Here is a 72,089-nt window from a genome sequence, read left to right as displayed (position 1 = left end):
CACTGCCAGAGAGTGTGAGTTAGTGTTTAGGATGTGGAATGCAGTGCGCGAGAGTGTGAGTGAGTGTTTAGGATGTGGAATGCACCTCACGAGTGTGTGAGTAGTGTTTAGGACGTGGAATGCACTGCCTGAGAGTGTGAGTTAGTGTTTAGGATCTGGAATGCACTGCCTGAGAGTGTGAGCGAGTGTTTAGGATGTGGAAAGCACTGCCCGAGAGTGTGAGTGAGTATTTAGGTTGTGGTTTGCACTGCCTGAGAGTGTGAGTGAGTGTTTAGGATGTGGAATGCACTGCCCGAGAGTGTGAGTGAGCGTTTAGGATATGGAATGCACTGCCTGAGAGTGTGAGTGAGTGTTCAGGATGTGAAATCCACTGCCCGAGAGTGTGAGTGAGTGTTTAGGATGTGGAATGCACTGCCTGAGAGTGTGAGTGAGTGTTTAGGATATGGAATGCTTTGCCCGAGAGTGTGAGTGAGTGTTTAGGATCTGGAATGCACTGCCCGAGGGTGTGAGTGAGTGTTTAGGATCTGGAATGCACTGCCTGAGAGTGTGAGTGATTGTTTGGAATCTGGAATGCATCTCACGAGTGTGAGAGTAGTGTTTAGGATGTGGAATGCACTGCCCGAGAGTGTGAGTGAGTGTTTCGGATGTGGAATGCACTGCCTGAGAGTGTGAGTGAGTGTTTAGGTTCTGGAATGCACCTCACGAGTGGGTGAGTAGTGTTTAGGATCTGGAATGCACTGCCCGAGAGTGTGAGTGAGTGTTTCGGATCTGGAATGCACCTCACGAGTGGGTGAGTAGTGTTTAGGACGTGGAATGCACTGCCTGAGAGTGTGAGTGAGTGTTTAGGATCTGGAATGCACTGCCCGAGGGTGTGAGTGAGTGTTTCGGATCTGGAATGCACCTCACGAGTGGGTGAGTAGTGTTTAGGACGTGGAATGCACTGCCTGAGAGTGTGAGTGTGTGTTTAGGATCTGGAATGCACTGCCTGAGAGTGTGAGTGATTGTTTGGGATGTGAAATGCACTGCCCGAGACTGTGAGTGAGTGTTTCGGATGTGAAATGCACTGCCCGAGACTGTGAGTGAGTGTTTCGGATCTGGAATGCACCTCACGAGTGGGTGAGTAGTGTTTAGGACGTGGAATGCACTGCCTGAGAGTGTGAGTGTGTGTTTAGGATCTGGAATGCACTGCCTGAGAGTGTGAGTGATTGTTTGGGATGTGAAATGCACTGCCCGAGACTGTGAGTGAGTGTTTCGGATGTGAAATGCACTGCCCGAGACTGTGAGTGAGTGTTTCGGATGTGAAATGCACTGCCCGAGTGTGTGAGTGAGTGTTTAGGATGTGAAATGCACTGCCCGAGACTGTGAGTGAGTGTTTCGGATGTGAAATGCACTGCCCGAGAGTGTGAGTGAGTGTTTCGGATGTGGAATGCACTGCCTGAGAGTGTGAGTGAGTGTTTAGGTTCTGGAATGCACCTCACGAGTGGGTGAGTAGTGTTTAGGACGTGGAATGCACTGCCCGAGAGTGTGAGTGAGTGTTTAGGATCTGGAATGCACTGCGCGAGAGTGTGAGTGAGTGTTTAGGATGTGAAATGCACTGCCCGAGAGTGTGAGTGAGTGTTTAGGATGTGGAATGCACTGCCCGTGAGTGTGAGTGAGTGTTTAGGATCTGGAATGCACCTCACGAGTGAGTGAGTGAGTGTTTAGGATCTGGAATGCACTGCCCGAGAGTGTGAGTGAGTGTTTCGGATCTGGAATGCACCTCACGAGTGGGTGAGTAGTGTTTAGGACGTGGAATGCACTGCCTGAGAGTGTGAGTGAGTGTTTAGGATCTGGAATGCACTGCCCGAGGGTGTGAGTGAGTGTTTAGGATCTGGAATGCACTGCCTGAGAGTGTGAGTGATTGTTTGGGATGTGAAATGCACTGCCCGAGACTGTGAGTGAGTGTTTCGGATGTGAAATGCACTGCCCGAGTGTGTGAGTGAGTGTTTAGGATGTGGAATGCACTGCCCGAGAGTGTGAGTGAGTGTTTAGGATGTGAAATGCACTGCCCGAGACTGTGAGTGAGTGTTTCGGATGTGAAATGCACTGCCCGAGAGTGTGAGTGAGTGTTTAGGATGTGGAATGCACTGCCCGAGACTGTGAGTGAGTGTTTAGGATGTGAAATGCACTGCCCGAGAGTGTGAGTGAGTGTTTAGGATGTGGAATGCACTGCCCGAGAGTGTGAGTGAGAGTTTAGGATGTGAAATGCACTGCCTGAGAGTGTGAGTGAGTGTTTAGGATGTGGAATGCACTGCCCGAGACTGTGAGTGAGTGTTTAGGATGTGAAATGCACTGCCTGAGAGTGTGAGTGAGTGTTTAGGTTCTGGAATGCACCTCACAAGTGTGAGAGTAGTGTTTCGGACGTGGAATGCACTGCCCGAGAGTGTGAGTTAGTGTTTCGTACCTAGATTGCACTGCCCGAGAGTGTGAGTGAGTGTTTAGGATGTGAAATGCACTGCCCGAGAGTGTGAGTGAGTGTTTAGGATGTGGAATGCACTGCCCGTGAGTGTGAGTGAGTGTTTAGGATCTGGAATGCACCTCACGAGTGAGTGAGTGAGTGTTTAGGATCTGGAATGCACTGCCCGAGAGTGTGAGTGAGTGTTTCGGATCTGGAATGCACCTCACGAGTGGGTGAGTAGTGTTTAGGACGTGGAATGCACTGCCCGAGAGTGTGAGTGAGTGTTTAGGATGTGGAATGCACTGCGCGAGAGTGTGAGTGTGTGTTTAGGATCTGGAATGCACTGCCAGAGAGTGTGAGTGAGTGTTTAGGATCTGGAATGCACTGCCCGAGAGTCTGAGTGAATGTTTCGGATGTGGGATGCACTGCCCGATAGTGTGAGTGTGTGTTTAGGATCTGGAATGCACTGCCAGAGAGTGTGAGTGAGTGTTTAGGACGTGGAATGCACTGCCCGAGAGTGTGAGTGAGTGTTTAGGATGTGGAGTGCACTGCCTGAGAGTGTGAGTGAGTGTTTAGGATCTGGAATGCACCTCACGAGTGTGTGAGTAGTGTTTAGGATGTGGAATGCAGTGCGCGAGAGTGTGAGTGAGTGTTTAGGATGTGGAATGCATCTCACGAGTGTGAGAGTAGTGTTTTGGACGTTGAATGCTCTGCCCGAGAGTGTGAGTGAGTATTTAGGATGTGGTTTGCACCGCCCGAGAGTGTGAGTGAGTGTTTAGGATGTGGTTTGCACCGCCCGAGAGTGTGAGTGAGTATTTAGGATGTGGAATGCACTGCCTGAGAGTAAGAGTGTGTGTTTAGGATGTGGAATGCACTGGCTGAGAGTGTGAATTAGTGTTTAGGATGTGGAATGCACTGCCCGAGAGTGTGAGTGAGTGTTTATGATGTGGTTTGCACCGCCCGAGAGTGTGAGTGAGTATTTAGGATGTGGAATGCACTGCCTGAGAGTAAGAGTGTGTGTTTAGGATGTGGAATGCACTGGCTGAGAGTGTGAATTAGTGTTTAGGATGTGGAATGCACTGCCCGAGAGTGTGAGTTACTGTTTCGGATGTGGAATGCACTGCCCGAGAGTGTGAGTGAGTATTTAGGTTGTGGTTTGCACTGCCTGAGAGTGTGAGTGAGCGTTTAGGATATGGAATGCACTGCCTGAGAGTGTGAGTGAGTGTTCAGGATGTGAAATCCACTGCCCGAGACTGTGAGTGAGTGTTTCGTACCTAGATTGCACTGCCGAGAGTGTGAGTGAGTGTTTAGGATGTGAAATGCACTGCCCGAGAGTGTGAGTGAGTGTTTAGGATGTGGAATGCACTGCCCGTGAGTGTGAGTGAGTGTTTAGGATCTGGAATGCACCTCACGAGTGAGTGAGTGAGTGTTTAGGATCTGGAATGCACTGCCCGAGAGTGTGAGTGAGTGTTTCGGATCTGGAATGCACCTCACGAGTGGGTGAGTAGTGTTTAGGACGTGGAATGCACTGCCCGAGAGTGTGAGTGAGTGTTTAGGATCTGGAATGCACTGCGCGAGAGTGTGAGTGAGTGTTTAGGATCTGGAATGCACTGCGCGAGAGTGTGAGTGTGTGTTTAGGATGTGGAATGCACTGCCAGAGAGTGTGAGTGAGTGTTTAGGATCTGGAATGCACTGCCCGAGAGTCTGAGTGAATGTTTCGGATGTGGGATGCACTGCCCGATAGTGTGAGTGTGTGTTTAGGATCTGGAATGCACTGCCAGAGAGTGTGAGTGTGTGTTTAGGATCTGGAATGCACTGCCAGAGAGTGTGAGTGTGTGTTTAGGATCTGGAATGCACTGCCAGAGAGTGTGAGTGAGTGTTTAGGATCTGGAATGCACTGCCCGAGAGTCTGAGTGAATGTTTCGGATGTGGGATGCACTGCCCGATAGTGTGAGTGTGTGTTTAGGATCTGGAATGCACTGCCAGAGAGTGTGAGTGTGTGTTTAGGATCTGGAATGCACTGCCAGAGAGTGTGAGTTAGTGTTTAGGATGTTGGATGCAGTGCGCGAGAGTGTGAGTGAGTGTTTAGGACGTGGAATGCACTGCCTGAGAGTGTGAGTGAGTGTTTAGGATCTGGAATGCACTGCCAGAGAGTGTGAGTGAGTGTTTAGGATCTGGAATGCACTGCCCGAGAGTCTGAGTGAATGTTTCGGATGTGGGATGCACTGCCCGATAGTGTGAGTGTGTGTTTAGGATCTGGAATGCACTGCCAGAGAGTGTGAGTGAGTGTTTAGGACGTGGAATGCACTGCCCGAGAGTGTGAGTGAGTGTTTAGGATCTGGAATGCACTGCCAGAGAGTGTGAGTTAGTGTTTAGGATGTGGAATGCAGTGCGCGAGAGTGTGAGTGAGTGTTTAGGATGTGGAATGCACCTCACGAGTGTGTGAGTAGTGTTTAGGACGTGGAATGCACTGCCTGAGAGTGTGAGTTAGTGTTTAGGATCTGGAATGCACTGCCTGAGAGTGTGAGCGAGTGTTTAGGATGTGGAAAGCACTGCCCGAGAGTGTGAGTGAGTATTTAAGTTGTGGTTTGCACTGCCTGAGAGTGTGAGTGAGTGTTTAGGATGTGGAATGCACTGCCTGAGAGTGTGAGTGAGTGTTTAGGATGTGGAATGCACTGCCCGAGAGTGTGAGTGAGCGTTTAGGATATGGAATGCACTGCCTGAGAGTGTGAGTGAGTGTTTAGGATGTGGAATGCACTGCCTGAGAGTGTGAGTGAGTGTTTAGGATATGGAATGCTTTGCCCGAGAGTGTGAGTGAGTGTTTAGGATCTGGAATGCACTGCCCGAGGGTGTGAGTGATTGTTTGGGATCTGGAATGCATCTCACGAGTGTGAGAGTAGTGTTTAGGACGTTGAATGCTCTGCCCGAGAGTGATTGTTTAGGATGTGGAATGCACTGCCCGAGAGTGTGAGTGAGTGTTTAGGATGTGAAATGCACTGCCCGAGACTGTGAGTGAGTGTTTCGGATGTGAAATGCACTGCCCGAGAGTGTGAGTGAGTGTTTAGGATGTGGAATGCACTGCCCGAGAGTGTGAGTGAGTGTTTAGGTTCTGGAATGCACCTCACAAGTGTGAGAGTAGTGTTTCGGACGTGGAATGCACTGCCCGAGAGTGTGAGTTAGTGTTTCGTACCTAGATTGCACTGCCCGAGAGTGTGAGTGAGTGTTTAGGATGTGAAATGCACTGCCCGAGAGTGTGAGTGAGTGTTTAGGATGTGGAATGCACTGCCCGTGAGTGTGAGTGAGTGTTTAGGATCTGGAATGCACCTCACGAGTGAGTGAGTGAGTGTTTAGGATCTGGAATGCACTGCCCGAGAGTGTGAGTGAGTGTTTCGGATCTGGAATGCACCTCACGAGTGGGTGAGTAGTGTTTAGGACGTGGAATGCACTGCCCGTGAGTGTGAGTGAGTGTTTAGGATCTGGAATGCACTGCGCGAGAGTGTGAGTGAGTGTTTAGGATCTGGAATGCACTGCGCGAGAGTGTGAGTGAGTGTTTAGTATCTGGAAGGCACTGCCTGAGAGTGTGAGTGTGTGTTTAGGATCTGGAATGCACTGCGCGAGAGTGTGAGTGAGTGTTTAGGATCTGGAATGCACTGCGCGAGAGTGTGAGTGAGTGTTTAGTATCTGGAAGGCACTGCCTGAGAGTGTGAGTGAGTGTTTAGTATCTGGAAGGCACTGCCTGAGAGTGTGAGTGTGTGTTTAGGATCTGGAATGCACTGCCAGAGAGTGTGAGTGTGTGTTTAGGATCTGGAATGCACTGCCAGAGAGTGTGAGTGTGTGTTTAGGATCTGGAATGCACTGCCAGAGAGTGTGAGTGTGTGTTTAGGATCTGGAATGCACTGCCAGAGAGTGTGAGTGTGTGTTTAGGATCTGGAATGCACTGCCAGAGAGTGTGAGTGAGTGTTTAGGATCTGGAATGCACTGCCCGAGAGTCTGAGTGAATGTTTCGGATGTGGGATGCACTGCCCGATAGTGTGAGTGTGTGTTTAGGATCTGGAATGCACTGCCAGAGAGTGTGAGTGAGTGTTTAGGACGTGGAATGCACTGCCCGAGAGTGGGAGTGAGTGTTTGGGATGTGGAATGCACTGCCTGAGAGTGTGAGTGAGTGTTTAGGATCTGGAATGCACCTCACGAGTGTGTGAGTAGTGTTTAGGATGTGGAATGCAGTGCGCGAGAGTGTGAGTGAGTGTTTAGGATGTGGAATGCACCTCACGAGTGTGTGAGTGTGTGTTTAGGATCTGGAATGCACTGCCAGAGAGTGTGAGTGAGTGTTTAGTATCTGGAAGGCACTGCCTGAGAGTGTGAGTGTGTGTTTAGGATGTGGAATGCACCTCACGAGTGTGTGAGTAGTGTTTAGGACGTGGAATGCACTGCCTGAGAGTGTGAGTGAGTGTTTAGGATCTGGAATGCACTGCCAGAGAGTGTGAGTGAGTGTTTAGGATCTGGAATGCACTGCCAGAGAGTGTGAGTGAGTGTTTAGGATCTGGAATGCACTGCCCGAGAGTCTGAGTGAATGTTTCGGATGTGGGATGCACTGCCAGAGAGTGTGAGTGAGTGTTTAGTATCTGGAAGGCACTGCCAGAGAGTGTGAGTGTGTGTTTAGGATCTGGAATGCACTGCCAGAGAGTGTGAGTGTGTGTTTAGGATCTGGAATGCACTGCCAGTGAGTGTGAGTGTGTGTTTAGGATCTGGAATGCACTGCCAGAGAGTGTGAGTGTGTGTTTAGGATCTGGAATGCACTGCCAGAGAGTGTGAGTGTGTGTTTAGGATCTGGAATGCACTGCCCGATAGTGTGAGTGTGTGTTTAGGATCTGGAATGCACCTCACGAGTGTGTGAGTAGTGTTTAGGATGTGGAATGCAGTGCGCGAGAGTGTGAGTGAGTGTTTAGGATGTGGAATGCACCTCACGAGTGTGTGAGTAGTGTTTAGGACGTGGAATGCACTGCGCGAGAGTGTGAGTGAGTGTTTAGGATCTGGAATGCACTTGCCGAGAGTGTGAGCGTGTGTTTCGGATGTGGAATGCACTGCCCGAGAGTGTGAGTGAGTGGTTAGGATGTGGAATGCACTGCTCGAGAGTGTGAGTGAGTGTTTCGGATGTGGAATGCACTGCGTGAGAGTGTGTGCGCGTTTTGGATGTGTAAGGCACTGCCGCAGAGTGTGAGAGAGTGGTTAGGATGTGGAAGGCCCTGCCCGAGAGTGTAAGTGAGTGTTTCGGGTCTGGAATGCACTGCCTGAGAGTGAGTGTGTGTTTAGGATGTGGAATGCACTGCCTGAGAGTGAGTGATTGGTTAGGAGCTGGATGCACTGCCCGAGATTGTGAGTGAGTTTTTAGGTTGTGGAATGCACTGCCCCAGGGTGTGAGTGAGTGTTTCGGATGCAGAATGCACTGCCTGAGCATGTGAGTGTTTTTAGGATTTGAGGGTGTGGTGGATGTAGATTCAATTGAGGCCTTCAAAAGAAAACTGGAAAACTGAAGAGAGAAAATTTGCAGGGCTGCAGGGAAAAGGCTGTGGGGATTAGGTTCGTTTCCCTTGTCATGAGCTGGCATAGATATGGTGGTCTGACCTCCGTCTGTGGTATAACTGGTCTATGCTTCTATGATATCTGGACGTCTCTCTCCCTCTCTCTACCTCTCTTTCTGCAGCTCTCCCTCTCTGTCTCCATATCTCTCTCTGCATTTTTCTCTGTCTGTCTCTCTCTCTCTCTGCATCTCTCTCCGTGTCTCTGTCTCACTTTCTCTATCTGCATCTCTGTCTGTCTGTCTGTCTCTGCAATTCTTTCTGTCTGTCTCTATCTCTGCCTTTCTCCCTGTCTCTGTGTCTGTATTTTTCTTTATGCATCTATTTCTGTCTGCCTCTTTTTCTCCTGCATCTTTGTCTGTCTCTCTCTCTCTGTATCTCTCCCTCTATCTCTTCCTTTGTATTGCTGTCTGTCTCTCTCTATCTGTATCTCTCACTCTCTCCTTTCTGCTTCTCTCTGTGAACCTCTGCACTCTCTGTCTCTTTTTCTTTATCATATCAGTGGGAGCTGTTCTGAAAGTACTTTTAAATTTTTTTTTGAGGATTAGTATTTTAGAATCATGGGCATTTATTTATTTGGGAAAACTGAAAAGACTCCATGGATGTTTTTTACATGGATCACTGGGAGATCTTGTTTGAAAACAACCTTTGGTGGCAGTCACATGCCTTGAGCTCAATAAACAACAGAAGCCTTGGTGACTTGCGAAAGTTGTTTCCAAGAGATATTTATAATCTGGAGGTCGCTTTTGGGATATTATTTTGACTTTCTGGTTGGGTTGTGGACTGTTTTGAGTTAGTTGGACATCAACTGTCAAGAGAGAAACACCCAGCTCGTCTCTTTCCTCCTGTCTCTGTGAGACCCTGCAAAGATCCAGTGTGTGGGAGCTAAAACCCCTGATGCTGCATTTCTCCTCAGAAGCTGGAAAAACCTGCCAGATTAATTTTTGACGCCACCTGAGAAGAACTGCTCCAGAAAAGATCCCAGTGACTCGTCTATGTGTTCTCAGACGCCAGATTGTATGCCATTTTGGGACAAAACCTATCTCATCCATTTTTTTTATTCAAGAATTAAAAAGTATTTTGCCAAAGTATGTTTTGTCTTTTTTTTGTAAAAGAGCTCTGCAGAGAAAATTTCTTTATTTGTCTTTAGCGAGTGTGTGTGTGGGGGCGGGGGGGGGGATTTAAAAAGGGAACTTTCATATTTCAATCTGTGTGTTAATGCTTTGTTTCGATACCGGATAAGTCTTGTTTTCTAATAAACTGATAATTTTGTTGTTTATTAAGGAAACCTGGTTGGTGTATTTTATTCTGGGGTACAGAGTAGAGTACATGTCTAACTCTATCGGTAACCGGGTAAACATTTAAATATATGTTGTGACCTGTGGAGAAGTGGAACTAGAAAAGACAGTGCACTCCTTCCACCTCGGTCGTAACACTGTTCAGGAAAGAATTCAATATGATGGAACCAGTTTATACTGCTAATGAGTAAGAGATCCATGGACAACTAACGCAGTCAGAGACAACATGCAAAAATGCAAAAAAGCAGGAGAGAGGAGCATTTAAAAACTGCATGGTAACTACCGGCAACAGCAGAGCAGCAAAGCACAGAAGAAGAGGGGTGCCTTTAAGAGTGTTGTAGCAGGCCGGGAGCGGACTGGATCGGGACGTGAGCTATGAGTCTGAACCCAACAGGAGGAAAAAAATCATGACGTGACGTCACAGGACAAGGAGTCACCTGGGGGTGAGTTTTCTGGTAAGCTTTTAACTTAATCTAAATTAATCAACTATAAACTAAAAGTTGATTGATTAATTCGTATAAAAACTGAAAACTAAAGCCAATTTTATAGTGTATCATATAATTACAATCAGTGCTCAATTAAATAATCAGACCCAGGGGATAAAGTTAAAATTAAATAACAAGGTATAGTAGCACTAAAGAGTACTGAATTTTTCAGTGCATCAAAATCTAAGGTTTTTAGATAAGAGTTAAGTAAAACATTTCAGTTAATCTCCCTATAAAATACATTGATGTCAGCACAACAGAAGCAGCTGATTGAGTAGCTAGTAAGTCTTTATTTATTTAAGCCATTAAGTTTAATAGTCTAATAAATAGAGGTATGGCAGGGCAGCTCAGACCCATGGAGTGTGCATCCTGCTCCATGTGGGAACTCCAGGACACCCCTTGTCTCCTGAACAACCACATGTACAGGGAGTGTTGTCAGCTGTAACAGCATAAACTCTGGGTTTTGGAGCTTGAACAGCAGCTGGGATCACTGCAGCATATCTGCGAGGCTGAGAGTTACGTGGATAGCATGTTTATGGATGTGGTCACCCCATAGCTTAAGGTATGCAGGCAGAGAGGGAATGGGTGACCTCCAGGCAGTCAGGAACGACCAGGCAAGTAGTGCAGTAGTCCCCCGAGTGCATTGCACTCTCCAACCAGTCTTCCATTCTGAATACTGGCAACAGTGATGGTTCCTCTGCATGGATTTGTAAAAGGTATATCATGCTTGATGAATCGAATTGAATTTTTGATGAGGTAACAGAGAAGATTGAATGTGGTGGATGTTGTCTATATGGATCTTAAGAAAGTGTTTGATAAAGTACCACATAAAAGGCTAGTTAACAACATTGAGGCTCGTGGAATAGAAGGGTCGGTGTCCAATTGGATAAAAAATAGGCTCAAGGATAGAAAACAGCGAATTCTAGTAAATGTTGTTTTTCAGTCTGGGATCTTGCCTTCATAAATAGAGGCATTGAGTACAAAAGCAGGGAAGTTATGCTGAACCTTTATAAAGCTCTGGTTAGGCCCCAACAGGAGTACTGCATCCAGTTCTGGTCACCACACTTCAGGAAGGATGTGAATGTTCTTGAGAGGGTGCAGAGGAGATTTACCAGAAAGGTAGAATGCGGCAAGAATTTCTAGAGTGTGCTCAGGAGAATTTTCTACATCAGTACGCTTCCAGTCTAGTGAGGAAGGAGGCATTGCTGAATATGGTTCTGGGGAATGAGGTGAGTCAAGTGGATCAACTCTCAGTAGGGGAACATTTAGGGGACAGTTATCATAGTATCATAAGGTTTAGATTGGCTATGGAAAAGGACAAAGATGCATTCAGTGTAAAGATAATTAACTTAGGGAGGACCAACTTCAATGGAGTGAGAATGGATCTGGCCTAGGTAAATTGGAATCAAATATTGGAAGCCAAAACTCTAATGGAACAATGGTCTGCCTTTAAAGAGGAGATAATTCAGGTACAGTCCAGGTACATTTCCACAAGGGGTGAAGGTAGGGCAAACAGATTGAGAACTCCTGAATAATGAAAGAGATAGAGAGTAAGATGAAGCTGAAAATGAAGCATATGACAGATGTCAGATGGATAATATAATTAAGAATCAGGCTGAATACAAAAGGTTCAGACGGTAAGTAACAAAAATGAGAGAAGCAAAGACAGAGTATGAGAACAGACTGAGAGCTAACATAAAAGGAAATCCAAAAGTCTTCTACAGACATACAAATAGTAAAAGGATGGTAAAAGGAGGAGTGGGGCTGATTAGGAATCTAAAAGGGGATTTATACATGGAGGCAGGGGGCATGGCTGAGGTAATAAATGAATACTTTGCATCTGCCTTTACCAAGGAAGAAATCATAGTGAAAGAGGACACATTTGAGACAATGGATAGGCTAAAAATTGATAAAGAGGAGGTATTAGAAAGGTTGGCTATACTTAAAGTTGATAAGTCACCAGGGACAGATGAGATTCATTCGAGGATACTGAGGGAAGTAAGGGTGGAAATTGTGGAGGCACTGGCCAGAACCTTCCATTCCTCCTTAATTACAGGAGTGGTGCCAGTGCACTGGAGAATTGCAGATGTTACGCTCATGTTCAAAAAAAGCTGTAAGGATAAGCACAACCCGGTCAGTTTAACCATGGTGGTGAGAAAACTTTCAGTAACAATAATTTGGGACAAAATTAACAGTCACTGTACCAATGTATGTTAATTAAGGAAAGCAAGCATAGTCAAAGACCTGAAACATTAACTCTGTTTCTCTCTCCACAGATGCTGCCACGTCTGCTGAGTATTTCCAGCACTTTCTGTTTTTATTCCTTGTTAGATCGGACCTGGAGTTACTGTGAGCTGTTTTGGGCACCGCACCTTAGGAAGGATATATTGGCCTCGGGGGGGAGCTCAGCACAGATTTACCAGAATTGTTCTGATGAAAGGTCACTGATCTGAAACATTAACTGCTTCTCTCTCCACAGATACTGCCAGACCTGCTGAGTATTTCCAGCACTTTTGATTTTTATTTCAGATTTCCAGCATTGGTAGTGTCAGGAAAACCCCTCCCCGCTCCCCCCCCACCCCCCCCCCCCTCCCTCCCCAACAATTGCCAAGACTGAGTCACACATTATTTCTGCACATGAACAAAAACTTAAAATTGTAAGCCCTGGCTGGAAGAACATTTGCATAGTAACAGACAATGTTGAAACAATGGGGACCCAGTAGTTGCTTCCCCAATACACAGAAGTGGTCAGACCAGTTTTAGTCACATGAATGGTTGTTGCAGAGTTTTTGAACTTCCAACATAGGATTTTGAAGACAGACAAAGCTGTGTGAGCATGGAAGAAAGATCTCTCATGGAACTGAAACAAAAAGACCTCTCTCCTGCCTGCGTCTATCTCCTTCCCATGGAACTGAATCTTGTACCCAGTGTTGCGTGTACCTATAGCAACACTGTTTGTTGGGAAGAAGTGAATGGAGTTGAAAGAGAAGTTGTTCAATGTGAGAACAAGTTCAGCCAGGCGGAGGAGGGTGGTGGTGGATGGGGACTGGTCGGGTTTCTGTTCAAGGAAGAAGCGGAGAGCCCTCAACCCGTTCTGGTGGGGGATGGAGGTGTAGAGAGATTGGACGTCCATAGTGAAGAGGAGGTGGTTAGGGCCAGGAAACCGGAAACTGTTGAAGCAACAGAGGGCTGCAAGAGTCACAAATGGAGGTGGGAAGAGACTGGACAAAGGAGTAAAAATAGAGTTGAGATAAGAAGAAATCAGTTCAGTGGGGCAGGAACAAGCTGAAACGATGCATCTACCAGGGCAGTCTCGTTTGTGGATTTCGGGAAGGAGAGAGAAGTGGGCTGTATGGGTTTGGGGAACTGTGAAGTGGAGGCCATGGAGGGAAGATCTCCAGAGGAGATGAGATCAAGGACAGTCCTGGATACAACAGCTTGAAGTTCGGTAGTGGGGTCACAGTCCAGACGGAGGTAGGAGGAAGTGTCAGAGAGTTGGCCTCTGATAGGTAGTATGCTTCCTTTCTCATTAGACTGGAAACATACTGATGACTAAAATTCTCCTGAACACACTCCAGAAACTTTTGCTCCTCACACAATTACTATCCCAGTCTATATTAGGATAATTAAATTCCTTATTGTAACTACTCTATTGTCAGTCCCTTGATCCAATCCTGAAAAATAAACCAGAGGCACAGGCAGGGATTGAACATATTATCATTAGTCTACAAGACCAAGTCCTTGCCAACTGGCCACTGCCCTTACTCTTACTCTAACCTCGCAGGCAGTTAGTGTTGGTCAATAAATATTGGCATTGCCAGTGACACCCACATCCTGTGAATGAATATGAAAAAAAAAGCCTGCTCAAGTTGTCCTGCCGCCTTCAAAGATTTGTGTAAATACACTCTCAGGTCCTGTCCCCTTTTAAAACATTCCCTGTCCGCCTCAGTCAGAACCAGCAGCACTGTGTAGTGCAGCCTTCCAGCCAGTGCACCACAGAACCTGAATAAACCAGTGAAAAGGCTTTGGAACATAGGATTAAATCAGATTTATTTGACATGAATCGTTTTACCAAATTAACCCTTTAAACAGTTAAAAGTGTGATAGTTTTGATCAGAACCATTTATATGTTTATTTTGAGGAAGTCAGATAAATCATTTTTAAAAAAATGATCCACATTGAAACATTTTCGAAGTCTGATAAATCATGTTAAAAGGTCACAGATTTTATGTTTTTTGAATAAGAATTAGCATTTATCAGACTTTAATGGAACTGACTTTTTAAACAAAGTTTAGCAGACCTTTTATAAGTTTTCATGTTAGCCTTTTAACAAGATTTATTTGATTTGATTACTTACATTAAAACAATGAAAATGCCTGTTAAATCTTCTTAAAACATTTATACAATCAGATTATTGTTCTTAAAAAAATCATTTTCTTGAATCCATTTTAACATTTAAAAGACCCTTTCTGGTGTGGGCTTCCTCATTAAGTATCTGCAAAATGAGTGGAGGCCCTTTAATGCCTGAAAATAGCAGGTACAACATTTTTCAGTGTGAATACTTCATAATTAGTGTGCAGTTAGTCCAAGTTCACATTTGTTCCCAACCTACTGTTGAAATCTGCAGCTCGGTGACAGAATTGTGAGGCCTCGGGAGTAGTACTGCAGTGCACACTATAGAAGTTGCTGGACCACGCCAGATGGTGAACTTGTCGCCGTTATTTGCACTGCAAAATCCACTCCACTATGTCTCAGCAATACACCCCTTTTCTATTTCATTGGCTTGCAACGATAACGAGCATCATAGAGATGTCACACCTCTTCTGCTTCCCTGTGAACCTGGAAAGGTGAATAGCCTTCAAGATGACACACAGGCCACTCAAACACTCAGGCCCTGAAAACTCCCAAAGACTTGTTACAGGATCTGGTTATATCAAAGGGATAGTGAGACTGTTAGTGCCATGAGCTTAGCTACAATTCAAGAGCAACTAGACACAGTTCATTCATTCTGGATCTACTGGTCTCTCTGGTGTATAAGATAAAGCAAGCCCACCTTTTGGTCACAATTTACTTTTATGACAGCATTTTCTTATTAAGTCTGATATTCTAACAGCACATGCATGCAAAGACACACACGTGTAAATACAAACAAAGATGCAATTGTGTACACACAGATATATACACACATGTAAACAGACACAGATACATACATGTACACACAGATGTAGACACACAGAGAGATATGTACCTGCTTCCTGCTTTTAATTTTTCTATATTTGACAATAGCTGAGAGGAATCTTTCACCAAAGGCCTCGCCTTCCAGTGTAGCAGCTGTAGGGTTAATAACTTGATGAGTTTATAATATTGTCTGAGATCCTGGCTGGATTATTATGCTTTTGCAGTGGCCTAGATTGCTTTCTGCTGACAAGCAGGGCCAGGTTAATCCAAGACTACTGCTTTATAAGGGGAATGGACCCCTGGGAGAGGAGATTGTGGCCTGTCATTGCTCAGGGTAGTCGTTTGTCTCCACTGGGCAGCGTCAGGCTCAGAGAGGATCATTTCAGAAGGAGAGGAAGGAAAAGGTTTGCTTCTGCTGTGCCCCACAACAACCTGCAACCATGAATGGTACAGAAGGAGAGAACTTCTATATCCCCTTTTCTAACAAGACAGGAGTGGTGAGGAGCCCGTTTGAATACTCCCAGTACTACCTGGCTGACCCTTGGATGTTTTCAGTACTGGCAGCCTACATGTTCTTTCTCATCATAACAGGTTTTCCTGTCAATTTCCTGACCCTGTATGTCACATTCCAGCATAAGAAACTTCGGCAACCCCTCAACTACATCCTCCTCAACTTAGCCGTGGCTGACCTCTTCATGGTCTTTGGTGGGTTTACTACCACCATCATTACCTCGATGAATGGCTACTTCATCTTTGGACCAGCTGGCTGCAACTTCGAAGGCTTCTTTGCTACACTTGGTGGTAAGTTTCAGTTAGGTTTCAGTTCAGTTTCAGGTAAGGCTCACTGCTTGGTCCAGCTCTGGGGCTTACTTGGGGTGAAGAACAGAGAGGGCGGGTAAGACAGTTTCATTGCCAGCTTAAACTTTGGCACTGAGAAGTGTCTTCTATGATGAATATTAACAAACTTGAGTTTAATTTGCGACTGTCGGTTAGGTAAAGGTACAAATCAAGAATTGTAAGCACAACTCAATCAATCGTTTAGAGTATCCAGTGCAAAAGTCGCACGTCCCTTGCCACATTGCCCAGGGTAGAAATTTGTCTTGGATACTATCGCATCAAGCACAACTTATATTCTGCTCAATACTCACCTTCTATTAAAGCCAATGTTTCTGAATTTCTTCTTTTTATTCTTTCATGGGATGTGAGTGTCGCTGGCAATGCCAGCATTTATTGCTCATCCCTAATCGCCCTTGAGAAGGTGGTGGTGAGTTGCCTTCTTGAACTGCTACAGGCAAAGTGATGTAGGTAGACCCACAGCACTGTTAGGATATTGTGAAGGGCATATATGGCATCCAATGCAATACCGTTAAAGGCAAATTTCTACCCGCTTACCCCAGGGCAGTCAAAACTCAATGCAGTCTTCGAAGGGCAGTAAAAGCAAGGGATAATTGGAGCAGTGCACTCAGAGACCCTGTTATAAAGTTGTCCTCATCTTCTAATACTTTGACATATTTATGGTTCAGTAGAGAAACTGGTTATCAGATTGAGCTGCTGGAAAAATATTTAAAACAGAAATCTGGGATATGGACAAATTGAAAGAACCTGACATCAGATACAAATACAAAGATGTAAAAAGAAACATCATAACTGTGATAACCAAAGAAATGGATGTAGAAGAAAGGGGGAACACCACCAAAAAAGGAACATTAAGAACTTTAAGGCAAGTTTTGGGTCTCAGAGACAACGCTAAGGAACAGAAATGGATAATGGAAGATGTCTTGGTGTTGAGCAAAAAACAAAGAAAGCTTCAGATGAGCAGTGAAGCAGATCCCAATATATGAGGACTGGAAATAACAAGTTAACTGGAAACATTATGCTAAAATCTAAGAGAGATAAAAACACGTGGCTAAATAATGAGTTTAACACATTTTCTCCAAAGATGCAGAAGATTACGCCAAAAGGAGTGAAATTCCGAGGAAGATAAGATCTTACAAACTGAAAATAGCTACAGTAAAAGTCCAAAATGGTTAGATAATTGAAGGCAAACAGGCAAGGAGCAAGGATGGAAAAAATATTTTGAAGATCTGTGCAGTATAAGGACCATGGTGACTAATTCTGGAGAAACAGTCCTGTACAATATTGTATTTCATGAAGATGATAGGGGATTCTTATTGATAATTGTAGAGTTGTGCAGACAGGTGAGGAACATTCTGTGTTGAACAAAATTTGTGAACGTGAGCTACTGCCTGAAGACTGGGGAAATAAGAAAGCAAAAGAAAATGCAACGATTTACAGAGCGATCATTTTGTTGGGTATTCTGGGGAAAGTATCTACTAGATACTGTAGAGGAGAAAAGAGGTGGAACTACATGAAGTGCAATAGATCAATTGTGTGTAGTAACACAGCTGATGGAGAAATTTGTAGAACACAACAACTTGAAAGAGTGGTCTTGAGGATCTACGGCATTCTGAGAGATTTGTGAGACTGATAGAAGCATCAACAAATTAAATATACGCAGGTTGTTGTATTGCTACCAGCTAACAAATAAATCAAGATGAAATATGCCGACCCAGACAGTGTGGCGAGACTGCAGTGTGTAGGAATTCATGGATAGTAAGGCTGTTCCAGATTGCTACATCTGCCTTGAGTCAGTCCAGCTCTGAGTTGTTGAGTTCCAGTGCTAGTTACAGTCACTCTGATATAAGGTAGGCAGAGGAATTTCGGGATAGTTTACACCAGAGTGGGCACACCTCGGATGGAGTGTAAATCAAGCTTGGTGTAAATTGTTCATGGCATAAATCAGGTGGCGTATAAATTCTGAACAGTTTAAATCATGCATGGTGCAAATCAGGCACTTTAACAATAGAGCATGGTGTAACCCAAGGATTGTATAGAGGATGGGGTATAAATTGGGCAGGGATATAAATCTGGTGTAAATCAGGGGAAGGATGTAAAACATACCTGATGTAAGCCATGCATACTGTAAATTGTATATGGAGTTATTTGTACCTGGTTAAAAACATATAGTGCAAATTATGAATTGTGTTAACCAGGCAGAGTGTTAATGTTGCACAATGCAAATATTGCTTGATGTAAATTGCATGGGGTATAAGTTGAGGATGGTGTAAATTAGCCATGATACAAATTGAGCATGGTTTAAATCAAGCATGGCATAGATCGGGAAAGGTGTATATAGAGCATGATTTAAATCGAGCATGGTGTAAATCGGGCACAGTGTATATTGAGCACAGTGTAAATCAAGCATGGTGTAAATTCAGAATGATGTAAACCAGCCATGATGTATATCAGGCAAGGTGTAAATTGTGAAAGGTGTAAATCGGGCAGAGTATAAATCGAGCAAACTGCAAATAGGGCAGGGTCTAAATCAAGCATGGAGCAAATCAGGCAAGGTGCAAGTCGGGCAAGATGCAAATCAAGCACAGTGTAAATCAGGTAGGGTGTAAATCGAGCGTGGAGTAAATCAGGCAGGGTGTAAATAGTGAAAGGTGTAAATCGAGCAGGTGTAAATCGCGCTGGTGTAAATCGGGCAGGGTGTAAATTGGGCAAAATGAATATTGGGCAAGGTGTAAATCGAGCCTGGTATAAATTGGACAGAGTGTAAATTGAGCATGGAGTAAATCGAGCAGGGTGTAAATCGGGCATGGTGTAAATCATGAAAGGTGTAAATCGAACTGGTGTAAATAAGGCAGGGTGTAAATAGTGAAAGGTGTAAATCGCGCTGGTGTAAATCGGGCAGGGTGTAAATTAGGCAAAGTGAATATTGGGCAAGGTGTAAATTGAGCCTGGTATAAATCGGGCAGGGTGTAAATCAGGCAGGGTGTAAATTGGGCATGGTGGAAATCGGGCAGGGTGTAAATAGAGCAGGGTGGAAATTGGGCAAAGTGTAAATCGAGCAGAATGTAAATCAGGCAAGGTGTAAATCGAGCATCGTGTCAATCGAGCATGGTGTAAATCGAGCATCGTGTAAATCGAGCATCGTGTAAATCGGGCAAGGTGTAAATCGGGCAAGGTGTAAATCGGGCAAGGTGTAAATCGAGCACGGTGTAAGTCGAGCAAGGTGTAAATCGGGCAAGGTGTAAATCGGGCAAGGTGTAAGTCGAGCACGGTGTAATTCGAGCATCGTGTAAATCGGGCAAGGTGTAAATCGGGCAAGGTGTAAATCGGGCAAGGTGTAATTCGAGCATTGTGTAAATCGAGCAAGGTGTAAATCGAGCAGGGTGTAAATCGAGCAGGGTGTAAATCGAGCATCGTGTAAATCGGGCAAGGTGTAAATCGGGCAAGGTGTAAATCGAGCATTGTGTAAATCGGGCAAGGTGTAAATCGAGCATTGTGTAAATCGAGCAGGGTGTAAATCGAGCAGGGTGTAAATCGAGCAAGGTGTAAATCGAGCATCGTGTAAATCGGGCAAGGTGTAAATCGGGCAAGGTGTAAATCGAGCAAGGTGTAATTCGGGCAAGGTGTAAATCGAGCACTGTGTAAATCGAGCAGGGTGTAAATCGAGCAGGGTGTAAATCGAGCAAGGTGTAAATCGAGCATTGTGTAAATTGGGCCAGGTGTAAATCGAGCATTGTGTAAATCGAGCATTGTGTAAATTGGGCCAGGTGTAAATCGAGCATGGTGTAAATCGAGCATGGTGTAAATCGAGCATGGTGTAAATCGAGCATGGTGTAAATCGGGCAGGGTGTAAATCGAGCAGGGTGTAAATCGAGCATTGTGTAAATCGAGCATTGTGTAAATCGGACAAGGTGTAAATCGAGCAAGGTGTAAATCGAGCATAGTGTAAATCGAGCATGGTATAAATCGGACAAGGTGTAAATCGAGCATTGTGTAAATCGAGCATTGTGTAAATTGGGCCAGGTGTAAATCGGACAAGGTGTAAATCGAGCAGGGTGTAAATCGAGCAAGGTGTAAATCGAGCATGGTGTAAATCGAGCATGGTGTAAATCGAGCATGGTGCAAATCGGACAAGGTGTAAATCGAGCATTGTGTAAGTCGAGCATGGTGTAAATCGAGCATGGTGTAAATCGGACAAGGTGTAAATCGAGCATGGTGTAAATCGAGCATGGTGTAAATTGAGCATGGTGTAAATCGGACAAGGTGTAAATCGAGCAAGGTGTAAATCGAGCATCGTGTAAATCGAGCATTGTGTAAATCGAGCATGGTGTAAATTGAGCATTGTGTAAATCGGGCAAGGTGTAAATCGAGCATCGTGTAAATCGAGCATCGTGTAAATTGAGCATTGTGTAAATTGAGCATTGTGTAACTTGAGCATTGTGTAAATCGGACAACGTGTAAATCGAGCATGGTGTAAATCGGACAAGGTGTAAATCGAGCATTGTGTAAATCGGGCAAGGTGTAAATCGAGCGCTATGTAAATCGAGCATGGTGTAAATTGAGCATTGTGTAAATCGGGCAAGGTGTAAATCGAGCATCGTGTAAATTGAGCATTGTGTAAATCGGACAAGGTGTAAATCGAGCATTGTGTAAATCAGGCAAGGTGTAAATCGAGCATGGTGTAAATTGAGCATTGTGTAAATCGGGCAAGGTGTAAATCGAGCATCGTGTAAATTGAGCATTGTGTAAATCGGACAAGGTGTAAATCGAGCATTGTGTAAATCGGGCAAGGTGTAAATCGAGCATGGTGTAAATTGAGCATTGTGTAAATCGGGCAAGGTGTAAATCGGGCAGGGTGTAAATCAAGAAGGGTGTAAATCGGACAGGATGCAAATTGGGCAAGGTGTAAATCGAGCATGGAGTAAATCGAGCATGGTGTAAATTGGGCAAAGTGTAAATCGAGCATGGAGTAAATTGAGCATTGTGTAAATTGAGCATGGAGTAAATTGAGCATGGAGTAAATTGAGCATGGAGTAAATTGAGTAGGTTGTAAATTGAGCAGGGTGTAAATCGAGCAGGGTGTAAATCGAGCAGGGTGTAAATCGGGCAAAGTGTAAATTGGGCATCGTCTGAATTGAGCATCGTGTAAATCGAGCATGGTATAAATCCAGCAAGGTGTAAATCGAGCATGGTGTAAATCGGGCAGGGTGTAAATTGAGCAAGGTGTTATCAGGCAGGGTGTAAATTGGACATTTTGTAAATCAGGCAAGGTGTAAAGCGTGCGAGGGGCAAATCGGGGAGGGTGTAAATCGGGCAAGGTGTAAATCGGGCAGGGTGCAAATCGAGCAGGGTGTGAAACAAACATGGAGCAAATCGGGCAAGGAATAAATCGGGCAGGATGTAAATCGAGCATGGTGTATATCGAGCATTGTGTAAATCGAGCATGGTGTAAATCGAGCATGGTGTAAATCGGACAAGGTGTAAATCGAGCATGGTGTAAATCGAGCATGGTGTAAATTGAGCATGGTGTAAATCGGACAAGGTGTAAATCGAGCATTGTGTAAATCGGGCAAGGTGTAAATCAAGCATCGTGTAAATCAAGCATCGTGTAAATCGAGCATTGTGTAAATCGAGTATGGTGTAAATTGAGCATTGTGTAAATCGGGCAAGGTGTAAATCGAGCATCGTGTAAATCGAGCATTGTGTAAATCGGACAAGGTGTAAATCGAGCATGGTGTAAATCGGACAAGGTGTAAATCGAGCATGGTGTAAATCGGACAAGGTGTAAATCGAGCATGGTGTAAATCGAGCATGGTGTAAATCGGACAAGGTGTAAATCGAGCATTGTGTAAATCGGGCAAGATGTAAATCGGGCAAGATGTAAATCGAGCATGGTGTAAATCGAGCATGGTGTAAATCGAGCATGGTGTAAATTGAGCATTGTGTAAATCGGACAAGGTGTAAATCGAGCATTGTGTAAATCGGGCAAGATGTAAATCGGGCAAGATGTAAATCGGGCAAGATGTAAATCGAGCATGGTGTAAATCGAGCATGGTGTAAATCGAGCATGGTGTAAATTGAGCATTGTGTAAATCGGGCAAGGTGTAAATCGAGCATCGTGTAAATTGAGCATTGTGTAAATCGGACAAGGTGCAAATCGAGCATTGTGTAAATCGGGCAAGGTGTAAATCGAGCATGGTGTAAATCAAGCATGGTGTAAATTGAGCATTGTGTAAATCGGACAAGGTGTAAATCGAGCATTGTGTAAATCAAGAAGGGTGTAAATCGGACAGGATGCAAATTGGGCAAGGTGTAAATCGAGCATGGAGTAAATCGAGCATGGTGTAAATTGGGCAAAGTGTAAATCGAACATGGAGTAAATTGAGTATGTTGTAAATTGAGCAGGGTGTAAATCGAGCAGGGTGTAAATCGGGCAAGGTGTAAATTGGGCAGGGTGTAAATTGAGCAAGGTGTTAATCAGGCAGGGTGTAAATTGGACATTTTGTAAATCAGGCAAGGTGTAAAGCGTGCGAGGGACAAATCGGGGAGGGTGTAAATCGAGCAGGGTGTGAAACAAACATGGAGTAAATCGGGCAAGGAATAAATCGGGCAGGATGTAAATTGGGCAAGGTGTATATCGAGCATGGTGTAAATCGGGCAGGGTGTAAATCGGGCAGGGTGTAAATCGGGCAGGGTGTATATCAAGCATGGTGTAAATCTGGCAACATGCAAATCGGGCAGGGTGTAAATGGGCTGGATGTAAATCGGGCATTGTGTAATTCAGGCAGGGTGTAAATTGAGAAGGCTATAAATTGAGAAGGCTGTAAATTAGACAGGGTGTAAATCGAGCAGGTTGGAAATCAAGCAAAGTGTAAATCAGGCAAGGTGTAAACCGGCCAAGGTGTAAATCGAGCAGGGTGTAAGTGGCGCAGGATGTAAATGGCGCAGGATGTAAATGGCGCAGGGTGTAAATCAAGCATTGTGTAAATTGGGCAGGGTGTACATCGAGCAAGGTATAATTCGGCAAGATTAAATCGGGCAAGATTAAATTGGGCAAAGAGTGAATCGAGCAGGGTATAAATCGAGGAGGCTGTAAATCAGGCAGGGTGTAAATCAGACAAGGTGTAATTCGGGCAGGGTGTAAATCGGGCAGGGTATAAATCGAGGAGGCTGTAAATCAGGCAGGGTGTAAATCAGACAAGGTGTAATTCGGGCAGGGTGTAAATCGGGCAGGGTGTAAATTGAGCAAGGTGTTAATCAGGCAGGGTGTAAATTGGACATTTTGTAAATCAGGCAAGGTGTAAAGCGTGCGAGGGACAAATCGGGGAGGGTGTAAATCGAGCAGGGTGTGAAACAAACATGGAGTAAATCGGGCAAGGAATAAATCGGGCAGGATGTAAATTGGGCAAGGTGTATATCGAGCATGGTGTAAATCGGGCAGGGTGTAAATCGGGCAGGGTGTAAATCGGGCAGGGTGTATATCAAGCATGGTGTAAATCTGGCAACATGCAAATCGGGCAGGGTGTAAATGGGCTGGATGTAAATCGGGCATTGTGTAATTCAGGCAGGGTGTAAATTGAGAAGGCTATAAATTGAGAAGGCTGTAAATTAGACAGGGTGTAAATCGAGCAGGTTGGAAATCAAGCAAAGTGTAAATCAGGCAAGGTGTAAACCGGCCAAGGCGTAAATCGAGCAGGGTGTAAGTGGCGCAGGATGTAAATGGCGCAGGATGTAAATGGCGCAGGGTGTAAATCAAGCATTGTGTAAATTGGGCAGGGTGTACATCGAGCAAGGTGTAATTCGGCAAGATTAAATCGGGCAAGATTAAATTGGGCAAAGAGTGAATCGAGCAGGGTATAAATCGAGGAGGCTGTAAATCAGGCAGGGTGTAAATCAGACAAGGTGTAATTCGGGCAGGGTGTAAATCGGGCAGGGTATAAATCGAGGAGGCTGTAAATCAGGCAGGGTGTAAATCAGACAAGGTGTAATTCGGGCAGGGTGTAAATCGGGTAGGGTGTAATTCAGGCAGTGTATAAATCGGTCAGGGTGTAAATCGGGCAGGGTGTAAATCGGGCAAGGCGTAAATCGTTCAAGGTGTAAATTGGGCAGAGTGTAAATCGGGCAGAGGGTAAATCGAGCAGAGTGTAAAATGGGCAGAGTGTAAATCGAGCAGAGTGTAAATCGAGCAAAGTGTAAATTGAGCAAAGTGTAAATGGTGCAGAGTGTAAATCTGGCAAGCTGTAAATTGAGCATGATCTAAATCGAGCAGGGGGTACATCAGGCAGGTTGTAGACTGGGTAAGGGGTAAATCGGGCAGGGTGTAAAGCGAGCATGGTTTAAACCGAGCAAGGAGTAAAGCGGGCAGGGTGTAAATCGAGCAGGGTGTAAATAGGGGCAGTGTGTAAATCGGGCAGGGTGTAAGTCGAGCAAAGTGTGAATCAAGCATGGAGTAAGTTGGCCAGGGTTTAAAACGAGCATGGAGTAAATCACGCATAGTGTAAATCAGGCAGAGTATAAATCCAGCATGGAGTAAAATGAGAAAGGTGTAAATTGAGCAGCGTGTAAATCAAGCAAGGTGTAATTTTGACAGGGTCTAAATCGAGCAAGGTGCAAATCGTTGGAGGTTATGTTTTTTATTTAGAGATACAGCACTGAAACAGGCCCTTTGGCCCACCGAGTCTGTGCTGACCATCAACCACCCATTTATACTAATCCTACACTACCACATCCCCACCTGTCCCGATATTCCTCTACCACCTACCTAGACTCGGGGCAATTTATGATGGCCAATTTACCTATCAACCTGCAAGTCTTTGGCAGTAGGAGAAAACCGGAGCACCCGGAGGAAACCCACACAGACACAGGGAGAACTTGCAAACTCCACACAGGCAGTACCCAGAACTGAACCCAGGTCACTGGAGTTGTGAGGCTGCGGTGCTAACCACTGCGCCACTGTGCCGTCCATCAATGTTGTCACTGCCTTTGTTAGAGGTGAAGTCATTGAGTTTGTTGAAGGTGATGTTGTCATTGAGTTTATTGAATGTGACGCCATTGGGGTTGCTGGAGGTGATGTTGTCATTGTATTTGGTGGTGATGTCATTGAGTTTTTTTTGTGGAGTGTTGCCATTGGGTTTGTTGGAGGTGATATTGTCATTGAGTTTGTTGGAGGTGATGTTATGACTGAGTTTGTTGGAAGTGAAGTGTCAGTGGGTTTGTTAGAATGATCTTGTCATGGTTTTTGTTGGAGGTGATGTTGTAAGTGAATTTTATGGAGGTGGCGTCATTGAGTTTGTTGGAGGTTATGCTGTCATGGAATTTGTTGTAGGTGATGTGATTGGGTTTGTTGGAGGTGATGATGTCATTGCATTTGTTGGAGGCGATGTTGAGATTGGGTTTGTTGGAGGTGATGTCATTGTGTTTGTTGGAGGTGATGTTTTCATTGAGTTTGTTGGAGGCCGTGCTGTAATTGCATTTGTTGGAGGTGATGTCATACGTTTTGTTGGAGGTAATGTTATCGTTGGGATTGTTGGAGCTGATGTTGATATTGGGTTTGTTGGAGGCCGTGATGTCATTCAGTTTGTTGGAGGTGATGTCATTCAGTTTGTTGGAGGTGATGTCATATGTTTTGTTGGAGGTAATGTTATCATTGGGTTTGTTGGAGGTGATGTTGATATTGGGTTTGTTGGAGGTGATGTCATTGGGTTTGTTGGAGGTGAGTTTTCAATGAGTTTGTTGGAGGCTGTGTAGTAATTGCGTTTGTTGGAGGTGATATCATACGTTTTGTTGGAGGCAATGTTGTCATTGAGTTTCTTGGAGGTGATGTTGTCATTGTATTTGATTAATTTGATACTGACATCGAGCTTCTTGGAGGTGATGTTGTCATTAGGTTTGTTGGAGGTGGTGCTGTCATTGCCTATGTTGGTGACGCTGTTGTCATTGGGTTTGTTGGAGGTGATGTTGTCATTAAATTAGTTGGAGGTGATGTTGTTATTGAGTTTCTTGGAGGCGATGTTGTCATTGCGTTCGTTGGAGGTGATGCTGTAACAGGATTTGTTGGAGGAGATGTTGTCATTGGATGTTTGGTCATGTTGTTGCCATTCTGTTTGTTGGCCATGATGTTGTCATTGAATTTGTTGGAGCTGATGTTGTCATTGGGTTTCTTGGAGGTAATGGTGTCACAGAATTTCTTGGAGGTGATGGTGTCATTGAGTTTCTTGGAGGTAATGTTGTCATTGAATTTCTTGGAGGTGATGGTGTCATTGAGTTTCTTGGAGGTGATGTTGTCATTGAGTTTCTTGGAGGTGATGTTCTCATTGGGTTTATTTGGAGCTGATGTCAGTGCGTTTATTGGAGGTGATGTTGTCACTGAGTTTGTTGGAGGTGATGTTGTCATTGGGTTTGTTGGAGGTGATGTTGTCATTGGGTTCGTTGGAGGTGATGCTGTCATTGGGTTTGTTGGAGGTGATGTTGTCATTGGGTTTGTTGGAGGTGATGTTGTCATTGGGTTCGTTGGAGGTGATGCTGTCATTGGGTTTGTTGGAGGTGATGCTGTCATTGGGTTTGTTGGAGGTGATGTTGTCATTGGGTTTGTTGGAGGTGATGCTGTCATTGGGTTTGTTGGAGGTGATGCTGTCATTGGGTTTGTTGGAGGTGATGTTGTCATTGGGTTCGTTGGATGTGATGCTGTCATTGGGTTTGTTGGAGGTGATGTTGTCATTGGGTTTGTTGGAGGTGATGCTGTCATTGGGTTTGTTGGAGGTGATGTTGTCATTGGGTTTGTTGGAGGTGATGCTGTCATTGGGTTTGTTGGAGGTGATGCTGTCATTGGGTTTGTTGGAGGTGATGTTGTCATTGGGTTCGTTGGAGGTGATGCTGTCATTGGGTTTGTTGGAGGTGATGTTGTCATTGGGTTTGTTGGAGGTGATGCTGTCATTGGGTTTGTTGGAGGTGATGTTGTCATTGGGTTTGTTGGAGGTGATGTTGTCATTGGGTTCGTTGGAGGTGATGCTGTCATTGGGTTTGTTGGAGGTGATGTTGTCATTGGGTTTGTTGGAGGTGATGCTGTCATTGGGTTGGTTGGAGGTGATGCTGTCATTGGGTTTGTTGGAGGTGATGTTGTCATTGGGTTTGTTGGAGGTGATGCTGTCATTGGGTTTGTTGGAGGTGATGTTGTCACTGAGTTTCTTGGAGATGGAGATGATGTTGTCATTGGGTTTGTTGGAGGTGATGTTGTCATTAGGTTTGTTGGAGGTGATGGTGTCATTGAGTTTGTTGGAGGTGATGTTGCCAGTGGGTTTGTTGTCGTTGATGTCACCGATATTATTGGAGGTGATGTTGCCATTGAGTTTGTTGGAGGTGATGTTGTGATTGAGTTTCTTGGAGGTGATGTTCTCATTGAGCTTGCTGGAGGTGACGTTGCCAGTGGGTTTGTTGTCGGTGATGTCATTGTTATTATTGGAGGTGATGCCATTGTGTTTGTCGGAGCTAATGTTATCATTGAGATTGTTGGAGGTGGTGTCATTGGTTTTGTTGGAGGTGATCGTATCATTGAGTTTGTTGGAGGCAATGTATTCATTGGATTTGTTGGAGATGATGTTCTCATTGAATTTGTTAGAGGTGATGTTATTGGATTTGTTGGAGGTGATGATTTCATTGCATCTGTTGGAGGCGATTATGTCATTGAATTTGTTGGAGGTGATGTTGACATTGAATTTGTTGGAGATGATGTCACTGAGTTTGTTGGAGGTGATGCTGTCATTCAGTTTCTAGGAGGTGATGTTGTCATTCAGTTTCATGGAGGTGATGTTGTCATTGGGTTTGTTGGAGGTGATTTTGTCATTGAGTTTGTTGGAGGTGATTTTGTCATTGAGTTTGTTGGAGGTGATGCTGTCATTCAGTTTCTTGGAGGTGATGTTGTCATTGGGTTTGTTGAAGGTGATTTTGTCATTCAGTTTCTTGGAGGTGATGTTGTCATTGGGTTTGTTGGAGGTGATGCTGTCATTCAGTTTCTTGGAGGTGATGTTGTCATTGGGTTTGTTGGAGGTGATGTTGTCATTGAGTTTGTTGGAGGTAGTGTTGACATTAAGCTGTTGGAGGTGGTGTTGTAATTGAATTTGTTGGAGGTGATGTTGTCATTGGGTTTGTTGGATATGGTTTCTTTATGGTTGCTGTGGGTCAGGTTTTCATTGGATTTTGGAGTTGATTATGTCATTGGCCATGGTTGTTGCCACAGAAACAGATGGGCGTGGAAGCGTGGGCAGATGTAAAATTCCATTGGATGACGTCATCTTGACTATCCAATGTCATCTCGCCAGTCCCAAAGTTTGTGAGCTTTGGAAGGGAAACTTTGTGGGAGCAATGTTTGCATTTTCAAAATGAGTATTTGACAGCCATTTAAGATTGTCAACGAGGCAATAGACTTTTGAGATCCTCCAGATTTAATGGTAAGCACATGGGGGACTGAAGGCTTTGGAACCTCGGCAGGTTTTAAATGGTGGCAGCAGGGCAGCCGATTTTGTCATTGCTGCATATGGCAACTGTGGATTGAGGCATTTTTCATTCGTTGGTAGGAAGGAGTTGAAAATCATTGATCTGGGATTGAGCCCTCTTGATGCCTTTCTGGTCTTGGGAGCTGGATCACTTGAAAACAGCCTGAGGGGGGCTGTGTTGCAGCAACTACTGACAGCATGGCTCAGTTAGAATAGCAGTGCACAATTACCACGGGAATCGTTCATTCAGGAGGAGGGTCCTCTAGTGAAGTGGAAATCAGAGATGGAGGGAGGTGCAGATTTCTTCCAAAGAAGATGGAGGTTCAATGTTCAGAGATGCCTGCAGACCTGTCTGTTCAGAGGATGGTTGTAGGGATGAGTGCTGCAACAAATGGCATTTGCATCAGGGCTTGGGTGCAGGCAACCCTTTAAACATGGCGCCTGAATCTCCTTCCCTGTGAAGTGACAACGTGGCTGCCAGCTCAGTGCTCAACTCTGGCCACTGAATGGTTGGCCAACATGACTGCTGGCCATCAATTGGCCATCCGGCGCAAGATCGCTCGGCGAATGGAAGTCGGATGGGAGGGGCTTTGCCACCTACTTCTGGTACTGCCTTCCCCTTCCTGCCAGATGCCATAAAATTCCGGGCATTGTGTTTGTTTGAGATGATGTAGTCATTGGATTTGTTGGAAGTCATGTTGACATTCAGTTTGCTCGAGGTGATGCTTTCAGTGGGACTGCTGGAGCTCATGTTGTCATTGAGTTTGTTGGAGACAACAGTTTCATTGCATGTCATGGAGATAATGTTGTCATTGTGTTTTTGGTGGATATGTACTGGGTTTTTTGTCAAGGCGATATTGTCATTAGGTTTGTTGATGATGATGTCACTGAGTTTGTTTGAGGTGATGTTGTTATTGGGTTTGTTGCAGGTGATGTCACTGAATTCGTTGGAAGTGAGGATGTCATTCAGTTTGCTGGTGGCGATGTTCTCATTGGCTTTTTTGGAGATCATGTCATGCTTTTTGGTGCAGATGATGATGTCATTGGTTTCGCTGAAGGTGATATCTTTGGGTGTGCTGTCGGTGATGTCATTGAGTTTGTTGGAGGTGATGATGTCATTGGGCTTGTTGGAGGTGATATTGTAATTAGGTTGTTGGTGATGTCATTGATTTGTTGGAGGTAATGATGTCATTGAGCTTGTTGGAGGTGATGATGTCATTAGGTTTGTTGTTCGTGATGACCTTAAGTTTGTTAGAGGTGATGTTCTCATTGATTTGTTGGAGGGATAATGTCATTGAGGTCGCTGGAGGTGATAATGTTATTGAGTTTGTTAGAGATGATGTTTGTTTGAGTTTGTTGGAGGTGATGATGTAATTCTTTCTTGGAGGTGATGTTGTCACTGAATTAGTTGAAGTAGATGATGTCATTGAGTTTGTGGATATAATGCTGTCTTTAGGTTTTTTGGATTTGATGATATTGGTTTTGTTAGAGGTTATGCATCAGTGGTGTGGTGGTATTGTCACTGGACTAGCAATCTGGAGGCCCAGGCTAATTCTCTGGCGACTTTATTTGAAATCCCACCATGGCAGCTGGTGGAATTTAATATTCAGTTAATAAATCTGCAGTGATAAAGCTAGTCTCAGTAATGGTCACCATGAATCCATTGTCGATTGTCGTAAAAACCCATTAATGTCCTTGAGGGAAGGAAATCTGCCGTCCTTACCTGGTCTGGCCTACATGTTACTCCAGATCCACAGCAATGTGCTTGACTCTTACATGCCCTCTGAAATGGCAAGCCACTCAGTTGTAGCAAACTGGTCGAGAAAAGTCTTTAAAGGAATGGAAACGAACATACCACATGGTATAGAACTCATAGAAATGACAAAGGTACACCCAGCCCTGTGAACACTGCAAAGTCCTCCTTACTAATATCAGAGGGCTTGTGCCAAAGTTGTGAGAGCTGTCCCACAGACTAGTCAAGCAACAGTCTGACATAGTCAGACTCAGGGAATCATACCTTATGGGCAATGTCCCAGACACCAACATCACCATTCCTAGGTAAGTCCTGTCCCATTGACAGGACAGAACCACCAGAGGTGGTGGCACCGTGGTGTACAATCAGGAGCGAGTTGACTCCAGACTCCATAAAGTCTCATGGCATCAGGTCAAATATGGGCATGGAAAACTCGTGCTGATTATTACCTACCATCCCCCCTCAGCTGGTCAATCAGTACTCGTCCATGTTGAACAACACTTGGAAGAAGGACTGAGGTTGGCAAGGGCGGGGGGGGGGGGCACATAATGTACTATGGGCGGGGGACTTCAATGTCCATCAACAAGAGTGGCTCAGTAGCACCAATACTGACTGGGGTGGCTGAGTCCTAAAGGCCTGTTTCTGTGCTGTATGACATAGCTGCTAGACTGGGTCTGTGGCAGGTGGTGAAGGAGCTAATGAGAGGGAGAAACCTATCCTCACCAATCTATCTTTTGCAGATGCATCTGTCCATGACAACATTGGTAGGAGTGACTACCATGCAGCTCTTGTGGAGAAGAAGTCCCGTCTTCACATTGAGGATACCCACCATTGTGCTGTGTGGCACTACCACCGTGCTAAATGGGATAGATTTCAAACAAATCTGTTTGAAACTGGGCATCCATGGGCCATCAGCAGCAGCAGAATTTTATTCAACCACAATCTGTAACCTCATGGCCTGGCATATCCCTCTCCCTACCATTACCATCAAGATGGGGATCAAGCCTGCAGGAGTGCAGGAGGGCATGCCAAGAGCAGCACCAGGCACACCTAAACATGTGATGTCAACTTGGTGAAGCTACAACTCAGGACTACATGAATGCCAAACAGTGGAAGCAGCATGCGATAGACAGAGCTAGGCAATCCCACAACCAATGGATCAGATCCAAGCTGTGCAGCCCTGTCACATCCAGTCGTGAATGATGGTGGACAAATAACAACTCCACAAATATCCCCATCCTCATAAATGGGGGAGCCCAACACATCAGTGCAAAAGACAAGGCTGAAGCATTTTTCATCAGATGGATATTCCATCTCAACCTCCTCCTGAGGTCCCCAGTCTTCAGCCAATTCGATTCGCTTCATGTGATATCAAAAAACGGCTGAAGGTACTGTTCACTGCAAAGGCTCTGGGCCCTGACAACATTCCAGCAATAGTACTGAAGACCTGTGCTCCAGAACTAACTATGCGCCTAGCCAAGCTGTTTGAGTACAGCTACAACATTGACATCTAACTGGCAATGTGGAAAATTGCCCAGGTATGTCCTGTACACAAAAAGGACAAATCCAACCTGGCCAATTCTGCCCCATTAGTTTACTGTTGATCATCAGCAAAGTGACGGAAGCTGTCATTGACGGTGCAATCAAGCAGCACTTACTCAGCAGTAACCTGCTCACTGACGCTCATTTTGGTTTCCACCAGGGCCAGACAGCTCCTGACCTCATTGCAGCCTTGGTCCAAACATGGACAAAAGAGCTGAACTCCAGAGGTGAGGTAAGAGTGACTGCCCTTGACATCAAGGCAGCATTTGACTGAGTATGGCATCAAAGAGCCCTGGCAAAACTGGAGTCAATGGGAATCAGGGGGAAAAATCTCCGCTGGTCGGAGTCTTACCGAGCACAAAGAAAGATGGTTGAGGTTGTTGCAGGTCAATAATCTCAGCTCCAGGACATCACTGCAGGAGATCCTCAGGGTAGTGTCCTAGGCCCAACCATCTTCAGCTGCTTTAACAAGGACTTTCCTTTGATCATAAGGTCAGAAGTGAGGATGTTCGCTGATTGCACAATGTTCAGCATCATTCGCGACTCCTCATATACTGAAGCAGTCCATGTCCATATGCAGCAAGAGCTGGATAACATTCAGGCTTGGGCTGATAAGTGGCAATTACATTCATGCCACATATTTGCCAGGCAATGACCATCTCCAACAAGAGAGAATCCAACCATCTCTCCTTGACATTCAATGACATTACCAAAACTATCAACATTCTGGGTTACCATTGATCAGAAACTTAACTGGATCAGCCATATAAATACCGTGGCTACAAGAGCAGGTCAGGGGCTGCTAATTCTGCGGCGAGTAACTCACCTCCTGACTCCCCAAAGCTTTTCCACCATCTACAAGGCATAAGTCAAGAGTGTGATGGAATACTCTCCACTTACCTGGATAAGTGCAGCTCCAACAATACTGATGAAGCTCAACACCATCAGCCCGTTTGCTTGGCACCCCATCCACCACCTTCAACATTCACTCCCTCCACCACCAATGCATAGTGGCAGCAGTGTGTACCATGCAACAACTCACCAAGCCTCCTTTGACAGCACCTTCCATACCCATGACCTCGACCATCTAGAAGGACGAGGACAGCAGATGCATGGGAACACCACTACCTGCAAGTTCCCCTCCCAGCCACACACCATCCTGTCTTGGAACAATATCGCCGTTCCTTCACTGTTGCTGGGTCAAAATCCTGGAACTCCCTAACAGCACTGTGGGTGTACCTATACCACATAGACTACAGCGGTTCAAGAAGGTGGCTCAGCACCACCCTCTCAAGGGCAATTAAGGATGGGCAATAAATGCTGAACTAGCCAGTGACGCTCACATCCCATGAAAGAATTAAAAAATAGGGGTTTTTTGAGCTGATGATGTCATTGTGCTTTTTGGAGTTGGTATCATGTGTTTTGGTGCAGGTGATGACATCATTGTGTTTGTTGTTGATGATGTCATTGGGTTTGTTGCAGGTAATGATGTCATTGAGTTTGTTGGAGGTGATATTGTCATTGAATTTGTTGGAGATGATGTGTCACTGAGCTGACCTTGTTGGAGGTGATAATATTCATGGGTTTGTTGGTGGTGATGATGCCATTGGATTTGATGAGGTAATGTTGTCATTGACTTTGTTGGAGATGATGATATAATTGGGTTTGTTGGAGATGATGTCATTAGGTTTGTTGAAGGTGGCGACAACATTGAATATTTGAAGTGATAATTGCATTGTCTTTGTTGGAGGTGATGTCATCGAGATTATTTGAGATGCTGATACATTTGAAATTGTTGGAGGTGACGTTTTCATTGGGTTTGTTGGTGGTGATTCTGTCAATGGATTTGTTGTAGGTGATAATGTCATTGGGTGTGTTGGAGATGATGTTGTCTTGGTTTGTTTCTGGAGTTGTCATTGAATATGTTGGAGTTGATGTCATTGAGTTTGTGGCGGTGATGCTGTCATTGGGTTTTATCGTAGAATCATAGAATCGTGACAACACAGAAGAAGGCCATTCAACCCATAGTGCCCATGCTGGCCCTCCTAAGGCCCAATTCACGTACTGCCACTCCCCCACCCTCTTTCCACATCCCTGCACATTCCTCCTCTTCAGATATTTAGAATATTTAGAAAATGTAAAAAAATGTACGGCACAGAAGAAGGCCACTCTGCCCATCGTGTCTGCGCCACTGAAAAACGAACTACCCTGCCTAATCCCATTTTCCAGCATTTGGTCTGTATCCCGGGAGGTTACGGGACTTCAGGTGCATCTCCTTTTAAATGAGTTGAGGGTTTCTGCCTCCAGTTCCTTTTCAGGCAGTGAGTTCCAGACTCCTACCGCCCTTTAGGTGAAAAAGGTTTTCCTCATCTCCCCTCTATTCCTTCTACCAATCACTTTAAATCTATGCCCCTAGTTACTGTCCCCTCTGCTAACGGAAATAGGTCCTTCCCATCTACTCTATCCAGGCCTCTCTCAGCCTTGTACACCTCATTCAAAGCTCTCAGCCTCCTCTATTCCAAGGAAAACAACACCAGCCAATCCAATCTTTCCTCATTGCTGCAATTTTCCAGTCCTGGCAACATCCTCGTAAATCTCCTTTGTACCCTGTCTAGTGCAATTACGTCTTTTCTGTAATGACATGACCAGAACTGCATGCAGTACTCAAGTTGTGGCCTGACTAGTGTTTTATATAGCTCCAGCATAACCTCCCTGCTCTTATATTCTATGCCTCGGCTAATAAAGTTAAGTATTCCATATGTCTTCGTAACCACCTTATCAACCTGTCCTGCTACCTTCAGGGATCTGTGCACATGCACTCCAAGGTTCGTCACTTCCTCTACACTTCTCAGTATCCTCCCATTTATTGTGTAATCCTTTGCCTTGTTTGACCTCCCCAGTGCATCACCTCGCACTTCTCCAGGTTGAATTCCATTTGCCACTTTTCTGCCCAAATGACCAGTCCACCGATATCTTTCTGCAGTCTACAGCTTCCCTCCTCACCATTAACCATGCAGCCAATTTTGGTGTCATCTGTAAACATCTTGATCATGCCTCCTACATTTAAGTCCAGTTCATTAATGGGCGACATGATAGAGGTTTACAAAGTTATGAGTGGCATGGACAGAAAGGTCAGAAAAGTCAGAAGCTTTTTCCCAGGGTGGAAGAGTCAGTTACTAGGGGGCATAGGTTTAAAGTGCGAGGGGCAAAGTTTAGAGGGGATGTGCGAGGCAAGTTTTTTACACAGAGGGTGGTGAGTGCCTGGAACTTGTTGCCGGAGGAGGTGGTGGAAGCAGGTACGATAGCGACGCTTAAGAGGCATCTTGACAAATACATGAATAGGATGGAATAGAGGAATATGGGCCCCGGAAGTGCAGAAGGTTTTAGTTTAGACAGGCATCAAGATCGGCGCAGGCTTGGAGGGCTGAATGGCCTGTTCCTGTGCTGTACTGTTCTTTGTTCTTTATACCACAAAAAGCAAGGAACCTAGTACTGAGCCCTGTGGAACCCCACTGGAAACAGCCTTCCAGTTGCAAAAACATTAGTCAACCATTAATCTTTGTTTCCTGCCACGGAGCCAATTTTGTCTCCAGGTTGCTACATTCCCCTGGATCCCATGGGATTTTATTTTTTTAACCAGTCAGCCAAAAACCTTGTTTAAATCCATGTAGACCACATCAACTGCACTACCCTCATCAATCCTGCTTGTTACTTCCTCAAAAGATTCAATCAAGTTAGACAAGCACAATCTTCCCTGAACAACTCCATGCTGACTGTCCTTGATTACCCTGTGCCTTTCTAAGTGACAGTTTATCCTGTCTCTCAGAACAGATTCCAATAATTTGCCCGCTACTGAGGTTAGACTGACTGGCCTGTGGTTATTTGCTCTCGCCTCGCTCCCTTTTCAATCTTGGTAACAAAGAAGTCCATGAGCTCTTTGCACTTGTCCTAGCCCAGTTGAGGTGCAAACTATCTGGCTTGTAAAGATCCCACCTCCAACAGAACCCATTACAATGCCCCAGGAATCTAAAGCCCTCCTTCCAGCACCATCTCTCCAGCCATGCATTCATCTGCTCTAACCTCCTAATTCTAGGCTCACTAGTGCGTAGCACTGGGAGTAATCTGGAGATTATTATCTTTAAGGTCCTGCTTTTTAATGTTTTTCCTAACTCCTTAAAGACAGGATCTCTCCCCTTTTTCTACCTATGTCATTGGTACCGATATGGACCATGATCTCTGGCTGTTATAGAGGTGATGATATCATTCGATGTGTTAGAGGTTATGCTTCACAGGGTTTTTTTTTAAATTTATGATGTCATTGAGCTTTTTGGAGGTGATGCTGTCATTGTGTTTGTTGTTGGAGGTGATGATGTCATTGTTTGTTGAATGTGGTAATGTCATTGGGGTTGCTGGACATGGTGTTTTCATTGGGTGTGTTGGATATAAAGATGTCATTGGGCTTTTTGGAGATGATGATGCCATAGGTTTGCTAGAAGTGGTGTTGTTTGGTCTGTTACAGGTGACAGCACTGATTTGTTGGAGGTGATGCTTTCATTGGGCTTGTTGGAGGCGATGAAGTAATTGAGTTTGTTGGAGGTGTTGATGTTATTGGGTTTGCTGGAGGTATTGATGTCATTGGCATTGTTGGAGGTGATGAAGTTCACTGGGTGTCATGGAGGTGATTTAGTCATTGTGTGTTTCACTGTGATGTTGCCATTGGGTTTGTTAAAGGTGAGGATGTCATTGAATTTATTGTAGTTGATGATGTGATTGAGTTGTTTGGAGTTGATGTCATATGTTTTGATGCAAATGATGATGCCCTTGGTTTTGTTGGAGGTGATATTGTCATTGGGTTTGTTGGAGGTCATGATTTCATTGAGTTTCTTAGAGGTGCTGTTGTCATTGGGCTTAATGAAGGTAGTGATGTCATTGAGCTTTTTGGAGGTGATGTTATCATTGGGTTTGTTGGAGGTGATGTTGTCATTGAATTTTTTGGGGGTTAAGTTGTCATTGAATTTGTTGGAGGTGATGATGTCATTGGGTTTGTTGGAGGTGATGTTGTCATTGGGTTTGTTGGAGGTGATGTCATTGGGTTTGTTGGAGGTGATGATGTTGTTGGGTTTGTTGGAGGTGATGATGTCACTGAGTTTGTTGGAGGTGATGTTGTCATTGAGTTTGTTGGAGGTGATGTTGTCATTGAGTTTGTTGGAGGTGATGTTGTCATTGGATTTCTTGGAGGTGATGTTGTCATTGAGTTTGTTGGTGGTGATGTCATTGGGGTTATTGGAGGTGACTCATTGGGCTTACTGGAGGTGTTGATGTCATTTGGATTATTGGAGATGACGATGATATTGGGTTTTTTGGAGGTGATGTTGTCATTGAGTTTGTTGGAGGTGATGGTGTCATTGGGTTTGTTGGAGGTGATGTTGTCATTGAGTTTGTTGGAGGTGATGTTGTCATTGAGTTTGTTGGAGGTGATGTTATCATTGAGTTTGTTGGAGGTGATGTTGTCATTGAGTTTGTTGGAGGTGATGTTATCATTGAGTTTGTTGGAGGTGATGATCTCGTTGGGTTTGTTGGAGGTGATGATCTCATTGGGTTTGTTGGAGGTGATGACGTCATTGGGTTTGTTGGAGGTGATGAAGTCATTGGGTTTGTTGGAGGTGATGAAGTCATTGGGTTTGTTGGATTTAATGCTGCGATTAGTTTTGTTGAAGATGGTGATCCCATTAGTTTTTTTTTGGAACTGATTATTCCACTTTGTTTATTGGAGGATATTCTGTCATTGTCTTTTTTCAAGGTAATTGTGATGGAAAATCGCACACGCCAAATGGAAAATATTAATTTTGTCATATGAAATTTCACCTGAGACTCTTACTGAAATCTTTACAAGTAACTTTTAAAAAGCAGAACAGAGCAGCTAAAAATGGTCATGCACGAATTTTCACATGAAAAACTAAAGGCCAACCTGGGACAGGTGATTACCCAGTCTAGCCAGAACAATGGGGGTGCTCCCTGATTAAATTACCTAAAATAGTTTTGTCAATGTTGATCGTCAAAAGCTGTTGACATCCATTGACTTTGAAAGAACCAAATCCCGCCCCTCCCCCACCAAGTATGCCTGAACAGCCTTGAATTTCAAAGATCATTCCAGAAAATTCTGTACCAAACAATGAGGTGATCACATGACATGGCTGCCTGTGTAACTCTAAAAGTTCGTGAATTGTGCTCAGAAAGACAGTAACTGAAATCCAGGGAAGAAACATCTCCCCTCTCTCTCCAGCAAAGTCCCAGGGAAACCTCGGTGGCAGCCTCAAGACTACAGATCCTTATAGTCAAGAAGTAGGGGACTCAGATAAAGCCCCTCTCCTGCCTTCTGGAACCAGAGAAGCAAGCACAAATTTGCACATGGCCCAGCGAGGACTTCAAGACTTTAACTTCAACTAAAAACACTGAGACTCAGTCTTTGAATTCCATTTATTACAGACTTTATTTCAACCACCCAACTTTGTTTTCCCTCTGTAATCTATTTGTGTGTATGTGTGCCTCTCATGAATGTGAGCATGGATGCGTCGCATATTTTAGTAATTTTAACTGGTTTAGAGTGATAAGGTTAATAAACTTATATCTTTCTTGTTTAAACTCAAGAAAACCTGTCTGATTGGTTCATTTGCAATTATATTAGTGGAACAGGAGCAACTGTTACTGAGGTGGTAAGTTAAATCAGTGTGTTTAAAAGAGAAACCCTGTTGCAGCCAACCAGAGAAGGGATGAAAGGGGAGCCTGAGACCCCTTCTTCACCCCAGCATAACATAATGCAGTGATTGAATTTGCTTGGCATCATGGTGTTAGTTAATGTTTTAGAGATGATGTTTTTGTCATTGGGTTTTTGGAGTTTATCGTGTAATTGAATTTGTTGGATTTGATCTTGTTATTGGGTTTTTGCAGATTTTCTTAGTTACTTTGTTGCAATTTATGGTGATCTTTGATTGGGTGCATTCTGTGCTGGGGCAGATTCATTTTTACTCTAATTCTCTTCCTTAGGTGAAGTCGCTCTTTGGTCCCTTGTGGTTTTGGCTATTGAACGATATGTGGTTGTCTGTAAACCCATGAGCAACTTCCGATTTGGCACCCAACATGCCATGATGGGCGTTGGCCTCACATGGACCATGGCCCTGGCTTGTGCTGCTCCCCCACTGATTGGATGGTCCAGGTAATCACATTTGGAATACACTACACCCAGCCCAGCACACCCTTCATACACTGGGGGCTCATCTCACAGCAACACTTTCTTTTCAGATAAGTTAGATCTCAACATATTCAGACTCTCACTGGGGTCTGATCGCACTTAAATCCCAGGACCTGGATTGGTTGTCCTCTTTAGTCCTGCCAATACTAACAAAAATAGATAAAATGTAATTTACTGGGGGCATAAAGGAGAACTCAACAGATCTGTTTAAACATAACTCATTTCAATGATGCTGTGCTATAGTGTCAACTGTGGCTCAGTGGTAGTGCTTTTTTTGTCTCTGAGTCAGATGGTATGGGTTCAAGTCCCACTCCAGAAACCGGAGCACAAAGTGTAGGCTGTCACTCAAATGCATTCCTGTGGGGGTGCTGCTTTTTGGATGAAGATTTCATGGGGGCTGCCTTTGCCATCTCAGGAGAACATTTCAGAGAAGAACAAGGGAGTTCTCCTCAGTGGCCTGACCAATAGTTATCCCTGGACCAACTTTGCTAAAGCAGATTATCTGGTCATTACATCTGCTGTTTATGGGAAATTGCTGTGCACGAATTGACTGTAGCATTTCCTACATTACAACAGTGACTGCATTTCAAAAGTAATTGGCTGAGTAATGTCCTAAGATTGTGAAAGGCTCTATATCAATACATGCCTTTCTTTCTTTATTCTTGTAACCTGAAGAGCTCCTTACATTTGCAGGTATATCCCTGAAGGACTGCAATGCTCATGTGGGATTGACTACTACACTTTGAAACCCGAAGTGAATAACGAGTCCTTCGTCATCTATATGTTCGTCGTCCACTTCTCCATCCCTCTGACAGTTATATTCTTTTGCTATGGTCGCCTGGTCTGCACAGTCAAAGAGGTAATTTCAAAGTCATTTCTGAGTTACTTCTGTTTGATAATGTATGATATAATCATTAAGTACTTGATTAATATTCTTTCTTGGGATATGGCTGACACTGACAAGGCTACATTGAATGACCATCCCTAGTTTCCCTAAATGCATTGAGACTGAAGTCACATAATGACATGTTCCCTTCCCTAAAGAACATTAGTGACCCAGCTAGGTTCCTTTGACAATCTGACAATTATCATTTAACCGATGCTAGCCCACAAATTACCTGATTTATTGAGTTCAGTTATTTAACTTCCCACAGTGGGCTTTGATCTGATGCCCTCTGCACTGCCAGTCTAGGATCATAAGCACTAGGATACCATACCCGCCAGTCCAATTCTGTAATACGGGTCTTTGTCAACTTGACTTTCTTGTCCAAGGAGTGTTCCACAATTTCCATCTTTCACCACTACCTTGATTGCCGATTCCAGTCCTTCATGTGCAGTCTCTCCTCATTTTCTAATACTCGCTTGGCTCTCCTTCACATCCATAGGCTGCAGCCCAGCAACAGGAATCAGAAACCACCCAGAGGGCTGAGAGGGAAGTCACTCGAATGGTGATCATCATGGTGATTGCTTTCCTCATCTGTTGGCTGCCGTATGCTTCAGTGGCTTTCTACATCTTCACCAACCAAGGCAGTGATTTTGGGCCAATCTTCATGACCATCCCAGCTTTCTTTGCCAAAAGCTCAGCTGTGTACAACCCTCTCATTTACATCCTGATGAACAAACAGGTAGGAAGCCAGTTTCTAAGTCTCTCTCACTCACCCTCGCACTCTGTCTGACTCAGTCTGTATGCTCTCTCTCCCTGTTTGCTTCTTGCTCTCATTCTCTGTCTGAGTCTGTCATTTTGTGTGTGTGTCTCTCTCTCTGTCTCTCTGTGTGTCTTTGTGTCTCTCTGCCTATGTCTTTGCGTGCGTGTTTCTCTTTGTGTGTCTCTCTCTGGGCTGAATTTTATTGAGCCCCCGACATTGGGGGTCATGGTGGGGGGGCCCATAAAATGCCTCTGGGAGAGGCCCGCCACAGGCCTTGGCGTAAAGAAGGCCAGGTCCCATATTGCCAGTGGTGGTGATGCATTATGTCGGCCCCCCCCCTGCTGCTCGGCAAAGGGAGCATAATTTAACTATGTTGATGAATGTGGATTAATGAATTAATGACTTACCTGCTCCCGCCGGCCATCCTGCTTTATATTGTGCTCGGTTTCTGGGACTCCTGTGCCTTCGGATCTCCATCTGGAGATCTGCTGCAGGATACTGGTGGGGAAGGTGCAGGTGGTATGTTGTTGGGGGGAGGGCTAGGGAGCAGGATCAAATGTTTCTGATAGGTCTAGGGGTAGTGGGAAGGAGTAAAGTTCATAGTTTATGAACTTTGTGGGGGGGCAAGGTCAGGGCCACAAAGTAAGCTTGTTGGGGGAGAGAGGGCAAGTAATAAACTTGATGGTCATTGAGTGGGGTGGGAGAGGGTTGGAATAACTTTAGTTAAAAATTTTAATTAAATTGAAAAGCTGGAACCCCTTTAAAAGTGGTGTCGGTGCCTGCGCAGTGGCGTCGGACGCTGTTGCCAGGGATGGACTGCCCACCCCCTCCATGTCATTGGGGAGGGGGGTGCGGTCTGCCACAGCCATGTCAAGACCCGCCGCTTTTAATATCATGGCGCTCCGCGGAGTAAAGCCTGTAAGTGCGGGCTGCCATATTTTACCACCGATTATGGTGGCTGCAACATAAAATTCAGCTGTCTGTCTCTCTCTAACTCTCTGTGTCTATCTCCCAGTTTCTTGGTGTGTTTTTCCCTCTGTCTCAGTCTGTATGTGTGTGTGTGTGTCTGTCTGTCTCTGGAGGGCGGGGGAGTGTAAAATTGGAGCAGACTGTGTTTGGCTGAAAGTCAGAAGTCATGACGTCCCTTCCAGATTTTACCAGTGAAGGAACCATTGAAGGCAGACATCTGACAACGAGGTGGTGGACATCAATTGAGGAACTTAAAGGCCAATTAGCTGCAATCTTATCGGGCAATTTCTATTTTATCAGTGGTGCACAGGGACCAGGGGTCTTCAGAGCAAGAAAGTGGGGGATTAGTGCTGACTCTCCAGCATAGACATTGGGAGAGCCAGTGTGTGGTAAGAAGAAGGGTGGTGTGCAAAGAGCAGTGGTGGACGTCAGTAATATGGGGGTAAAGGTGCCATGAGTGGGGGGGAGGGTGTGGCCAGGGTCACATAGGGGCAGTGGCACTTGCCCTGAAGAGAGGACTCGGGGGCTCATTTGGGGGGGTGAGGGAGCCAGCTTGTTGGTCGGCCTAGGATTTACAGGGAGGCTACTTGCCATGGGCCTCATTCACCCAGGCTTGTGGCCCTCATTCAGTAGGAGGGGCAGCTCAGAGGGCAGCAGGTGCAGGCACTGACAGGGGCACATCACCAATTTCACAACCATCAAGAGGGCCAGCCTCAGGGTGGGCCTGGCACAGAAGGGTGCAGAGGGGCACGTCAATAGCCAGGGGAGAGTCTACCGCCCGAGGTGGTTTCTGCAAATGTCTGAGCGGCAGTGTCAGCAAAGACTGCAGCTCCCCAGGGAGGCCTTCACTGATCTCTGCACCATGCTGTAGGACGAGCTGAGACCCATGGGGATTGGTGGGCATGCAATGCCAGTGGCCCTGAAGACCACCAGGGCTCTCAACTTCTAAAACTCAGGCTCCTTCCAGGAATCCACTGGGGTGTAGTGTGGGATCTCCCAGTCTGCAGCCACTGGGGCACCATGAGCTGACCAATGCCCTATTCAAGAGGCCCAGCGACTTGATGTGATGTCACACCGATGAGGAGATTCAGGCAGAGAGGACTATTGGGTTCGGGTCCAACATTGGACTCCCCTAGGTGCAAGGTGCCATCAACTGTAATGGCATGTGGCCATCAAGGTTCCTCTGGACCAGCCAGCAGCCTTCATAAACAGTAAGTCTTCCAGTCAATGTTAACCAAGTCTGCTACCACCGAAAGAGGACCCTATAGGTGTGTGCAAGGCTCCCAGGTAGCAGCCACGATGCCTACTGCAGCAGGCTCCTTTTCCGGACCCCGGTACAGCTTCAAAGATTCTTGGAGACAAAGGCTACCCATTACAGACATGGTGTAATATTGTTATTGTTATATGTTGGTTTGGTACGCTGCCACCTTATTTAATCTAGCCAGAGAGATTTTTAGTCTGTAGTAGTTAAACATTAATCTTTATTGCATGATAACTACTTACACTCCATACTAGCCTGTGTGACTCCTCCAAAAAGCCACGCTGCTCCTATTTGAGTCTCTCTCACATGTGATCTCCTACGTAATCATGGCAGGAGGTATTCTTTGCACTCTCTCAAGATTAACCTTTTCAGACCCATATACTACAGTTATATTATCCAAAATGACTTAGGAACTAAGTTCAAGTGTATGTATATATATCTCCACAATGCCAGATCACTCACTACTACACTACAACCTGTGTACCAAACACACTTTGTATCATTGCACCACATGTGGAGAGATGTGAGAAAATATGATGTAACCTCCAGTATCTGTGCCTAAAGTGTGAGTATCTAAGAAGCTTTGGGAACCACAGGACATAGTATGGTGGCTGCAAGGTATTTGTGAGTGGAATTCAAAATGCGAGTGATGTAAATGTTGAATTTGATTGTGAAAAACAACGCAAGTTAGTGCCAGAAAAGAAACTAAATTGCGCAAAAAAAAACCGAGATGTCTGCCACTGCAGCAATGAATGTGCAGTTCCAGCCCATGGTGGGTTGGGAGGTCGATGACATCACGGAGGCATTTGAAAAATTTAAGCAAAAGTGCAAATGGACATTCAGTAGTTTTCTGAAAGGTGCTAGTGAAGAGGAAAAGGTCATCTACATCCTTTTGTGGCAGGAGAGAAAAGTTTGAAGAAAAGGAGTGAGGACAAATTTTTGAGAAAGTCACACACATCTTCAGCCTAAGTCAAACCATCGGATCCATTGTTATGAATTGCAGAGCCTGAGACAGGAACAAGGTGAACCGATTGACAATTTCTTAATGAGACTGAGAAATGTAGCCAGCAAGTGTAAATTCAAGGACACAGGTAGGGCTGGTAGATCAGCTCATTTAGAACTCTGCACACCCTGATGTACAAGAAGTTCTAATTGGAAAGGACAAGCTTACAATATTGCAGGCTGTAGACACTGCCAGAGCAGTGACCTGCATGAAATGTCTGGATGCAAAAGTTCCCAGAGAGAAGAAATTCACACAACCATACGAATCAGGAAGACGGTAAGAAGTGGGCAGCACAGTGGCGCAGTGGTTGGCACCGCAGCCTCACAGCTCCAGCGACCCGGGCTCGGTTCTGGGTTCTGCCTGTGTGGAGTTTGCAAGTTCTCCCTGTGTCTGCGTGGGTTTCCGCCGGGTGCTCCGGTTTCCTCCCACCTCCAAAGACTTGCAGGTTGATAGGTAAATTAGCCATTGTAAATTGCCCCTAGTATAGGTAGGTGGTAGGGGAAATATAGGAACAGGTGGGGATGTGGTAGAGAATATGGGGTTAATGTAGGATTAGTATAAATGGGTGGTTGTTGGTCGGCACAGACTAAGTGGGCCGAAGGGCCTGTTTCAGTGCTGTATCTCTCTATGACTCTATAAGTAAGCCCACAACCTTAAACCTGAAGCTGAAGCTTGATACAGGAGCACTGAGTTCATCAACCCGCTCAGACTACACCAGAACGTTTGAAAGAAAATGATCATTCAAAGAAAGATATTCTGAAACCAAGCAATGCCATGTGGACAGCATATGGTGGAATTGAGATTCAACAGCTGGGAATGACGCAACTCAGAGGGTCGCACAAAGGAAAGGACATTAACTGTATGTTCTATGCCACTGTAACAGATAGTCCAGCTATCCTGGGGTTGAGCAGTTGCAAAGAGCTGCAGCTGATCTTGGTAAACCATGAGATGAAAGCTGAAGGTAGCACAGGCATTGAAGAATGCCCTCCAATCAGAAGCAGGGAAGATCTGGGCCAAATGTATCCAGAGTGTTTTGACAGTTGGATGCTTTGAAGATTTTGAGTATCACATCACCATTGACCCAGCGATCAGACCGGTGATTCATCCTCCACTTAAAATACCAATAGAACTGAAAGGTCAGCTTGAAAGAGAACTCAAAAAAAAATAAAATATTTGTCAAGTCACAGCCTACAGATTCCATCATGGTGAGAGAGAAGCCAAATGGACAGCTGCAAATCTGCCTGCATCCCAAAATCTTAATCAAGCAATAAAGAGGGATCACTACCCTACTCCAACACTGGAAGAGATCACACCAGCACTGGCAGGGGAAAAAGTTTTCAGCAAGCTTGATGCCAGAAATAGCTATTGGAGCGCGAAACTAGACAAGGATCTTCGCTGATGACAACATTAAACACACTCTTTGGATGGTACAAATTCCTGTGTCTACCTTTTGGCCTTAAAGTCAGAATGTGTTCCAGCAAAAAATAAATGAGACATATAGAGGATGCAAAGGAGCAATGGGCAGAGCTGGTGATATCCAGATCTATGGTGCAGATGGAAAAGATCATGACTACCATCTACATGTAACCATAGAGAAAAGCAGGAAAGTTGGGATCAAGCTAAATGCAGACAAATGCATTGTAAAGGTAACAGAATGCCAGTTCTTTGGAATGATGTACACACCTGATGGAGTCAAGCCAAGTCCTGAAAAAGTCACAGCTATTTCTGAGATGGAAGCTCCGAGAGACAAGAAAAAGCTGAGAAGTTTCTTTGCTTGCTCCAGTACATGAGCTCTCGTCAGACCACATAGCAAACCTACGAGAGCGAATGAGAGAAGATATTGACTATCAGTGGTCAGAGTCACATGAGAGGAGTTTCAATCAACTCAAAGAAGTAATATGAAAGGAGACAAGTCTGTCTTACTACAACAGAGCTAAACCTGTCGCTCTGCAAGTAGATGCTTCTACGAAAGGACTTGATGTGGCCTGGTACAAGAAGGAAAGCTGATAGCATTTGTATTCCAATGCTCTAATATCAGCAGAGATAAGATATGCCAACATAGAAAGAGAACTTTTGGCAGTGGTGTATGGAGGCGAGAAATGCCATACATATCTCTATGGGAGAAAATTCGTAGTGGAGAGTGATCATCGTCCATTAGAACAGATCTACAAGAAAAATCTGAGTAGAGCACCAGCAAGACTTAAAGGTTACTCTTGAGGCTTCAGAGTTACGATCCCACTCTGAAATATAAGGCAGGAAGAGAAATGGCGCTCGCGATACCCTATCTCATCTGTCACCATAGGACAAACACAAGGGCTGGAATTTTTCATTGGCGGTGGGAAGGTGCCCCATCCACCGGCTGAAAAGTCAGTGGCGAGCCCACCTCTGCCTGGCTTGGGAAGTCGGACCGGGATTTTACGATTCCCCAGGCCCTTAATTGGCCTTGGCTGGGACTTCCACCTCCTTGAAGCAGGAGGTTCCGCCTAATGGAGCTGCTGTCCAAACAGCCGGCTCTTGGTCCCAGCACTGTCACTAGGAGCAGTGGTCACTGCTGGGACTACCAGCCATCAGAAAGAAGATGCGGGATGGCCCCAGAACCAAGGTAGGCTGTAGGGCCTCGTCAGGACAACTGGTCGGGCCCCGACGAGGCAAGGAGGGTCGGTTAGTGGGGTGGGGGGAGTGTTGTGCGTTGGGGGCGATTGGGGTTTCAGGGGTGGCCCTCCATGGGGCACAGGTTGCCCGATCAGGAGGGCATCCCACCTCCCACCCCCCCCAACAGCCTGCAAGAAGGCTGCCTGGTTTCAGCCAAGAGTAAAATACCCACGGCGGTATTTAGCCACTTAAGTGCCTTGATTGACCGAGGGTGGGCGGGCTGCTTCTGGCTGCTGCCGCCCCCATGAATTTGCAACGGGAGAGGGAGGGGATCGGGAACGGCTCCCCCACCCTCTGGCTCAATTTTACGCCCCCCCCGCCACCAGTCCGCAAGTTTGGGGGTGTAAAATTCTGGCCAAGATAAAAGATCTAGGTGTAGATACATTACCTAGTGAATGTGACATCACCGAAACTTAGTCAAATTAGAGATGAGACCAGTCAAGATGAGGAGTTACAGATGCTGTCTCAGCAAGTGATCCAGGGCTGGCCTGATAGGATACAGCACACACAGCCAGCAATACGGCAGTACTGGTCTGTCAGAGATGGTGTTCTGCTGGCCGGATCCAGAATAATCATTCCCAAAACAATGCAGTGAGAACGTCTCCAGAAGATACATGAAAGTCACATGGAAATGGAAAAGTGTAAACTTAGAGTCAGATCAGCTGTGTACTGGAGCGGCATATACAAAGACATTGAAAGAACTAAATCTACATGTAGTGTATGCCAGAAGCATAGCAATGCACAGCAGAAAGAAATGATTGTTAGTGAGGTACCACCCAGACTATAGCATACTGTGGGAGCCGACTTATTCGCACACAACCAAGAATTGTATCTCATAGTAGCAGACTATTACTCAAAGATCCCATTCATCAGAAAGGTAAGATTTGACAGCTACAACAATCACCGTAGCAGTTCGAGTCCTGTTTGTTGAGCAAGGGATTCCAGAAAGTGTGATATGTGATAATGGGACCCAATTCACCTCCAGAGAGTTTAAGGAGTTTGCTGAACTGTATGGATTCAACATCATAAGCTCATCACCATATTATCCAAGGGGCACGGTTTACAGAAAGACACGTCCAGGTGGTCAAGAAGACCCTCATAAAATGCCAAGAGACAAAGGAAGACTCAAACCTTGCCTTACTGTCACTCCGAGCTACACCTCTCAAGACCGACATGAAATCGCCTGCAGAGCTACTGACTGGCAAAAAATACTAGATAACTCTGCCAAGCAAAATACATCCTCCAAATGACCGTGAGGAAGTAAGATGACAAATCGCTGATGCACAGGTAGAAATAAGTCAGCACTTCAACAAACATGCCGATCATTTCCTGAGTTGTTGAGAGGACAAATTGTGCCTGCGCAGGACCCAATCCTGAAAACCTGGAGCCCAGCACAAGTTGTTGGCGAAGCTGAGACTCCAAGATCATACATCATCGAGATTGAAACTGGTAAACAGAAGAAAAGGAACAGAATCCATATTCAGCCTATACCTGAACTGTTAAAGCAGAGAAGGCCATCAGTAACATCACTAACAAGTGTAATAACATCAGAAATAGCACCAACAGGCAGTGCAACATCAGCAACATCACCAGTGAGTGACACAATATCAACAACATCAAGCACAACATCTGCACCAGGAGCAAAACACACACAACACTGCCAGTACTGTGCACCAAACTCATCCACTGGAACAATATCGTGAATAAAGTGTTCAGAATTACAAGTTTAATTGTAAAAATTGATTGTAAATTTTCTTGAGTTCAGCCAAAAAAAAAAATGTTTGAATAAGTTAGTAGTAAAAGGAATTGCACGTTTTTTTTAATGAAAGAAGGATGTTATGTTGTCATATTATCCAAAATGACTTAGGAGCAACATAGTTCAAGCATATCTATATATACCTCCACAATGCCACATCACTCACTAGTGCAGTGAGTGTACCAAACCTGTGTATCAAATGAACTTTCTATCATTTTGCCACAAATGGAGAGATGTGAGAATGTATGTTGCAAGCACCAATATCTCTGTCCAAAGTGTGATTATTTGAGAAGCTCTGGGAATCACAAGACATAACACATGGCTACTCATACCGGTGAGGAATCCATGCACAGATGCAGAGGAGACGTACAGCACCTGACACGAATCAGCCCAAGCAACCATTGAGCCGGCCATTGGACTTCAGAAGATGCAATTCAGGTGCCTTGATCGATCCTGTGGAGCCCTGCAGTACGCCCCAGCAAAGGTCTCGTGTATCTTGGTGGTCTGCTGTGCACTGCACAACCTGGCACTGTAGAATGGGAAGGCATTGAGCAATGAAGCCATCAGTGATCATGATGCCACCTCTGACAATTAGAATTTGGGGGAGCAAAATGACCAGGTGATGCAAGATGAGAGACCCCTTGAACCACAGGCAAGGTGAAATGAGATATGCGCAGGAGAGGCTCGGAACGCCATCATACAGAGCCATTTCCTGTGACCTTTGTGCCCTCTCCAAAAGATTTGAATAAAGCCTTACCTTGAATCAGCACTGCTGTCGCCTCCTTCATTTGGCTGTCCATTGCCCAGGTGCACATTGCGCAGCGGCAAGGCTCAGAAGCTTAACGGACACAGCTTAGTCTACCACTTACAGCCCCTTGAGGGAGAAAGGGCGCAGATGTGATTTTATAGGGCACCGAGAATTAAAATGAGGAGCAAAAAGATTGAGTGGAAGATTTATTGAGGCGCATACCAGAAAGGAAGCTTAATATCTACATATGTAAATCATCCAGGCCATGGGGTAGCAAGATCAGTAGCCTGCCACCACGTCAACTGCAAGTGCAGCTCGGTGCTCTTCTTAACTCTTTTATGGGTGTTCCTACATGGTGCTCCCCCTGCACTTACATTCGACACGGAGGCAGGCTACTGATCTTGCTACCCCATGGCCTGGGATGACTTTAGCAGCCTTCCTCCGGCTTCCTGAGGCTTGGAGGGCCCCTGCACACTGAGAGGCAGGACCTTCCTCTGTCAGCGCATCTACTGGAGCTGGGGTCATTAGCAGAGAGGCTGAGGAGCTGCTGTCCACACTCGGAACATCATGAGAAGAGTCCCCAGAAGCAGAAGGCAGCTGCTCCTCTTCTCTTACAAGACACATTAGTATCTCACTGCTGACCTGAGAAGGACAAGGAACTGGTTGAGACTCTAGACGCCTCGCGCCTCCACCACCACATCCCCCCCACCTCCCCCCCACCCCCACTCCGCACCTTGCCACTGCTACATTGAGCTCATGGCCAAAATGATAGCATGCATGTCTGCGTGCATCTCCAGCATCCATTGACTGGTCTAATGGATTTGGTTCTCCGTGAGGCTTGCTAATCTCTCAATAGAGGAAGCCAAGCATGCACCCATCAGAGAGGTGGCAGCACTCTTGGCCTGCACTCTCTATCGTCTACTCATGGGTGCTCATAGCCTCTGGAAGCTCCGCCAGATGTTTTATCACCTCCTGTTGCAGATACAGCAGTTGCCGAGTCATAGAGTCATTCAGCACAGAAACAGGCCCTTCGGCCCATCGTGTCTGTGCCGGCCATCAAGCAGCTACCTATTCTAATCTATTTTCTGGCACTTGGCCCATAGCCTTGTATGCTATGGCGTTTCAAGTGCTCATCTAAATACTTCTTAAATGTTGTGATGATTCCTGCCTCCACCACCTCTTCAGGCAGTGTGTTCCAGATTCCAACCATCCTCTGGGTGAAAATTGTTTTCCTCAAACCCCCTCTAAACCTCCTGCTCCTTATCTTAAATCTATGCCCCCTGGTTACTGACATCTCCGCTGAGGGAAAAAGTTTCTTCCTATCTGATCTCTTAATGCCCCTCATAATTCTGTATACCTCAATCATGTCCCCCCTCAGCCTTCTCTGCTCTAAGGAAAACAACCCTAGCCTTTTCAGTCTCTCTTCATAGCTGAAATGCTCCAGCCCAGGGAACATCCTGGTAAATCTCATCTGTACCCTTTTCATTGCAATCACATCCTTCCTATAGTGTGGTGCCCAGAACTGTACACAGTACTCCAGCTGTAGCTTAACTAACATTTTATACAGCTCCATCATTACCTCCCTACTCTTATATTCTATGCCTTGGCTAATAAAGGCAAACATCCTGTATGCCTTCCTAACCACCTTATCTACCTGTGCTGCTGCCTTCAGTGATCTATGGACAAGTACACCAAGGTCCCTCTGACCTTCTGTCCTTCCTAGGGTCCTATCATCCATTGTATATTCCCTTGCCTTGTTAGTCCTCCCAAAATGCATCACCTCACGCTTCTCAGGATTAAATTCCATTTGCCACTGCTCCACCCATCTTACCAGTCCCTCTATATCGTCCTGTAATCTAAGGCTTTCCCCCTCACTATTTAGGACACCACCAACTTTCGTGTCATCTGCGAACTTACTGATCATTCCTCCTATATTCAGGTCTAAATCATTAATGTACACTACAAACAGCAAGGGTCCAAGCACCGATCCCTGTGGTACACCACTGGCCACAGGCTTCCACTCGGAGATACAACCCTCAACCATCACCCTCTGCCTCCTGCCACTAAGCCAATTTTGGATCCAATTTGCCAAATTACCCTGGATCCCATGGGCTGTTACCTTCTTAACCAATCTCCCATGCGGGACCTTATCAAAAGCCTTACTGAAGTCCATGTAGGCTACATCAACTGCTTTACCCTTATCTACACATCTAGTCACCTCCTCGAAAAATTCAATCCTTGTACCCTTCTTGAATAATGGTACCACATTCGCTGTCCTCCGGTCCTCTGGTACCTCTCCTGTGGCCAGAGAGGATGTGAAAATTTGTGTCAGAGCCCCTGCTATCACCTCCCTTGCTTCACATAATAGCCTGGGATACATCTTTTAGAGATACAGCACTGAAACAGGCCCTTCGGCCCACCGAGTCTGTGCCGACCATCAACCACCCATTTATACTAATCCTACACTAATTCCATATTCCTACCACATCCCCACCTGTCCCTATAATACCAGCTGGAGTGGTACTGAGTCCCACTCACACACATCTCATCTGGGCCTGGGGATTTATTCACTTTTAAGCCCATTAAAACAGCTAATACTTCCTCCCTTTCAATGCTAATATGTTCAAGTATATCACAATCCCCTCCCTGATCTATACACCTACATCGTCCTTCTCCATAGTGAACACAGATGAAAAGTAATCATTTAAAACCTCACCTATATCCTCCGGCTCCATACACAGATTGCCACTTAGGTCCCTAACGGGCCCTACTCTTTCCCTGCTTAACCTCTTGCCCTTAATGTACTTATAAAATACCTTAGGATTGTCCTGTCTCGGTCAACTCCAAAGGTACATCATGAGCCTGGGGCTCAGCATGGAACTGGCCTCCCACAGTCCTCCCACTGTTATTGGCCGGTTAGCTGCAGCTGTCACAGTCTCTATCAGCTGCTGAGGTGAATCTAATTGAGACTCATACCCACCAACGTGAGAGTATCTGCGCTGGTGGAGGGAATGGAGGTAATTCTGCACCCTCTGAGGATCCCTCCTCCTCCTCCTCCTCAGAGGTGGCCGGCTGTCCCCCAGTCTCTTGACATCTTCAGGCCTCAGCTTTCCCTTGACCCGCATGAGAGAACATAAACCTGCAAGACCTAAACATGTCCATGTGTTTCTCTCTGTCTCTGTGTGTTTCTCTCTGTCTCTTATCTCTCTGTCTTTCTATATCTTTCTGTTGCTCTCTGGCTTTGTGTGTCTGTTTCTGTGTGAATCTGTGTGTGTGTGTCTCTTTCTCTCGCTGTCTGTTATCGCTCAATCTTTGTGTGTGTTTCTCTGTCTCACAGTCTCTCGCTCTTTGTGTCTCTGTCTCTGCATGTCTCTCTCTGTCTGTTTGTATCTCTCCCTGTATCTCTCTTTGTGTGTCTCAGTCTCACTGTCTCTCAGTCCCTCTGCCTCAGTCTCTCTTTCTCCGTGTCTCTGTTTGTGTGTCTCTCTCTGTCTCCTTCTGCGTGTGTGCCTTTCTCTGTCTCAGTCTCTCTCTCTGTCTCAGTGTCTCTGTCTCTATCTGTAGGTGTCTCTCTCTGCCTGTGTGTCTCTCTCAGTCGCTCTCTCTTTGTCTTAGTCTCTCTCTGTCTCAGTTTGCGTGTGTGTGTGTGTCTCTCTCTCTCTTTCTGGACAATTACAGTCCAGCCATTAACTCTTGTGGTGTCTCCCAGTGACTGGTGTGGAATGACTGGCAGCCCCTGTTCTCTGCCTGAAAAACAGGGTGCTGCGAATTTGCAGGCTGCCATCTCTAGACTGAGGATAATAGATGGCTGTCTTGTGCTGAGATGGAAGGACCTGACCTTCGTACTCTGCTCTTTAGTGTACACCTGCCCAAGCTGAGAGTGACTGTCTTGTGTTTTTTTTTTCTCTCCTAGTTCCGTAACTGCATGATCACCACCCTTTGTTGTGGCAAGAACCCATTCGAAGAGGACGAGACCACCTCGGCCAGTGCCAGCAAGACAGAGGCTTCCTCTGTCTCCACCAGCCAAGTGGCCCCTGCATAAAACCTCAGCTCGACAAACTCAAGCGAGCTGGAGGCTGGCACATCGCATCTAAGCTGCATTTTCCAAACAAACTGATTATGTCGAGGATTGAAGGCCCGAGATTTTAAAATACGTCCAAGCGTTCTAAAATAGTGGAACTTTTCAACTGTGTGGCGAATATTGAACAGTGCGAATCATTCTGTCCTGAGCTTTGTGAAAAAACCATAAGAGTCCGACAGTAAGACTCCCAAACTGCCATGTTATGAGGATATTGTACATTACTACATTCAGGTCAGCAGCCCATGTCTCTAGGACTTCCCATTGTTTTTAAAGTCTGAATGCTTTTAAAAAAAAAAACCCTAATGCCTGCACTCCAATGCAACTTACCCGCCCAGGTCAGATCTAGCAGATATAGAACCAATACAAGTTAATAAAGAGCACATTGCAAATAGTCTGTCTCCTGCTTTTCATTCCACTCAAGCTCCACCTGAAGCTGCTTCCAAGTGGCTGTCTTTCCATTTAGGTACTATTCCTTGTGGCTCACCCCTCACCCTAACTTTCTATAAAGCCCATGTCCAAGACTTGGGTGGACTTGGAGAGGGCTCTCACCAAATGCCTTCCTCACCCTTCACAAGGTCTGTGGTCTGATAACTGACTGCACTTTTCTTTCTTTGTGGCATTCTTCTCATTCTCTCTACTTAATGAATATCGTTTTTTTCATTCTTTCAGAGGATGCTAGGTCAGCATTTATTGCCCATCCCTAATTTCCCTTGAGAAGGTGGCGGTGAGTCCATCTTTTTTTATTGGTTCTTGGGATGTGAGCATATAAATGTACAAACATACGAATTAGGAGCAGGAGTAGGCCACTCGGCCTTTCGAGCCTGCTCTGCCATTCAATAAGTTCATGGCTGAACTGATTTCTCCACATTTCCACCTACTCCCGATAACCTTCCACCCCCTTGCTTATCAAGAATCTATCTACCTCTGCCTTAAAAATATTCAAAGACTCTGCTTCCACCACATTTTGAGGAAGAGAATTCCAAAGATTCACGACTCTGTGAGAGAAAAACTTTTCTCCTCATCTTTGTCTTAAATGGGTGACCCCTTATTTTTAAAATGTGACCCCTAGTTTGGGATTCTCCTACAAGAGGAAATATCCTTTCCACACCCCTCATGATCATATTTGTTTAAATCAAGTTGCCTCTTACTCTTCTAAATTCCAACGGATACAAGCCTAGCCTGTCCAATCTTTCCTCGTAAGACAGTCCGACTATTCCAGGTATTAGTCTAGTAAACCTTCTCTGTACTGCCTCCAACGCATTTATATCCTTCTTTAAATAAGGAGACCAGTACTGTACACAGTACTCCAGATGTAGTCTCACCAATGCCCTGTATAGCTGAAGCATAACCTCCTTATGTTTGTATTCAAGTCCCCTCATGATAAACGATAACAATCTATTAGCTTTCCTAATTACGTGCTGTAACTGCATACTAACCTTTGGTGCTTCATGCACTAGGACACCCAGATCCCTCTGCATCTCAGAGCTCTGCAATCTCTCACCATTTAGATAATATGCTTCTTTTTAATTCTTCCTGCCAAAGTGGACAATTTCACACTTCCCCACATTATACTCCATTTGCCGTCTTTGCCCATTCACTTAACCTATCTATATTTCTTTGTAGTCCTCATGTTCTCTTCACAACTTACTTTCCTCCCTATCTTTGTGTCATCAGCAACCATACCTTCGGTCCCTGACAAGGCCAGCATTTGTTGCCTATCCCTAATTGCCCTGAAACTGAATAGCTTGCTAGGCCATTTCAGAGGGAAATTAAGAGTCAACCATTGCTGTGGGTCTGGAGTCACATGTAGGCCAGACCAGGTAAGGAGAACAGATTTTCCTTCCCGAAAGGACATTCGTGAATCAGATGGATTTTTTTATGACAATCCGGTAATTTCATGATCATTATTAATGAGACTAACATTTCATTTCAGATTTATTAATTAATTGAATTTAAATTCCCCTAGCTGCCATGGTGAGATTTGAATTCATATCTCCAGATTATTAGTCCTGTAAGATTACCACTATGCTACCGTCCTTCATGGTGCCATCCCTCATCAGGTGTAGGTACACCAACAATACTGTTAGGAAGGAAGTTCCAGGAGTTGACCCAGCATTTAGCCAGGCAATTGCAGAGTATTTCACTACACTCCTGACTTGTGCCATGTAGATGGGGGGGCGGGGGGGGGTGGGGTGCAGCCGTTGGGGAGTCACAAAATTCCCAGTTCTTGTAGCCACAGCCTTCATGTGTCTGGTCCAGTTCAGTTTCTGGTCAATGGTAACCTCCAGAATGTTGATAGTGGGGAATTCAGCGATGGTAATGCCATTGAATGTCAAGGGGAGATGGTTAGATGATCTCTTAGTGGAGGTGGCCATTTTCTGTGGCAAAAATGTAACTTGCCACTTATCAGCCCATGTCTGAATGTTGTCAGATGTTGCTGTTTGTGGACAAGGACAGCTTCAGTCTGAGAGGTGTCGCAAATGGTGCTGAACCTTGTGCAATCGAGGGACCGAGGAGCTCCTTTCATTTCCTACCTGTCCTCAAATAGCGTGAGGGGAGCCGAGAGTTTCCAAAGAGCACAGCTGACTGGTGAGTAAGTCCTGGTGGGTATTTTTCAAGCTGGATTGAATTGTAAATCGTTGTTTTAACAAGACTTAGTTGATTTTTAAAATTATAATAGTCTTCTAAAGTTTTAAATTTAAAGGGTTTAGTTATGGCAGGAGAGCTTAAAGCTGTAGTTTGCTCCACGTGCTGCATGTGGGAATCCGGGAACATTTCCAGTCCCTGGGACCAGCATGTGTGCAGGAAGTGTGTCCAGCTGCAGCTCCTGGAAGCTTGGGTTTCAGAGCTGGAACGGCAGCGGGAAACACTGTGGAGCATCCGTGAGTCTGAGAGCATTGTGGATAGCACGTATAGAGAGGTGGTCACACCGCAGCTGAAGGGACTTGAGGAAGGAAGTGAATGGGTGACCACCAGGCAGTCCAAGAGAATCAGGCAGGTAGTTCAGGAGTCCCCCGGGGTCCCGCTTGCAAATTGGTATTCCATTTTGGAGGCTGATGAGGCTGGTTCCTCCAGGGAGTGCGGACAGAGCCAAGTTTCTGGCACCGCAAGCAGCCTGTCTGCACAGGAAGGGGGAAAGAGAGGAAGAGCAATAGTAATAGGGGATTCTATAGTCAGGGGAACAGATAGGCGCTACTGTGGCCGTCAACATGACTCCAGGATGGTGTGTTGCCTCCCTGGTGCCAGGGTCCGGGATGTCACTGAACGGCTGCAGGGCATCCTGAAGGGGGAGGGTGATGAGGCAGAGGTCATAGTACATGTTGGTACCATAGACATGAGTAGAAAGAGGGATGAGGTCTTACATCAAGAATTCAGGGAGTTAGGCAGTCGACTAAAAAGCAGGACCTCTCGGGTTGTAATCTCTGGATTACTCCCAGTGCCACGTGCTAGCGGGTATAGAAATAGGAGAATAGCACAGATGAATGCGTGGCTTAAGAGTTGGTGCAGGAGGGAGGGTTTTCGATTCCTGGACCACTGGGACCGTTTCTGGGGAAGGTGGGACCTGTACAAACGGGACGGTCCACATCTGAACCAGAGGGGGACTAACATCCTTGCTGGCAGGTTTGCTAGTTCTGTTGGGAGGAGTTTAAACTAACTTGGCAGGGGGAGGGCACGCAGACTCTTAGCAGAATAGGGGCACAGCTAAACACAGGAAAGCGAACAAGTCAGAGGGAATACAGCAGAAGTAAGTTTCAAGGGAGTCAGACCAGGATGGATGGCCTCTACTTTAATGCCAGGAGTATTACAGGTAAAATGGATGAGTTAAGGGCAAGGATTGACACATGGAATTGTGATATAGTAGCCATCACGGAGACAAGGTTGAGGGAAGGGCAGGATTGGCAGCTCAATATCCCGGGATCTAGAATCTTCAGGCGAGACAGAGGAGGGGGTAAAAGAGGAGGGGGCATTGCAATATTAGTTAAGGAATCAGTTACTGCAGTAAGGAGAGATGATATCTTGGAGGGGGTATCAAATGAAGCTTTATGGGTAGAGTTTAAGAATAAAAAAGGGACAGTCACATTGCTAGGTGTTTATTATAGACCCCCAGATAGTGGGAAATTGAGGAGCAAATATGTGCGCAATTTGCAGAGGTGTGTAAAAATAATAATAGGGTAATTATATTAGGTGATTTCAACTTTCCCAACATTAATTGGGATAGTCATCGTGTTAGGGGCTTAGATGGAGTGGAGTTCTTAAAATGTATAAAAGGAGAACTTTTTATCTCAATATATAGAGGATCCAACAAAGGAGAGTGCAGTGCTGGACCTAATTCTGGGGAATGAAGCCGGACAGTGGTCGATGTGTTCGTGGGGGAGCATTTTGGTGATAGCGACCACAACATGGTACAATTTAAGCTTGTTATGGAGAAAGAAATAGACAAGTTGCAAAAAAAGGGTTTTGGATTGGGGGAGAGCGAATTTTAGTAAAATAAGGCAGGATCTGGCCAAGGTAGACTGGAAAGAGTTACTTGTCGGGAAATCTACAGAAGAGCAGTGGGGGGCATTCAAAAAGGAAATGGGTAGGGTACAGGCCCAGCATGTTCACTCTAGGGTAACAGGTAGGAGCAACAAGCCCAGAGAACCATGGATGACCAGAAACATTCAGGGTACGATGAGAAGGAAAAGAGAGGCTTTTAGCAAATAAAAGGAGAGCAAATCAACGGAAACATTAGTGGAGTACAGAAAGTGTAGGATGGAGCTTAAGAAAGCAATTAGGAGAGCAAAGAGGGGATATGAGAAAGCTCTGGCTGGTAAAAGTAAGGAAAATCCCAAGATATTCTATAAGTATATCAATGGGAAGATGATAACCAGGGAAAGAGTAGGACCCATTAGGGATCAAGGGGGAAATCTGTGGGTGGAGCCAGAGGACATTGGTAGGGTGTTGAATGAATACTTCACATCTGTCTTCACCCAAGAGAATGAGGATGTAGATATGGAACTTAGAGAGAGAGACTGTGAGGTTCTTGAGCAAATTGTCATAGGGAGTGACAAGGTATTGGAGGTTTTGGCAGTCTTAAAAGTGGACAAATCTCCAGGTCCGGACGATTTGTGTCCCAGGATGCTGTGGGAGGCGAGGGTGGAGATTGCAGAGGCTCTGACCCTAATTTTTAGTTCCTTTCTGGCCATGGGGGAGGTGCCAGAGGACTGGAGAACAGCTAATGTGGTCCCACTATTTAAGAAAGGTTGTAGAGATAAGCCAGGGAACTACAGACCAGTGAGTCTCACGTCAGTGGTAGGGAAACTATTGGAGAAAATTCTGAAGGAGAGAATCTATCTCCACTTGGAGAGGCAAAATTTGATTAGGAATAGTCAGCATGGCTTTGTCAGAGGGAGGTCATGCCTAACCAATTTGATTGAATTTTTTGAGCATGTGACCAGGTGTGCAGATGAGGGTAGTGCAGTTGATGTAGTTTACATGGATTTCAGCAAAGCCTTTGTTAAGGTCCCACATGGGAGACTTATCAAGAAAGCAAATGCACATGGGATACAGGGTAACTTGATAAGGTGGATTCAAAATTAGCTTAGCTGCAGGAGACAGAGAGTGATGACAGATGGCTGTTTTAGTGACTGGAAGCCAGTGTCCAGTGGCATACCACAGGAATCTGTGTTGGGTCCCCTATTGTTTGTCATTTATATAAACGACATAGATGACTATGTGGGAGGTAGGATCAGTAAGTTCGCGGATGACACAAAGATTGGCCGAGTGGTTAACAGTGAGGTTGAGTGTCTTGGGTTACAGGAAGATATAGATGGGATGGTCAAATGGGCAGAAAAGTGGCAGATGGAATTTAACGCTGAAAAGTGTGAGGTGATGTACTTTGGAAGGAGTAATGTGACAAGAAAGTATTCAATGAATGGCCTGACACTGGGAAGTTCCGAGAAACAAAGGGACCTTGGCGTGTTTGTCCATAGATCTCTGAAGGCAGGAGGGCAGGTCAATAGGGTGGTGAAAAAGGCATATGGGACACTTGCCTTTATCAATCGAGGTATAGATTATAAAAGCACGGAGGTCATGTTGGAGTTGTTTAGAACTTTGGTAAGGCCACAGCTGGAGTACTGTGTGCAATTCTGGTCGCCACATTATTGGAAGGATGTGATTGCACTGGAGGGGGTGCAGAGACGATTCACCGGGATGTTGCCTGGGATGGAACATTTAAGCTATGAAGAGAGATTGGATAGGCTTGGGTTGTTTTCGCTGGAGCAGAGAAGACTGAGGGGTGACCTGATCGAGGTGTACAAGATTATGAGGGGCATGGACAGGGTGGATAGGGAGCAGCTGTTCCCCTTAGTTGAAGGGTCAGTTACGAGGGGACACAAGTTTAAGGTGAGGGGCAGGAGGTTTAAGGGGGAATTGAGGAAGAACTTTTTTGCCCAGAGGGTGGTGACGGTCTGGAATGCCCTGCCTGGGAGGGTGGTAGAGGCGGGTTGCCTTACATCTTTTAAAAAGTACCTGGATGAGCACATGGCACGTCATAACATTCAAGGTTATGGGCCAAGTGCTGGCAAATGGGATTTGGTAGACAGGTCAGGTGTCTTTAATGCATCGGTGCAGACTCGATGGGCTGAAGGGCCAATTCTGCACTGTACTATTCTGTGATTCTGTGAAGTTTATCAGTGCGGGAGGATGGGGGGGAATGGGGTCAAATACACATAATGGATGTAGGGGATGGTGGGAAGGGCTGAACCTTAAACCTTGTGCAGTTTTGCGGGGGAAGGTCAGATGTAGGAGGTAAGTGCTTTGAGGGGAGAGGGCAAATATTTATTCTAATTGTTAATGGGGGTGGGAAAGGGGTGTAAGAAATATACATTTATAATTTTGGGGGGATATTTCTTTATAAATTTAAATATGCCAGCAGGGCTTAGAAATGGCGCCAGTGACTGCGCAGACACCATTGCCAGAGACGGAGAGCCGCCTCCTCCACGTGATCGGGGGAGGGGCGCAGGTGGGCAGCCCTGGCTATTTAATGTGTTGAGTGTTGTTTTTACTGACAGTTGTATGAACTGAGTGTCGTGTGTGCTGAGTGTCATGCGTGCTGAGTGTTGTGCTTGCCATCGGCCCGCCTGTTTTTGAGCTCACTGCCGAGACCGGTGGCAGGCTCTTAAAATCCAGCCGCCTGATTACTCGACATCAGCCATTCACCAGAAACTCAACTGGACCAGCCATACCTACTCGAGCAGGTCATAAGCTGGGTATTCCCCAGCTGGTGACTCATCTCCTGTCTAGCAAGAACCTGTGAACCACCTACATGGCACCAGTCAGGAGTGTGATGGAATGCTGTCCACTTGCCTGGATGGGCATGACTGCAACAACACCTGCGAAAATTGACACCACCACCATGCCCTCGAGACTGGCGCATCATGGCTGCAGTGTGTACCACTGACAAATACCAGCCTTACCAGTGATGACAAAACCCCAACAAGGAATAAAGCACTCCAGGATATACAGGTGCGCACCTGCAGCTGGATACTGCATGGAGAAGTGGAAAAATTACAGGAAGCATAATCTTATTTGGTCTTCACAACGTTTTTCTGGTGCAGCAAACGCAATGCTTGGCCAATGCAATACTTGTTAAACACGACACTCAGTAAACCCAAGACCCAATATATACAATGCACAGTAAATGCAACGCACAGTAATTACAGCATACAGTAAATACGGCATTCAGCGAACACAGCACTCAGTAACTGGAACACTTAGAAACACAACAATAAGTTAAACATAACATTCAGCAAACACAGGCACTCCGCAAACACAGGCTCTCCGCAAACACAGGCACTCCGCAAACACAGGCACTCCGCAAACACAGGCACTCCGCAAACACAGGCACTCCGCAAACGCAACACTCAGCAAACATGACATTGAGGAAAAAGACTTGACACAGTAAAAGCAACATGCTGTAAAATACACTCAATACAAACATCAGGCAATAATTGCAACACAACACTTAAAAGGTGGAATACTCAGTAAATACAAAATTCAGTAAAAATTACACACAGTAAACATAGCACTAAGTAAACACAACATTGGTAAATGTAACATTCAGCAAACAAACACAGAGCAGATTATAAAAAAAACTAAGGAAACACAAGACTCACAAAACACGCTATGTAATTTCACTACTCATTCCACTTAACTTCCGGGAGCGGAGCGGACCTGTGGGGAGAACGCCAAGCGAGAGAAGAGGATAAATTGAGCCCATGGATCAAGGCCCAGTCACCTATCTTCAGGGAGCAGAGAGGAGTCCAGGCATGCCAGAGTTTGAAAACAAAGTGAGCAGTGACATCACAGGAAGGCTGCAAGGTGGTTGGTTGGTGAGTAACTGCTGTTAGGGAATAGCTGTCAATAGCTGGATAAGTAACTAAAAGTAAAGAGAAAGGTTTACAGTTTTTTTTAAAATATAGTAGGTAGTTTTTTTTAGCAAATCAAGGTCCCTAGTGTATATAATCTAATTTTTGAGTAATTTAAGGGGATAAATGAAGGGTTGGTCATGGCAGGGCAGCTCGGCAGCATGGAGTGCTCCACCTGTGCAATGTGGAAAGTCAGGGACACTTCCTGTGTCCAGGGTGAACACATGTGCAGTAAGTGTCTCCAGCTGTAGCTACTCAAAGTCCACATTTCGGATCTGGAGCAGCAGCTGGTGACACTGTGGCGCATTCGCGAGGCTGAGACCATTGTGGATAGCACGTACAGGGAGGAGGTCACACTGCAGGTAAAGACTGCTCAGGTAGAAAGGGAATGGTTGACCGTCAGGCAGAGTAGAAGAACTAGGCAGGTAGTGCAGGAGTCCCCTGGGTCCATCTCCCGCTCTAATAGATTTTCCACTTTGGCTACTGTTGGGGGAGATAGCTTCTCAGGGGAATGCAGCAAGAGCCAAGCCTGTGGCACCACGGGTGGCTCAGCTGCACAGGAGGGGAGGAAAAGAAGTGGGAGAGCTATAGTGATAGGAGATTCCATCATAAGGGGTACAGATAGGCATTTCTGTGGCCGCAAACGTGACTCCAGGATGGTATGTTGCCTCCCTGGTGCGAGGGTCAAGGATATCACGGAGGGCTGCAGGACATACTAAAGGGGGAGAGTGAACAGTCAGAGGTCGTGGTACACATTGGTAACAACGACATAGGTAGAAAGAGGGATGAAGTCCTGCAACAAGAATTTAAGGAGCTAGGTAGCAGATTAAAAAACAAGGCCTCAAAGATTGTAATCTCTGGATTACTCCCGGTGCCACGTGCTAGTAAGCATAGGAATAGGAGGATAGAGCAGATGATTGCTTGGCTGAGGAGATGGTGCATAAGGGAGGTCTTTATTTTCCTGGATCACTGGGTCTGTCTGTGGCAAAGGTGGAACCTGTACAAGTTGGACGGGACCAATATCCTTGCGAGGAGGTTTGCTAGTACTGTTGGGGACGGTTTAAACTAATTTGGCAGGGGGATGGGATATAGAGTGGAGGTACATTAGGGGATGATGCACAGTCAAATATAGAAGAGACACTGAGTCAGTCTAGTCGGCAGAGAAAATATAGAGCTGTTAAGGCACAAGTGAAAAATACAAGGCTGGATTGCATCTATTTTAATGCAAGGAGTCTTACTAGTAAGGCAGATGAATTGAGGGTGTTGGTTAGCACATGGGAATATGATATTATTGCTATCACAGAGACATGGTTGAGGGAGGGCAGGTCTGGCAGCTCAATATTCCAGGGTATAGAATCTTCAGGCATGACAGGAGAGGGATAAAAGAGGAGGTGGCATTGCACTATTGATCAAGGAATTAATTACTGCAGTATGGAGGGATGATATCTTAGAAGCTTCCTCAAATGAGACCATATGGGTAGAACTTAAAAACAAAAAGGGAGCAATCACTTGGCTGGGAGTGTACGACAGGCCTCCAAACAGTCAGGGAGAGATAGAGGAGCAGATATGTAGGCAAATCTCTGAGGTGCAAAAATAATAGGGTAATAATAGTAGAGGATTTCAACTTCCCCAATATCAACTGGGATAGTCGTAGTGCAAAAGGCTTAAAGGGGACAAATTCTTAAAATGCATACAGGAGAGCTTTTTGAGCCAGTATGTAGAAAGTCCTACAAGAAAAGGGGCAGTACTGGACCTAATCCTAGGGAATGAAGCCAGACAAGTGGTGGCAGTGTCAGTGGGGGGGGGCATTTCGGGGATAGTGACCATAACTCTGGAGGATTTAAGGTAGTTATGGAAAAGGACAAAGCTGTACTGGAAATAAAGGTACTGAATTGAGGGAAGGCCAATTTCAATATGATGAAACAGGATCTGGCCAAAGTGGACTGGGAGCAGCTACTTGTAGGAAAGTCGACATCAGACCAGTGGGAGTCGTTCAAAGAGGAAATAGTGAGAGTTCAGGGCCAACGTGTACCCATTAAGGTGAAGGTTAGGACCAACAAGTCCAGGGAACCCTGGATATTAAGGGATACAGAGGATTGGATAAGGGAAAAAAAGGAAGCTTATGGCAGATTCAGAGTGCTGAAAACAGCGGAGGCCCTAGAGGAGTATAGAAAGTGTAGGGGGGTACATAGAACATAGAACATAGAACATAGAACGTACAGCACAGAACAGGCCCTTCGGCCCACAATGTTGTGCCGATCCTTTGTCCTCTGTCAAGGACAATTTAATCTATACCCCATCATTCTCCTTTATCCATATACCTATCCAAAAGCCTTTTGAAAGTCCCTAAAGTTTCTGACTCAACAACTTCCCCGGGCAAGGCATTCCATGCCTCGACCACTCTCTGAGTAAAGAATCTTCCCCTGACATCCCCCTTATATCTCCCACCCTTCACCTTAAATTTATGACCCCTTGTAACGCTTTGCTCCACCCGGGGAAAAAGTTTCTGACTGTCTACCCTATCTATTCCCCTGATCATCTTATAAACCTCTATCATGTCACCCCTCATCCTTCTCCTTTCTAATGAGAAGAGGCCTAGAATGTTCAGCCTTTCCTCGTAAGACTTATTCTCCATTCCAGGCAACATCCTGGTAAATCTCCTCTGCACCCTCTCCAAGGCTTCCACATCCTTCCTAAAATGAGGCGACCAGAACTGCACACAGTACTCCAAATGAGGCCTTACCAAGGTCCTGTACAGCTGCATCATCACCTCACGGCTCTTAAATTCAATCCCTCTGCTAATGAACGCTAACACCCCATATGCCTTCTTCACAGCCCTATCCACTTGAGTTGCAACTTTCAATGATCTATGCACATAGACCCCAAGGTCTCTCTGCTCCTCCACATGCCCAAGAACCCTACCGTTAACCCAGTATTTTGCATTCATGTTTGTCCTTCCAAAATGGACGACCTCACACTTTTCAGGGTTAAACTCCATCTGCCACTTTTCAGCCCAGCACTGCAACCTATCCAAGTCCCTTTGCAGACGACAATAGCCCTCCTCGGTATCCACAACTCCACCAACCTTTGTATCATCTGCAAATTTACTGACCCACCCTTCGACTTCCTCATCCAAGTCGTTAATAAAAATCACAAACAGGAGAGGACCCAGAACTGATCCCTGCGGCACGCCACTGGTAACTGGGCTCCAGGCTGAGTATTTACCATCTAAGACCACTCTCTGCCTTCTATCAGTTAGCCAATTCTTAATCCAACTGGCCACATTCCCCACTATCCCATGCCTCCTGACTTTCTCCATAAGTCTACCATGGGGGACCTTATCAAATGCCTTACTAAAATCCATGTACACCACATCCACTGGTTTACCCTCATCCACTTGCTTGGTCACCTGCTCAAAGAATTCAATCAGGCTTGTGAGGCAAGACCTACCCCTCACAAAACCGTGCTGACTGTCCCGAATCAAGCAGTGTCTTTCCAGATGCTCAGAAATCCTATCCCTCAGCACCTTTTCCATCAACTTGCCTACCACCGAAGTAAGACTAACTGGCCTGTAATTCCCAGGGTTGTTCCTATTCCCTTTCTTGAACAGGGGCACAACATTTGCCACCCTCCAATCACCTGGTACCACCCCCGTCAGCAGAGAAGATGAAAAGATCATTGCCAGCGGCTCTGCAATTTCATCCCTTGCTTCCCATAACATCCTTGGATATACCCCGTCAGGCCCGGGAGACTTGTCTATCTTCAAGTTATTCAAAAACCCCAACACATCTTCCCTCCTAACGAGCACTTCCTCGAGCTTACCAGTCTGCTTCCCACCGTCCTCTTCAGTAATACACCCCTTCTCATTCGTAAATACCGAAGAGAAGTACTCATTCAAAACCTCACTTATCTCTTCCGGCTCAACACACAGTCTCCCGCTATTGTCCTTGACCGGACCTACGGTCCCCCTAGTCATCCTCATATTTCTGACATACGCGTAAAAGGCCTTGGGGTTTTCTTTTATCCTACCCGCCAAGCATTTTTCATGCCCTCTCTTAGCTCTCCTAATCCCTTTCTTCAGATCCTTCCTGGCCATCTTGTATCCCTCCAGAGCTATGCCTGTGCCCTTTTTCCTCAACTTTATATACGCATCCTTCTTCTTCCTAACAAGACTCTCAACCTCTCTTGTCAACCACGGTTCCCTCACATGACCATCCCTTCCCTGTCTGACAGGGACATGCTTATCAATGGCCCCTACTATCTGCTCCTTGAAAAAGTTCCACATTTCGACCGTGCCCTTCCCTGCCAGCATATGCTCCCAACTTATGCTCCTCAGTTCCTGCCTGACAGCATCATATCTACCCTTCCCCCAATTGTAAACCTTGCCCTGTTGCACATACCTATCCCTCTCCATTACCACAGTGAATGCTACAGAATTGTGATCACTATCTCCAAAGTGCTCGCCCACCAACAGCTCTATCACTTGCCCTGGTTCATTACCTAGTACCAAATCCAATATTGCCTCCCCTCTGGTCGGGCAGTCTACATACTGAGTCAGAAAAGCTTCCTGGACATACTGCACAAACACTACCCCATCCAAACTATTCGATCTAAAGAGTTGCCAATCAATATTTGGGAAGTTGAAATCCCCCATAATTACTACCCTGTGACTTCTGCTCCTTTCCAAAATCTGTTTCCCAATCTGCTCTTCCACCTCCCTGCTGCTATTGGGGGGCCTATAGAAAACTCCCATCAAGGTGACTGCTCCTTTCCTGTTCCTGACCTCAACCCACAGTGCCTCAGTCGGCAGATCCTCCTCGAAAATTCTTTCAGCAGTTGTTACACTATTTCTAACTAACAATGCCACCCCCCCACCTCTTTTACCACCATTCCTAATCTTATGAAAACATCTATAACCAGGTACCTCCAAAAACCATTCCTCCCCCTCACCTATCCACGTTTCAGTGATGGCCACAACATCGTAGTCCCAAGTGCCCATCCACGCCTTCAATTCACTCACCTTATTCCTGATGCTTCTTGCGTTGAAGTATACGCACTTTAACCCTTCTCCGTGCCCATCTGTCCTCTGTGACAGTGCTACCTTCCCCAATACCTCACTACACTCTTTGTCTTTCTGAGTGGACCCACTGGTCCCTGGATTACAAGTCCGGTTCCCATCCCCCTCCCAAACTAGTTTAAACCCTCCCGAACAGTACTAGCAAACCTCCCTCCCAGGATATTGGTGCCCCTCTGGTTCAGATGCAGCCCGTCCTGTTTGAACAGGTCCCATCTTCCCCAGAATGCAGTCCAATTATCCAAGAACTGGAAGCCCTCCCTCCTACACCATTCCTGCAGCCACGTGTTCAGCTGTGCTCTCTCCCTATTCCTAGCCTCACTATCACGTGGCGCCGGCAACAAACCAGAGATAACAACTCTGTCCGTCCGAGCTTTCAGCTTCCAGCCTAACTCCCTAAACTCACTTCTAACATCTGTGCCACCCTTCCTTCCTACGTCGTTGGTGCCAATGTGCACCACGACCTCTGGCTGCTCCCCCTCCCCTTTAAGGATCCTGAAGACGCGATCACAAACATCACGGACCCTGGCACCAGGGTACTTAAAAAAAAAAGTAATTAGGAGAGCGAAGAGGGAGCATGAAAAAACACTGGTGGGCAAGATAAAGGAAAATCCTAAGGCATTTTATAAGTATATTAAGGGCAAGAGCATAACCAGGGAAAGAATAGGGCCCATTAGGTACCAAAGTGGCAATCTGTGTGTGGAGCCAGAGGACATAGGTGAGGCTTTAAATGATTACTTTTCACCTGTGTTCACTATGGAGAAGGACGATGTAGGTGTAGATATCAGGGAGGGGGATTGTGATATACTTGAACAAATTGGCATTGAAAGGGAGGAAGTATCAGCTGTTTTAGCGGGCTTAAAAGTGGATAAATCCCCAGACCCAGATGAGATGTATCCCAGGTTGTTATGTGAGGCAAGGGAGGAGATTGCAGGGACTCTGTCACAAATTTTCAAATCCTCTCTGGCCATAGGAGAGGCACCAGAGGACTGGAGGACAGTGAATGTGGTACCATTATTCAAGAAGGGTAGCAGGGATAAACCAGATAATTACAGGCCAGTGAGTCTAACATCTGTAGTTGGGAAACTATTGGAAAAAATTCTGAGGGGCAGGGTTAATCTCCACTTGGAGAGGCAGGGATTAATCAGGGATAGTCAGCATGGCTTTGTCAGGGGGAGATCGTGTCTAACTAACTTGATTGAATTTTTCGAGGAGGTGACTAGATGTGTAGATAAGGGTAAACCAGTTGAAGTAGTCTGTATGTACTTCAGTAATGCTTCTGATAAGGTCCCACATGGGAGATTGATTAAGAAGTTAAGAGCCCATGGGATGCAGAGCAATTTGGCAAATTAGATCCAAAATTGGCTCAGAGGCAGGAGGCAGAGTGTGGAAGCCTGTGACCAGTGGTGTACCACAGGGATCGGTGCTGGAACCCTTGCTGTTTGTAGTGTACATTAATGATTTAGATGTGAATATAGGAGGAATGATCAGTAAGTTCACAGATGACATGAAAATTGGTGGTGTCCTAAATAGTGAGGAGGAAAGCCTGAGATTACAGGACCATATAGATGGGCTGGTAAGATGGGTGGAGCAGTGGCAGATAGAATTAAATCCTGAGAAGTATGAGGTGATGCATTTTGGGAGGACCTTTGCAAGGGAATGTACAATGGATGGTAGGACCCTAGGAAGTACAGAGGGTCAGGGGGACCTTGGTGTACTTGTCCATAGATCACTGAAGGCAGCAGCACAGGTAGATAAGGTGATTCGGAAGGCATATGGGATACTTGCCTTTATTAGCCGAGGCATAGAATATAAGAGCAGGGAGGTTATGATGGAGCTGTATAAAACGCTAGTTAGGCCACAGCTGGAGTACTGTGTACAGTTCTGGGCACCACACTATAGAAAGGATGTGATTGCACTGGAGAGGGTGCAGAGGAGATTGAGCAGGATGTTGCCTGGGCTGGAGCATTTCAGCTATGAAGAGAGACTGAAAAGGCTAGGGTTGTTTTCCTTAGAGCAGAGAAGGCTGAGGGGGGACATGATTGAGGTATACAAAACTGTGAGGGACATTGATAGATTAGATAGGAAGAAACTTTTTCCCTTCGCGGAGGTGTCAATAACCAGGGGGCATAGATTTAAGGTAAGGGGCAGGAGGTTTAGATGGTATTTGAGGAAAGAAATTTTCACCCAGAGGGTGCTTGGAATCTGAAACACACTACCTGAAGAGGTGATAGAGGCAGGAACCCTCACAACATTTAAGAAGTATTTAGATGAGCACTTGAAATGCCATAGCATACAAGGCTACGGGCCAAGTGCTGGAAAATGTGACTAGAATAGTTAGGTGCTTGATGGCCCAAGGGCCTGTTTCTGTGCTGTATGACTCTTTTCAATGAGCAAATCAGTAAACACAGCACAAAAGAATATAAAGCACAGTAAAAAGAAACGCATAGTGAACACATAACATAGTAAACACAACACTCGGCAATCACAACACTCAGTAAATGCAGTACTCAGTAAACACTCTGTAAATACAACACTCAGTAAATGCAGCACTCAATAAACACTCTGTAAATACAACACTCAGTAAATGCAGCACTCAATAAACACTCTGTAAATACAACACTCAGTAAATGCAGCACTCAATAAACACTCTGTAAATACGACACTCAGTAAATGCAGTATTCAATAAACACTCTGTAAATACAACACTCAGTAAATGCAGTATTCAATAAACACTCTGTAAATACAACACTCAGTAAATGCAGTATTCAATAAACACTCTGTAAATACAACACTCAGTAAATGCAGTACTCAATAAACACTCAGTAAACATAACACTCAGTATGTACAACAAACAATAAACACAACAGTCAATAAACAAATAAATCCGTAAACACAATACTCAGTCAACACAACACTAGATAAGTACAACAGAAATAAATATAAATATAATTATGGGCAATAAATGCTGGCCTAGCCATTGACACCCACATCCCATGAATGAATAAAAATTGCACAATAAAAACAACACTCAGTAAACACAACTCTGACTAAATATATCACTCAATAAATAAAACAATAATAAATACACCATTCAATAATTCAAACACTCAGTTATTATGATAGTCAGGAATTACAACACTCAGTCAGTACAATACTGAATAATTACAACATTCCGTCAACACAGCAATCAGTAAATTAAAAAAACAGAGTTAATACAATACTCTACAAATACATTTCTCAGTAAATACAAGTCAGAAATCACAAGTCAGTAAATACAAGACTCAGAAAATAGAACACACAGTAAATGGAACACTCAGTAAAGACAATACTTAGTAAAGACAACACGGGGAGTAAGTAAAACACTCAGAAAATGCAATGTGAACATAACATTCAATAATTAGGATGCTCAGTTATTGAGACACTTAGTAATGAAAACACTCAGTCAATATAGCACTCAATAAACACTTGGTACATAAAACACTCTAACACAACACACTGCAAACACAACACGCAGTATACATAACATGCTCTAAACACGACACTCAGTAAACACGACACTCGGTAAACACAACACTCGGTAAACACGACACTCAGTAAACGCAAAGCACAAAAAATACAACACAGAATAAATGCAACACTCAGTAAATACAACAGTCTGAAAATACAGCATTCAGTAAATGCAATACAAAGAAAATACAATCCTCCCTAAACACAATACTCAGTCAATAGGAGACTTGGTAAACATGACACTCATGTAAATGCAACACTCAGTAAATAGGATACCCAGTAAACACAACATTGAGGAAAAAAGTAACACAGTAAAAGCAACATACAGTAAAATACACTCAATAAAAACACTCAGTATACACAATACAGAGGAAATATAACACTCGGCAAAGGCAACACTCGGTAAACGCAACACTCAGTAAATTTAACACACAGCAAACACAATGCTCAGCAAACACAATGTTCAGGAAATGCAACAATCAGTAAAAACAACACACAACAAAACAGCACTCAGCAAACACAACACTCAGTAAATGCAATGCTCAGTAAATGCAACAGTCTGAAAATACAGCATTCATTAAATGCAATACAGAGAAAATACAACCCTCAGTAAACGAAAGGCTCAGTAAATAGGAGACTCAGTAAATATAACGCTTGGTAAACATGAAACTCAGTAAACACAACACTCAGTAAATCCAATAGTCAGCAAACACAGCACTCAGTATATTTAACACTCACCAAACACTGGGTTCAGGAAATGCAACACGCAGTAAAAATAATGCACAGTAAATACAACATACAGTAAATAGAACTCTCAGTAAATACAACATTCAGTAAATAAACCAATCTGTAAATAGAACACTCAGTAAATAGGACACTTGGCAAACATGACACTTAGTAAATGCAACATTCAGTAAATGCAACATTCAACAAACTTAGAAAGCAGAATAATCAGTAAATACAAAATTCAGCAAAAATTACATGCAGTAAACATTAAATTAAATAAACACAACACTTAGAAAATGTAACATTCAGTAAACAAAACACAGAGTAGATTATAAACAAAACTAATGAAGCCCAAGACGCACAAAACACAATATGTAATTATATTACTCATTGAGTACCCTCAGCAAACACAACACAAACAAATATATAGCACTGTAAAATACCATACACATCATGAAAACATAACAGCACTCAGTAAATACAGCACTCATTAAACACATTATAAATACAACACTCAGTAAATGCAGTACTCAATAAACACATTATAAATACAATACTCCATAAATGCAGTAGTCAGTAAACATTCAGTAAATACATCACTCAGTAAATGCAGGACTCAGTAAATTCTCTGTAAATAAAACCCTCAGTAAATGCAGGACTCAACAAAATCACTCTGTAAGCACAAGACTCAGTAAATGCAGAAGTCAATAAACACTCACTAAATACAACACTCAGCAAATGCAGTACTCAATAAGTACTCTGTAAAGACAACATTCAGTAAATGCAGGGCACAATAAACACTCTGTAAATACAACACTCAGTAAATGCAGTACTCAATACACACTCTGTAAATACTACATTCAGTAAATGCAGGACTCAAAAATCACTCTGTAAATAAAACACTCAGCAAATCAAATGCAGTACACAATAAACACATTATAAATACAAAACGCGGTAAATGCAGTACTCCATAAATGAAGAACTCAGTAATCATTCTGTAAATACAACACTCAGTAAATGCAGCACTCAGCAAATGCAGGACTCAATAAACACTCTATGAATGAAACACTCAACAAAGCAAATGCTGTACACAATAAACACATTATAAATACAAAACTCTGTAAATGCAGTATTCCGTAAATGAAGAACTCAGGAAACGCTCTGTAAATACAACATTCAGTAAATGCAGTACTCAATAAACACTCTGTAAATACAACAATCTGTAAATAAATAACTCAATAAACATTCTATAAATACAACACTCCGTAAATGCAGTACTCAATAAACACTCTGTAAATACAATACACAGTAAACACAGTACTCAATAAACACTCTGTAAATACAATACACAGTAAACACAGTACTCAATAAACACTGTAAATGCAATACACAGT

The 72,089-nt window shown here is 45.0% G+C and overlaps 1 protein-coding gene across 1 annotated transcript; it reads left to right on the top strand.

Annotated features, from left to right (window-relative positions):
* Positions 1–15,414: 15,414 nt before the first annotated feature.
* On the top strand, positions 15,415–52,938 carry LOC137379941 (rhodopsin). The gene is made up of 5 exons (XM_068051339.1): positions 15,415–15,775; positions 38,657–38,825; positions 39,555–39,720; positions 40,247–40,486; positions 52,810–52,938. The coding sequence occupies exons 1-5, from the start codon at positions 15,415–15,417 to the stop codon at positions 52,936–52,938; spliced, it is 1,065 nt and encodes a 354-aa protein (XP_067907440.1).
* Positions 52,939–72,089: the final 19,151 nt, after the last annotated feature.

The sequence above is a fragment of the Heterodontus francisci genome, chromosome 19 (genome assembly GCF_036365525.1).
Source record: "Heterodontus francisci isolate sHetFra1 chromosome 19, sHetFra1.hap1, whole genome shotgun sequence".
In the NCBI taxonomy this organism is placed as follows: Eukaryota; Metazoa; Chordata; class Chondrichthyes; order Heterodontiformes; family Heterodontidae; genus Heterodontus; species Heterodontus francisci.
Note: the sequence above shows the minus strand (reverse complement) of the source record. Positions and strands in the feature narration are given on the sequence as shown.

Excerpts from the sequence above, each read along its gene's own strand:
- LOC137379941 (XM_068051339.1), top strand. The coding sequence starts at position 15,415 with ATGAATGGTACAGAAGGAGAGAACTTCTATATCCCCTTTTCTAACAAG. Across the intron at positions 15,776-38,656 it reads CTTCTTTGCTACACTTGGTG|GTGAAGTCGCTCTTTGGTCC; the intron begins GTAAGTTTCAGT and ends TCTCTTCCTTAG. Across the intron at positions 40,487-52,809 it reads ACATCCTGATGAACAAACAG|TTCCGTAACTGCATGATCAC; the intron begins GTAGGAAGCCAG and ends TTTCTCTCCTAG.